The sequence below is a fragment of the Pteronotus mesoamericanus genome, unplaced genomic scaffold (assembly GCF_021234165.1).
Source record: "Pteronotus mesoamericanus isolate MK-2021 breed Mesoamerican mustached bat unplaced genomic scaffold, CSHL_Meso_final contig_90, whole genome shotgun sequence".
In the NCBI taxonomy this organism is placed as follows: Eukaryota; Metazoa; Chordata; class Mammalia; order Chiroptera; family Mormoopidae; genus Pteronotus; species Pteronotus mesoamericanus.
The window spans coordinates 329924-402012 of record NW_026555277.1 but is presented as its reverse complement, the minus strand read 5'-3'; the positions used below and the strand labels follow the sequence as shown (position 1 = coordinate 402012).

General features: G+C 41.7%; 2 protein-coding genes across 2 annotated transcripts; both read left to right on the top strand.

Moving 5' to 3' along the window:
* Positions 1-9118: 9118 nt before the first annotated feature.
* On the top strand, positions 9119-18714 carry LOC129080575 (nuclear body protein SP140-like protein). Its single transcript, XM_054586111.1, has 4 exons — positions 9119-9301; positions 10401-10569; positions 16637-16774; positions 18518-18714. Exons 1-4 carry the CDS (start codon positions 9119-9121, stop codon positions 18712-18714), a joined length of 687 nt encoding a protein of 228 aa, XP_054442086.1.
* A 16947-nt stretch (positions 18715-35661) lies between these two features.
* Positions 35662-68819, top strand: LOC129080285 (nuclear body protein SP140-like). Its single transcript, XM_054585556.1, has 17 exons — positions 35662-35827; positions 42988-43138; positions 44225-44393; positions 46465-46545; positions 47786-47848; positions 50370-50516; positions 52770-52823; positions 53458-53550; positions 55389-55442; positions 59445-59549; positions 61587-61729; positions 62853-62900; positions 65398-65513; positions 66202-66310; positions 66611-66688; positions 66898-67041; positions 67809-68819. The coding sequence occupies exons 1-17, from the start codon at positions 35796-35798 to the stop codon at positions 67923-67925; spliced, it is 1704 nt and encodes a 567-aa protein (XP_054441531.1). The 5' UTR covers positions 35662-35795; the 3' UTR covers positions 67926-68819.
* Positions 68820-72089: the final 3270 nt, after the last annotated feature.

The window sequence follows — 72089 nt, the reverse complement described above, 5'->3', positions numbered from 1 at the left end:
ATAGGTTCTCTTATCCCTTCCTCCTCCTCTTCTCCTTCTGGTATCCCTATTATATGGATATTATTCTGTTTCAGGTTGTCCTGCATTTCCCTCAATGCTTCTTCATTCTTTTTGAGTCTTTTTTCATTTTCTTGCTCTTTCTGGGAGCTTTTTTTCTACCTTATCTTCCAGCTCACTGAGTCATTCCTCTGCTCTATCTTTTGATCCCTTCTACTGTGTTCTTCAATTCAGAAGTTGTATTCTTCATTTCCTCCTGTGTCTTATTGAGAATTTCTATGGCCTTTTTCATGGTGATATAGTTTGCAGTAAGTTCCTCGTAGTTTCCCTATAGCTTTTTGTAGTTCTCTGTGAGCTCGCTGAGTTCATTAAGGTTCCTTAGAACTGTTGTTTTGAACTCAGTATCTGATAGTTTACTTGCTTCTATTTCATTTAGTTTTCTTTCTGGGGATTCCTCCTTTCCCTTTGAGTGAGGGGTATTCCTTTATCTTCCCATTATTTGTGAGACTCTTCTTTTTTTGCTTCTGCTTCTTAGATTGCTCTGTCTGGATTTCCTGACTTTGTGGTGTGAACTTCTATGGTAGGAGACCACTGTTTTTACTTTCTGGATCTGCCTCTGATGATGTCAGATGTTGACCCCGTCTGACCTTGGGCAGTCTGTTGGAGACTTCCAGGATTCTACTGTCTGTGGTTGTCTCCATCTGCTGCTAATCTACTCAATCTGCACTCAGCAGTCAGGCTTAGCTACCACAGGAAGGGGCAGAGTCCCTCCGAGGTGGCGGGGTGGGGAGGGTTATTGGGTCTTCTCACGCTGCTGCTGCTCAGGGGAGTGGTCTACCTGAGCCAGATGGCTGCTGCCATATGGAGGAGGAGTCAGCACCAGGATCTCCCCAGCTTCTCTCTCTGTCCTCTCCCCAAAGCCTCCATCTCCAATCTCTCAAGTGTTTCTGGACCACTCTGTGCCCCCTTTAGCCAGGGATCTACTATCTGTGGCTGCCACTCTGTACTCAGGTTTTAGCACCACTGGGCCAGGGAAGAGTCCCTCCTGGGGGCAGGGCTATTGTGTCCTCTCACGATGTTGCTGCTCAGAGGAATGGTCTGCCTGAGCAAGATGGCTGCTGCTGCATGGGGGATGAGTCAGCACTGAGACCCCTCGGGCTACTGTCTCATTTCTCTCCCCAAAGCCTCCTTCCCCAGTCTCTTTTCAGTTGTCTAGCTCCCTCTGCTCCCACCTCTGCTGAAGACCAGAATAAGTGGCTGCGAATAAAAATGTATGTGTTGGCCCTTTAAAAGGCCCTCTACACCTCCAGCTGCCTGTCTCTGGCAGAGAGCAACCCTGCCACTTTTTGCAGCTGGCCGTTATCTGTGTACTTTTTGAGCTCTGGTGCTGCAGGCTGGAGATCCCCGCTTACGGTTTAGATCCCACTCTTCTCAGGGGGATCCAACTGGCTGTTTCAATATCCTTCTGGTGCTTCCACCCTTGGGCACTTTGCCTTCTTTCTTGAGTTTTTACTGCACTCCTTTCCAGTTAGGTTGTGCTAAAGCTGATTCTTCTGTCTGTCTGAAGTTCTAAGGCTCCTCTCTCCCTACTGTTCAATTGTTTGTTCCAGGTGATTTCTCCATAACTTAGTTGTAATTCCAGATTGGTCCTGGGAGGGAGGGCTGTGTGATTTCCCATTCACTCCTCTGCCATCTTGATTTCCCTCTTCCTTACCTTTTTTGTTAGCATATTAATTATACTTTTTAAAAGTATAATTTTTATACTTTTAAATTATAAATTAATTTATAATTTTTATAAATTAAAAGTATAATTTTTTTAAAAAGTAAGTATACTTTTTAGAAGTCACCAGCATTAGTCGGCTCATGGCTCCATCCTCCATCTTCAAAGCCAGTGCCATAACATCTTTGAATCTCTTTCTGAATTTTGCTTTTCTGCTTCCCTCTTCTACTCATAAAGTCCCATGTGATTTTATTGGGCTCACTTAGATAATCCAGAATAATCTAATTTCACCCCTCAGTTTTTTTTCAATTTCTAATTTAATCTTTATTGTATTTTTTTACATTATCTTTTAGTCCCCTTGTACCCACTCTTCTCCCCAAATCATGACACAGTTGTCCATGTACATGAATCCTTTTTCCTTTTTGCTCAATCCCTCCATCCCCTCACCTCCCCCTTACTAGCCGGCATCCCGTTCTGTATCTATGAGTCTGTCCCCATTTTCCTTGTTAGTTCAGTTTGTTCATTAGTTCCCACATATGAGTGAAATCATGTGGTGTTTGTCTTTTTTTGATTGGCTTATTTCACTTAGCATAATTTTCTCCAGGTCCATCCATATGTTGCAAAGGGTAAAATTTTCTTGCGTTTTTTTTTTTTTTGTGTGTGTGTGTGTCTGATTAGTATTTCATTGTGTAAATGTCCCATAGTTGGTTTATCCACTCATCTACTGGTGGCCACTTGGGTTGCTTCCATATCTTGGCAATTGTAAATAATGCTGTAATGAACATAGGAGCACTCATGTTCTTTTGAATTAATGTTTTAGGTTCCTTTGGATATATTCCCAGAAGTGGAATTGCTGGGTCAAAAAGCAGATCAATTTCTAATTTTTTGAGGTATCTCCATACTGCTTTCCACAGTGGCTACACCAGTCTGCATTCCCACCAACAGTGCAAAAGTGTTACTCTTTTTCCACATCCTCTCCAGCACTTGTTGTTTGTTGACTTATTGATGATAGTCATTCTGTCAGGTGTGAGATTTTATCTCATTGTGGTTTTAATTTGCTTTTCTCTAATGATTAATGACATTGAGCATCTTTTCATATGTCTATTGGCCATCTGTATGTCCCCCTTGGAGAAGTGTTTATTCAGGTTCTTTGCCCATTTTTTAATTGGGTTGTTTGTTTTTTCATGTGTATGTGTGTTGAGTTTTGTAAGTACTTTGTAAATTTTGGGTATTAACCCTTTATCAGATGTGTTGGCAAATATGTTCTCCCATTTTGTGGGTTGTCTTTTTATTTTATTGATGATTTCCTTTGCTGCACAAAAACTTTTTAGTTTGATGAAGTCTCATTTGTTTATTTTTTCTTTTGTTTCCTTTGCTTGGGGAGATATATCAAATAAAAAAATTGGTACAAACAATGTCCAAGATTTTGCTGCCTTTGTTTTCTTCTAGGATTTTTATGGTTTTGGGTCTAACATTTAAGTCTTTGGTTCATTTTCAATTTGTTCTTGTGTGTGGTGTAAGACAGCAGTCTAGTTTCATTTTTCTGCACACATCTGTCCAATTTTCTCAACGCTATTTATTGAATAAACTATCTTTATCCCATTGTATGTGCTTTCTTCCTCTGATGAATAGTAATTGACAATAAAGATGTGGGTTTATTTCTGATCTCTCTATTCTGTTCCATTGATCTATGTGTCTGTTTTTATGCCAGTACCATGCTGTTTGATTACTATGGTGTTATAGTACAATTTGATAATAGGTAGATTATTTCTCCAACTTTGTTTTTCTTTCTCAGGTTCCCTGTTGCTATGTGGGGCCTTTTGTGATTCCACATAAATTTTTGAAATATTTGTTCTAGGTTTGTGAAATATGTCATTGGAATATTGGTAGGAATTGCATTGAATCTATAGATTGCTTCATGTATTATGGACATTTTTATGGTGTTAATTCTTCCTATCTATGAACATTGGTATGTTCTTCCACTTATCTGTATCTTCTTCAATTTCATTCTTCAGTGTCTTATAATTTTCCATGTAGACATCTTTTACATTCTTGGTTAGGTTTATTCTTTGATATTTTATTCTTTTTGAAGTGGTTGTGAATGGGACTGTTTTCTTTATTTCCCTTTCTGTTAGTTCATTATTGGCACATAGAAATACAACTGATTTTTGGGTATTAATTTTGTATCTTGTTACTGTGCTGAGTTCATTTATCAGTTCTAGTAGTTTTCTTGGTAGTATCTTTGGGGTTCTATATTCAGAATCATGTCTTCTGTGAATAAAGACGGTTTTACTACTTCCTTTCCAATTTGGTTGCTTTTTATTTCTTCTTCTTGTCTGATTGCTGTGGCTAGGACTTCCAGTACTATGTTGAATAAGGCCCTCTCAAGATTTTTAACTTTTTATTATTGAAGTGTAACTGACACATAACATTTTACTAATTTCAGGTGTTACAAAAACACAGTAATTCAATATTTGTTTATATTGCAAAATGATCAACAGAATAAGTCAAGCTAACATCCATCACCAGACATAGTTACACAAAATTTTTTCTTGTGGTTATAATTTATAAGAGCTGTTCTCCTAGCAACTTTAAAATATGCAATCCAGTATTATTATCTATAGTTTCTGTGCTGTTTATTCCATCCTCATGACTTATTTCTTTTATAACTGGAAGTGTGTACCCCTTCACCAACCTCACCAATTTTCTCTGCTCCTTATCCCCTACCTTTGGCAACCACCATTCTGATTTCTGTATCTATGTGTTTCTTTTTTTTTCTTTTGTTAGTTTTTGTTTTGTATTCCACAGATAGTGAAATCACGTGCATTTATCTTCCTCTGACTTATTTCACTTACCATAATGCTCCTGAAGTTCTTTCATGTTGTTGCAAATGGCCAAGTATTCATTATTTTTGACAGCTTAATAATATTCCATTGTATACATATACCACATTTTCTTTATTCACTCATCCATCAATGAACACTTGGTTTGTTTCCATATCTTGGCTATTTTAAATAATGCTACAATATACAGTGGTGCATATATCTTTTCAAGCTAGTGTTTTAATTTTCTTAAAAAATAAATACCCAAAAGTGGAATTGGTAGATCATATGGTAGTTCTATTTTTAATTTTTGGAGAAAAATCCATACTATTTTTCATAGTGTCTGCACCAATTTACATTTCCTCTAACAGATCACAATGATTCTGTTTTCTCCTCATCCTCATCTATACTAGTTTTTTGTCTTTTTGATAATAGCCATTCTAACAGGTGTGAGATGCACTTCTTTTAGCATGTTTTTGTAGCTGTCTGGATTTCACAATATACAATTTATGCCACTTCACCTGTAGCACATTTACCTTATAGTATTTCCAATTTCTTCTTTCCATCTCTTATGACATTGTTGTCCTTTGTTGCACGGGGCCAAAAAGTTTGTTTGGTTTTCTCTACAGGCTGACTCTAGTAGCACATAGTTGTCTTTAACTTCATTAAAAACAATTTGTTTTAGATTGTATTGTGATAGCTGTCATATCAGCATGCATTTAAAAATACTTATCAAGGGCTTTTGGTCAAGATTGCAACCATAAAAAGAGTTTCAACTAAATCTCAAAACAGATAACACCCAAAACTGTCAGAAAATTAAATTGTGTGGAACTCTAACAACAAAGGATTTAAAGAAGCCATATTCATCTAGATGGGTAGGAGGGGAAGAGATGGGGAGAGGGGCAGAGAGGTATGGTGTGGCATGGAGAAGCAGCGGTGGTGTTGGCAGATTGGGTGTTGGTGTGCCCATATTCTCGTGTGGTGGATAAAAATTGGGAGGGATACCTTGGGAGTGAGTGATCCCAGCTCCAGCCAGACCACACAACCTATGGTTCCAGCATGAAGAAGATAAGTCCCCATAATTTCTGGCTGTAAAAACTAGTAGGGGTTGGGGAGGTAAAAAAACTGCCAGATTTTCAGGAAAGTCCACTTAAAGGGCCTGCATGGTCTTAAAATGCACACAAACCCACCCACTCTGGGATTCAACACCAGGGCAACAGCTGGAAGGGCACCAGTCACATACATGGAGAAAGTTAAGTGACTGGAAATGGGGAAAGTGCACAAGAAACCTCCAGAAACCAGCTGGCGGCACAGTCCCCTCTCTGAGCCCTCCCCCTACACAGAGCCCAAAAGCAGTGGAGTGGGTAGTGCCCCCTCCTCCCCCAACAAATACATAATGTTCCATCCCACACAATTTACGGGTGCCTTTTCAACATAGGCCATGCTACTAAGACTGGGAGTCAAATCAGCTCTGCCTAATACACAGAAACAAACACAAGGAGGCTGCCAAATTGAGGAGACAAAGAAATATTGCCCAATTGAAAGAACAAAACAAAACCCCAGAAGAAGAACTAAGTGAAATGGACTAAACAATAGCCAACCTATCAGATGCAGAATTCAAAACACTGGTGATCAGGATGTTCAAAGAACTCATTGAGTATGGCAAATATATGAAGGAAGCAATGAAGGTTACACAACATGAAGTAAAGAAAAATCTACAGGGAACCAACAAGAAAGAAAAGGAAGCTGGGATTCAAATCAATGATTTGAAACATAAGGAAGAAATAAATATTCAACCAGAACAGAAAGAAAAACTTAAAAAAAACCCACAAAAAACGAAGATAATATAAGAAGACTCTGGGACATCTCTAAATAGGTCAACATCCAAGTCATAATGCCAGAAGTAGAAAAGGAAAAGCAAGAAATTGAAAAATTATTTTAAAAAATAATGAAAGAAAAATTCCTTAATTTGGTGAAGGAAATGGACATACAAGTCCAGGAATCACAGAGAATCCCAGACAAGTTGGACATAAGAGGACCACACCAAGACACATCATAATTAAAATGCCAAAGGTTAAAGATAAAGAGAATATTAAAAGCAGCAAGAGAAAAGGAGTTACCTAAAAAGGAATTCCCATAAGAAGGTCAGCTGATTTCTCAAAAGAAACTTTGCAGGCAAGAAGAGACTGACAAGAAGTATTCAAAGTGATGAAAAGCAAGGACCTATAACCTAGATTACTCTAATCAGCAAAGCAATAATTTAGAATAGAAGGGCAGATCAAGTGCTTCCCAGACAAGGTAAAGCTAAAGGAGTTCATCATCACTAAGCCATTATCACATGCAATGTTAAAAGGAAAATTATAAAGAAAAAGAAGATCAAAACTATGAACATTAAAATGGCAACAAATTCACAACTATCAATGACTGAATCTAAAAATAAAAAAAAACTTATCAAGCAATCAGAACAGGAACAGAATCATAGGTATGGAGATCATTTAGAAAGTTATCAGCTGGGAAGGAGAAGGCGGAAAGTGGGGGAAAAGGTGCAGAGATTAAAAAGCATAAATGGTAGGCACAAAATAGACAGGGAGATGTTAAGAATAGTATAGGAAATGGAGACTCCAAAGAACTTATATGAACAACCCATGGACATGAACTAAGGGGGTGGATTGCTGGAGGTAATGGGGGGTACTGGGTGGAGGGGACAAATGGGGGATATTGGGACAGCTGTAATAACATAATCAATAAAATATACTTAAAAAAGGAATTATTAACTAGGTATTGGAGAACAGAAAAGGGATACAGAGATAATAAATTCTGGAAGCAGAGAGCATCGCTAGGGCTGAGTGAAAGATAGAAGGAGTTGATATTAGAAGAGAGGTTCATTGGAAGTAAGACTTAGTGTCTGTGGAAAGGGTTTGGCTAGACTGGTATGTGTTTTAGGAACACAAAATCTAAAGAACTTGTACCAGCCTGCTGGGGCTGTCATCTCTGAGAGGACATGATGAGGTTAGTTCTGGAAGTGTGAAAAAAACCTGAACATTAAACCAATTAGTTTCTGCTGCTACTGGACCTGATTCTCACTACAGTGGACTTGCTGCAGGGCCTTCCCTGCACTCGCAACTGCAGTGTTATGGAAAATGGATCAGAGTGACACATTCAAGGGTGACAAATGTTGGTTAACAGACTGGCCACCAAGCATCTCCATTATAAAGATATGTTTTTTGCTCTGGAAAAACAATCAAATTTTGTAAATTTTTGTGGAGCTGTTTTAATATTGAGGGTGGAAGAAAATTACAACATTTTTGGCATATTACGCTTTATTATTTCAAGTAAGGTAAAAACCAAACTGAAATGCAAAAAAAGATTTGTGTAGTGTATGGAGAAGGTGCTTGACTGATTGAACATGTCAAAAGTGATTTTGAAGTTTAATGCTGGAGATTTCTCGCTGGATGATGCCCCACAGTTGGATAGACCAGTTGAAGTTGATAGTGGTCAAAATGAGATATTAATTGAGAACCACCAATGTTATACCATGCGGGAGATAGCTGACATACTCAAAATATCCAAATCAAGCACTGAAATCATTTGTACTAGTTTGGTTATGTTAACAGCTTTGATGTTTGGGTTCCACATAAGCAAATAGAAACATTCTTGACCATCTTTCTGCATACAAGCCTCTTCTTAAATGTAACAAAAACATTCTGTTTTTAAAAACAAATTGTGATGGGAGATGAAAAGTGGGTACATTACAGTAACGTGAAATGGAAGAGATCATGGGGCAAGTGAAATGAACCATCACCAACCGCACCATGGGCTGGTCTTCATCCAAAAAACGTGATGTTGCATATATGGTAAGATTGGATAGGACTCAGTACTCTTTTATGAACTCCTTCCAGAAAAACCAAACAACTAGTTTTAACAAGTAGTGCTCTCAGTTAGGCCAACTAGAAGCAGCTCTCGATGAGAATGGTCTGGAATTAGTCAACAGAGAATGCATAACCTTCCATCAGGATAACTCTGGACCACATGTGTCTTTGCTGACCAGGCAAAAACATCTACAGTTTGGCTGGAAAGTTCTGATTCATCTGCTGTATTCACCAGACATTGCACTTTTGGATTTCCATTTATTTCAGCCTTTACGAAATTCTGTTAATGGGAAAAATTACAATTCCCTGGAAGACTGCAAAAACACCTGGAAGAGTTTTTTCCTCAAAAAGGCAAGGTTTGGGAAGATGGAATTATGAAGTTGTCTGAAATATAGTTACAAGGTAGTGGAACAAAATAGAGAATGTGTTGTTCAGTAAAGTTATTGGTAAAAATGAAAAATGTGTCTTATATTTTTATTTTAAAAACCAAATGAACTTCTTGGCAAACTCAATATATGCTAATAATCACCACCGGTTTCAATCTGAGATGTCTGGGTTTTCAATTACATCATAATCTATTGCTTCAGTTCCATTTATTCCAGGCTCTACTCAAGATCACTTATTTTACATGTTGTTTCTTCACAACCTAACTTCTATCTATAAAATATATGGTCTCCACAACATCTTGGAACCTTGATGACCATTTTATCATGGTATCCTTTCTCTCTAGGATGTCTGCAAAAGACCAGAACATAAACAACAGGCCTCTCTGTGAGACTGCACTCAGGCACTTCAAAAGACATAAGATTGAGATTTCAAATGCAATAAAAAAGTCATTTCCTTTCCTTGAAGTCCTTCGTGACCGTGGATTCATCACTGATAAAGTATATGAAGTAAGTGAGGTTTATTATGTCATAATGTGGTAAATGGGCACCAACAAGTTATGCTTTGATATCCTGGAATTGAACATCAGGGAACCATTAGCCAACTGAGGTGCCTCCTCAGGGGGGACCTCCTTGAGTACTGCTGTAAGTTTTCCTATACGGTAAAAAGGGAGAAGAGAAGCAGGGCATCACCTGAGACAGTCCAGCTCCAGACTGAAGGAATGGGGCTCCATGGTGCCCACTGGAGTTGCTGAATAACCCTGAGAGATAGGCTGTATCTGAAGCTGGTAGGCTTCAAGATGTATAATTCTTGTAGGAGTTATATAGGCAATATAGCATAAAAGAGGAATTAAAAGGAATTTTAATGATGGGTGAATAAGTTTAATGATTTCATTTAATGAAATAATAATTCACACATTTTATTTCAATGAACATCAATTTAAATAATTATATCTGAGGAGATTAAAACCCACAGAGAATTAATATCATGTTGGACAAATAAGGAAGTAGATACTTGCTATTCTTTCTCCAACAGTTTTCAGTTTGCTTTCCTTTTTTTTGTTTTGCTATTTCTGGAGTCTTGGAACTTAGGTTAATTTTATCAAAAGACATAAGTGAAGATATAGAAATACAAATCTTCTATTTCCTTATCACTTGGCTTTCTCAATGGCCAGGTTCATGAAAAGGAAGAATTGTTATTGGCTCCCTTGAGCCCTTCCAGGACAAGCCAGTCCTGGGGAAAGGATGAGGTTGTCCACTCTATGGAATAGCACCTGCTAAGTCTATTCCTAAAATATTTGGCCAGGCTCTTTAACGGCCAAATGTCATTTAACTTTGAAGCCACCTTTATTCTTCAGAATGGCTCCTCCCTCTCTCTAATGTAAAAGAGGGTGAGGAGATCAGATCAGATTCACAGATGGATATGTTCAGGGAGGAAGGGTCTACTTGTTTCACTTAGTAGTCATACAAATATATAGATTTTAGGCTTCACATGAGAAAATACACATATAGGAATATTGTAAATCATTATACATAAAATCACTTTCCAGGGCTCTTATATAACTTGGAAAGGTATATTTACATTTTTCTCCCTTCAATGTTCTTTAAGGATTGTCAAGAATCTTGTAGAAACTTGGTCCCTGTACGGAGAGTGGTGTACAACGTTCTTAATGAACTGGAGAAGACATTTGACCTGCCACTTCTGGAAACACTGTTCAGCCAGGCCAACATGCAGGAATACCCTGATTTAACTCACATCTGTACAAGCTTTGAAAAAGGTAATTAGGCTTATTACCTACCTTTTGATGTCTAGGGCCATTTTTTTTTTTAACAAGTACATACTGATCTTCTACTGTGTACCACACACAGTGTTGAGCAGTGGGGCGACAGGAGTTAAGAAACAAACATGTCATGAGCTTCTCAAAACTTATGATCCAATGGCTTCAGTGCAATACCCACCTGAAGGTCTGCTTAACTAGGCATCTAGACTCACAGGATAACCAAAGCCACAGTGGCATCAGATTTAGTTAGAAGGATAAATGACAGGAAACATAACATCCCAATTGGAAAACATCAGTTGATCTTCCTCTGTGGGACCCTTTGTTGTGGTCCACATAGCAGTCCACAAAATTGATTACTACCTGTCTCAAGTGAAAGTTTAGTTTGGGGGAAAAATTCGCATTGGCTTAGCAACACTACGCTCAAGGCAGTCAATGTTTCATGTAACAACTCTGTAGTTATAGCTTTCAGGGACCCCACGAGGGACAGTCAAGATACAAGAGTCACCATGGTGAAGGGAGGCCAAACATATCTCAAGTTCATGTAGAGTCTCTCTCAGGCCATCTGCACCTACGTATGTACAGTCACAAGCCATTTTTTACCCTAAGCAAATATTGGCCTAGTAACATGCAAGAGAGCCCACCTTCATCAGGTTTCCAGAGTAATGCACAAGAAAGTTAACTCAAGGGAAAACTTGCTCTTAAAGAAGGGACGTGGTTGTATTAGGTCTTTCTCCACAAGGGGTGAAACAAACACTTATCAGATAATCTTACCAGAGACTTTTTTTAACACTATACAAAAGGGACTGTGTCACTCCTTTTTCCTGAGACTCATGGTTTATAGTTTCTAATTGGTAGTCAGGAAAGAAAGTATCTTCCAATAAATTTGTTTTGGCTTGCCTGAAAATGTTTTTATTCCAACACAGTCTGGTATCAACCAAGGTCTCCAAATAACAATGGAGAATTCCCAAGAAAAATACCTATATGAACTGAGGAAGGCAGGTGCTACAGGAAAAGGCATGGAATGTGAAAGGGGCCCATGTGTTAGTAACACAAGGACAGCAAGTTTGCTCTTGGAGTAGGTAGCAGATTGTGGGAGTTGATTGAAACAAGATAAATCTGAAAAACCTGTAAGTGGAACTTAATCAAGAAAACAAACAAGGAAGCAAAATATAACCAGAGACATTGAAATATCGAATAAATTGAGAGTAACCAGAGTGGATGGGGGAGAGGGATAATGGGGGTAAATAGGGAAAGGTCATCAAGGAACATGTATAAAGGACACATGGACAAAGCCAAAGGGGGTCGGATTGAGGGTGGAATGTGGGGATCAGTGGGGTGGAGGGGAGTGGTGAGAGAAAATTGGAGACAATTGTAATTGAACAATTAAAAAATAAAATAAAATGTCCAGCCAAGATGGCGGCATAGGTAGATATACTTTGCCTCCTTGCACAACTAAAAGAAGAACAACAACCAATATAAAAACAAAAAAAACCAAAACTGCCAGAAAATCAACCTGTATGGAAGTCCAACAACCAAGGAGTTAAAGAAGAAAGATTCATCCAATCTGGTAGGAAGGCCAGAGATAGGCAGCCGAGGAGAGAGGACACATGGACGGCTGGCAAGCATTGGCTGGAGGACTGGGTGGGTGAGACAGCTGCAGGTGGTCCCACATTTGCATGCTGATAAACCAGAAGGAACAACAGGGAAGAGAAACAGACAGTATGACCGAGGGTTCCAGCAAGGGAAAAGAAAGCTCCCAAACCTCTGGCTGTAAAAACTGGTGGGGGTTGCTGCAGTGGGATAAAGTCTCAACCTCACAAGAGTGTTCATTTGAGTGACCCATAGGGTCCTAGAGGGTACACAAACCCACCCACCCCAGAATCAACACCAGAAGAGCCCAGTTTCCTTGTGGGTATTGGGAGAAGTGACTGAAAGCTTGCTGGGAACTGAGCAAGTGGCTTTGTTCCCTCTCTGGCCCTTCCCCCACATACAGTGTGACAACACAACAATGTGAGTTGTCTCCCCTCCGCCCCTCTGTCCCATGGAATATCTAAGGCTCTGCCCCCTACAATGTAACAGGTGTGCCAAGACAAAGAAATATGACCCAAATCAAAGAACAGATCCAAACTCCAAAAATAGAACTAAGTGACGAGGAGATAGCCAGCCTATGAGAGGTAGAGTTCAAAACATTGGTAATCAGGATGCTCACAGAAATGACTGAGTATGGTTTGCAAAACAGAGGGAAAAGTGAAGGCTATGCAAAGGGAAATTATACAAAGTGAAGGGAAGCAAAATATACAGGGAAACAACAGTGAAGGGAAGGAAACCTGGACTGAAATCAATGATTTGGAGCAGAAGGAAGAAATAAACATTCAACCTGAACAGAATGAAGAAACAAGAATTCAAAAAAATGAGGAGAGGCTTAGGAACCTCCAGGACAACTTTAAATGTTCCAACATCCAAATCATAGGGGTGTCAGAAGGAGAAGAGGAAGAGCAAGAAATTGAAAACTTAGTTGAAAAAATAATGAAGGAGAACTTCCCCAATCTGGCAAGGGAAATAGACTTCTGGGAAGTCCAGGGAGCTCAGAGAGTCCCAAAGAAATTGCACCCAAGGAAGCACACACCAAAGCACATCATAATTACATTACCTAAGATTAAAGATAAGGAGAGAATCTTAAAAACAGCAAGAGAAAAAGAGAGAGAGAGTTATCTACAAAGGAGTTTCCATAAGACTATCAGCTGATTTCAAAGAAACCTTAGAGGCAAGAAGGGGCTGGGAAGAAATATTCCAAGTCATGAAAGGAAAGGACCTACATCCAAGATCACTTTGTGCAGCAAAGCTGTCATTGAGACTGGAAGGGCAGGTAAAGTGCTTCCCAGATAAGGTAAAGTTAAAGGAGTTCATCCTCACCAAGCCCTTATTATATGAAATGTTAAAGGGACTTATCAAAGAGAAAGAAGAAAATCAAAACTATGAACAGTGAAACAACAACAAACTCACAACTATCAACAACTGAGCCTATAAAACAAAAACAAAAACAAACTAAGCAAACAACTAGAACAGGAACAGGATCACAGACATGGAGATCAGAGGGGAGTGGGATGTAAGAGAATGAGGGAAAAAGTGTGGGGAATAAGAAGCATAAATGGCAGGTTCAAAATAGACAGGGGGAGGTTAAGAATAGTATAGGAAATGGAGAAGCCAAAGAATTTATATGTACAACCCATGGACATGAAGTAAGGGGGGTGGAATGCTGGTAGGAGGAAGGGTGCAGGGTGGAGGGGAATAAAGGGGAGAAAAAAATGAGACAACTCTAATAGCATAATCAATAAAATATATTTAAAAATAAAATGTAAAAAAAAGGATAAATTTGAAAAAGATTTTGGAAGGTCTGGCATCCAATGCTAAGTAATTTGAAGTTTATTTACTAGACATTAAAAAGATACTATTACAGGTTTGTAGTTTTATAAGTACTGGTGTATTGTCCCAGCAGGTACCTCTGCCACCACCCCTAGGCAGTGGGGGCCCACCAGCAGCCTAGTCTCTTTCTCCTAATATACCCATCCCCAGGCTTTTTGGTTTATTCCCTCCCGCCTTCCCCCCCAACACGCACTTACTGGATCACCTACTTACAAGGCTCCTTTGCTGGTTCCTGGCCTCCTCTCCTGGGCAGCCTCCTGGGTCCCTGGTCCAGGCATCTTGGGAACATCCTTCAGCATTGCAATATGCACTCCTTGTTTGTAGCTTCAAAGCATGTCCTTCATTTTTTTAAAAAGATTTTATTTATTTTATTTTTAGACAGAGGTGAAGGGCGGAAGAAAGAGAGGGAAAGAAACATCAATGTGTGGTTGCCTCTCGCACGTCCCCTACTGGGGACCTGGCCCACAACCCGGCTTGTACCCTGACTGGGAATCAAACCAGTGACCCTTTGTTTTTCAGGCTGGAGATTAATTTATTGAGCCATTCCAGCCAGGACCTACCTTTATTCCTGATATTTGCCCATGCCCCAGCATGTATTTTTCTAGTTCCTCCTGTGACCTCTAATGTATCTTTGGGAAGTGCATCCACCTGACCCAATTAATTGCATCATTCTCTTGCCTGGCCAAAAATTTAAAGCTCTTGAACTTTCTCTTTTACATATTTGGACACTTACAGGATCTTACTTCTATACTGAGGAAGTTCCTGTTTTTTTTCTTATAGTTTCAACATGTCAGAAAACACATTTCTTTTTTATTGCTTATGCTATTACAGTTTCCCTATTTTTACCCCCTTCACCTGTCTCCACCCAGCCCACACCCAACTTCCATGGTCATTCCCCACCCCATTGTCTATGTCCTTCATACATGTTCTTTGACTACTCTCTTCACCTTCTTTCAAACCATCCCCACCTCCATCCTCCACTCTTATAGCTATCAGTTTATTCCATGATTCTATGCTCTGGTTCCATTTTGTTCATTAGATTTCTCTTATAAGTGAGATAATATGGCATTTGACTTCCAATGACTGGCTTATTTCACTTAGCATAGTAGTCTCCAGTTCCGTCCATGCTGCCACAAAAGGTAGGAGTTCCTTTTCTTCTGCTGCATAGTATTCCATTGTGTAAATGTATCACAGTTTTTTAATACACTCATCAACTGATGGGCATTTAGGCAGTTTACAAATCTTGCCTATTGTAAATAACACTGCTATGAACATAGGGGTTCATGCATCCTTTTGAATTGGTATTTCAGGATTCTTAGGGTATATTCCCAGCAGTGGAACTGCTGGGTCAAAAGGCAGTTCCATTTTTAGTTTTTTGAGGAAATTCCATACTGTTTTCCACAGTTGCTGCACCAGTCTGCATTCCCACTAAAAGTGCACTAGGGTTCCCGTTTCTCCACATCCTCACCAACACTTGTTGTTTGTTGATTTATTAATGAGAGCCATTCTGATCATTGAGGTTTTAATTTGCACCTTTACGATGGCTAGTGATGCTGAGCATTTTTTCATATGGGCCACCTGTATGTCCTCTTTGGGGAAGTGTCCATTCAAGTCCTCTGACCATTTTTTAAATTGGATTGTTTGCCTTCCTGGTGTTGAGTCATATGAGTTCTGTATGAATGGAATATTTCACAGATCTAACACAAATACTAAAAAATTTGCATGGAACCAAAAAAGAACCCAAATAGGCTCAAAAATCTTGAGAAAGAAGAGCAAAGTTGGAGGGATCACAATACCTGGTATCAAGCTACTCTACAAGGCCACTGTAACTAAACAATCTGGTAGTGGCATAAGAACAGACAAGTAGATCAATAAAACAGAATAGAAAGCCCAGAGATAAACCCATGTCTCTGTGGTCAATAAACATTTGACAAAGAGGGCACAAACATCCAATGGAGTAAAGATAGCCTCCTCAATAGATGATGTTGGGAGAACTGGAATTGTACATGCAAAAACATGAAACTAGACTGCCAACTTACATCATACTCCAGAATAAACTCAACATGGAAAAGACTTACAAGTCACGATACCATACAAATCTTAGTAGAAAACACAAGCAATAAAATCTCAGATATTTCATGTAGCAATATTTTTGCCAATATGTCCTCTAGGGCAAGGAAAATAATGGAAAAAAATAAATGGGACTCTATCATATTTAAAAACTTTTGCATGGCTAAAGAAACCATCATCAAAATGAAAAGGGAACTGACTCTATGGGAGAACATATTTGCCAATGATACGTTGAGCAAGGGTTTAATCTCAGAAAACACATTTCACTTCCATTACTTGATACATGCTTTCTCAGCCATCATGTATTGATTTTTACATAACTAACAGGCTCAGGATACTTCCATGATGCCTTTATACTGACATTTGGGTGGCTTCTTTCTGTGTGGGAAATAAAAGGACTCCCTTGTTGGGGGTTCTCTTCTGTCCCAGGGATGGTGTTGAACTTGTTCACCATGACTAGGACCCTGAGTTCTGGGTAACCAGAAGGCTGAAAATTCCTAAATTTGTAAATTTGAGATGATATCCCTGGGCTGTGATGAAGCTCTCTAATTCATTTCCTCTCTCTCCTCAGAGATCCAAAATAAAATTGGTCACCAAGCAAGTAACCAAGAAAAGAGTATGGGGAACACCGATACCCAACTAAGCCTTGAACAAAGTCATTGCAAACAGATAAAAACTGATTCTCATTTGCTAAGAGGAAAGGAGAAAGGTAGGTGGGACTTGAGTTCTGAGTGGATTTGGGAGCTTGGGGGAGAACTTCTGAGGGGCATAGAGAAAACACAGGGAGAAGGTTCATATGGGTGAAGGTGGCAATATATGCAGTCAGGCTATAGCAGGAACAGGAGAAGGAAAGAGCAGTTGGTGAAGTGCAATCACATGGTAACAGGGCAGAGAAAGGCCGCTGTTGTGTTTTTTATTTGAGTCCTGCAGACAAATACCTATCCAACGGCGTAATGGAGATGCAAGAAGCGAGACACCCAGCCCATCGCCCCTAATGAAGAAAGTAACTATTGCCTACCTTACCTTAATGATCTAAGTATCTTTGTTTTTCTGCAAGTGCAAAAGCTTTCCTTTGTCCTCCCATACTAACCACCTTCTACCCACCTTAATACCACCCAGGACGCATAGCCTGTGCACAGCCTCTGGCTGCTTTTAACAGGTGGGAGAGGCCGGGGAGACAGAGAGATCAGCTCTCCGATGGAGGGGTGTCCCTGCAGAGAGACGATGGGGAAGGTGGACTGGGAGACACCAAACAACAAAGTGCAAGAGTGAGATAGAGTTCACATATATTGGCATGGAATCCAAACACTGCCATGTCGTGGAGATGGTGAAAAGAAATAAGTTGCACTTCATTTTTAGAAGTTATTTATAACAGGAACGTGGAAGTCATGGGTGATGCTGCTGGTTAGACTTTCAAGTGAGGAAGCCCAGGTGGAGGACCTTTAGAAATGAAGTGGCACGGGGAGGGGGGGGCGGGACTTGATGCAGGAACAGAAGCACCGGGGAAGAATTTGAGGGATGATTTCAATGCTTGAGATCAGGACAGTATATGGAAAGCCAAAATTGATACAGAGGAATATGTGGGTCTCATTACTAATTAAGGAGTAGGGATAGAATGGAAGAAAGCAGGAAACAACAGGGTTGGGATAACCTAAAAAATCAGGCCTAGAGTAGGCGGGGAGACCTGGGGACACAGAGAAGGAGGATTTCATTCTCGACACCTTCTTGTGTCCTGGGTTCCTCCTTTGAATCACCCTAGACCCTGCTGAGTCCTGGGGGAAACTGATAAAAAGTATGGAGAAATGAGTATGAAGAGAGAAAGATACAGAAGGAAATTAATACAAGTAAATAGAAAAATGGACCAATGCACAAAGAGACCTATGTCAAGAATGAGTAAAGGACAATGAATGCACAGCTGGTAGAGTGGACCAGGCAGAGAGAGAGAGGACAGAGCATTGCCTGGTGTGAGGAAACAGTCACAGGAAAGAAGGCACAAGGGTCTGTTCCTAACGTCATTGAGAAAGTAAGCTGTCCACAGTGATCAAAATGTCCCCGAAGCCCTTCTCAGATAAAAACAGGCCCCTTTCCAGGCATCTCACTCTCTCCGTGGATTCAGTCACCAGTTATGATCTGCTGGTTTCTAAGTGCACATCTCCAGCCCAGACCTGTCACCTGGGCTCATTTTGACCAAGTGCCCAAAGATCTAACCGGCATGTCTATGTGAAGGCTGTACCACTAATCTACTGCTGAGTTAGAAAGGGCCCCACAACTTGGTGGACTGAAACACCATGAGTTCATTTGCCACTTCTGTCAAAGTCAACTTTGAAATCTCCCAGCCTGGCCGTTTCCCTCCATCCCCAGCGCACTCGCTCTAACCCGGGCCCCATGGCTTCTCACTTCAGTAGAGGAACGGTCTGCTGCTGGGCTCCGTCCTCCTCCTTGCTCCCCTCAGCCCTTTCTCTGCACGTCAGGTCCATGGGTTTTCAAAAATTCAAACCAGGTCAGGCGGCTCTACTGTTTAAAACCCAGCACTGTCCTGTGGCCCGCAGCAGCAGGCCCGTACTGCGCAGTGGGGATGAAAGGACACCGCCGCGGCCACGTCTTCCCACCCCTCGCGCACCTTCCCACTGGGCAAACTCGCGCCACTAAATCTCTGCCTTTGCATATACTTTGGAAAACAGTTTGGTGTAATCTTCCAATGGTTTTCCTTTTTCACAGATTTTACTATTTATTTGTAGAAAGAGGGGAAGGGAAGAGAAAGAGAGGGAGAGAAGCATCAATGTGTGGTTGCCCCTCACTCAATCCCAACTGGGGATCTGGCCCGAAACCCAGGTCTGTGCCCTGACTGGGAATCGAATCAGCAACCCTTTGGTTTGCAGGCTGGTACTCAATCAGCTGAGCCACAGCAGCCAGGGCTTCCTATGGTTTTTTTAATGGATAATTCCTATAATATAATACTACATAGCAGAGAAAACATATGCAAAACAAATAAAGATGACCTAATACACATAATGTTGAGAAAATAAGTCTAATTCCTACAACCAAAATGACACACAGAGAGAAGGCATGATTCCATTTATACAAATTTATGTAAATTTCAGAACTGGCACCCTTAATCATCTGTGATGTTAGAAGTCAAAGTGAGGGTTAACATGAGCAAGATCAGTGCGGACAGTTGGTGACAGGCATCACTAAGAGGCTTCCAGGTGATAGTAACCTTCTATTCCTTAACCAAAGTGGTAGTTAATCAGGCATATTTCCTCTGTAACAATTCAAAATTTATGATTTACCTATTTTTAGCCATGCATGTCTTACTGCAATTATGATTTTTATTTTTGGAAAAGCAAAAATAAATCATCAACAAAGAAGAATAGGTAAAAAAATAAAGTAAAAACTAAAAACCCCAGAGTTAAGAGAGGCACAAGGGAAGGAGAAGCCAGGTGGCAGGAAAGGAGCGGGCGGGGAGCGCTCCCCGCGGCGGGAGGCCGGGGTAGGGGGGGGCGGGGCTTGACGGCAGTGAGCTGACCCTTTGGAGAGACACTTGAAATTCCTTATTTATTAAAATTTGGTCCAGGAGCAGAGCTAGCCCACCCCAGAATCAAACTAAATTCCTGTTCTGTGTGTCTGGTGGATATACAAAAAGAAAATTCATTTTTTAATTCAAAAGATGAAAGGCAAACCCAAGCAAATACTACAGGTAACCGGGTGTCTGACATAATAGGTAAGACCAGCTGAAAGGATGTGTGATGTGAATCTCAGGTCCGGGGCAAGGGTCTGGGACATGTCATCGGGGTCCATCCAAGAGATCCAGGCGACCTTGCAGCCTGCAGGAGGGGGAGGAGGGAACCAGCACCTTAGCTGTGAGTTTAGCAGAAGGGGGTTCCCGGGAAAAATACCAAAAGACAGAAACTGCAGGAATAAGTATTATCGTCCGAGAGACTATTTTTAAAGCAAGAGAATGAAGTATGGCGTTAGGAGATGAAGAAAAGAGAAAATAAGATTTTAAAAGGGAAAATATGAGAGCCAAAATAGTTTTGAGAGGAGGTAGAGAAAGAAACCAATGAAGAGAAAAAAGATATGGAGAGACACCATCGCCAGGAAGACAGGCCCAATGAGGGGACATGGGCTGAGCCAAGAGGCAAGCGAAGAAGTAAGGTGAGAATGAAGGAAGAGGTAGAGTAAAGGTGGCGGTAACAGGGAGAATGAGGGTGGAGGTAAGAGGTAGAATGAACATAGGAGTTGAGGTAGAAAGCGGGATGGGGACCGGAGGTAGAGGGTGGGGGCGGGAGACAGGGCGACCGTGGGGTAAGAAGGGCTGCAGGACGGGCACAGCTGCCCTCTGTGCCTGAACCTCACCCCTTCCGTGCAGGACCTGGAGGAGCCTGCAGGTCACACACCTTAGGGCACAGACCGGGGGGACCTGAGTTATCTTGGCTTCTAAGTCTTTCTAGTGCTCTTGTCGTGGGCTTTCCTGTCCGTGGGCTCCTTGGCCCCACCCTGAGGCCCTAAGGGTTTTTGTCCTCTGTGCAGTGATCAGCAGTGATGACTCCACAGAATCCAGTGATGATGACGAGCCCCCCAAAGCTTCCAGCTCAGCACTGACGAGGGCACCTGGTAAGGACGTGGGAGCTCAAGGCGTGGGCTGCAGGGACCTGAACTAAGAGCTACTGTCTCCTGAGGCATCTGTTCCGAGTTCATGCTGCACCGTGGATCCAGTTTGTCCTGGATCCCATTCTCTGCATTTATTTTACTTGACCTTTTTGGGAAATGCAGGAAGTAAGAAATCATTATACACATAATTATTAAATAAACATATGTGTATCTTTTGAAGATGCTGTCTATTGATAGGTCCTGTTAGTCAACATATGTACCTTATATTGACAGTATAGCAGAAATATGCTAGGAAAGTGATGACTTTCTTTTAAAGTGAATTAGTTGCTATTCTTATAAAGTGCTGAATTTCTATAGAGAACAGAAACCTAATATTTCTTTATTGGAAGGTTATTTTGTCATCTGATCTCAAAATCTGAATTATGTCCAAACACAATTCTTCCAACTCTCTAGTGTTAGCAAAAATAAAAGAGTTCAGGGTTCTGAAGCACAAAGTATTTTTTTTTTTACAGAGTTCTTTAGCAAGTCATGACATATATACTCATTTTTCAAAGGATCTTTGGAAGTAGTACTGTACTTTTTCCTTTACAACAACCCTGAGCGGTAAGCAGGATGGATATTGTTATCCTTGTTTCTAAGTGACAGAACAGAATCACAAAAATCTTTCAGGGTCACCTACAAAGTCTCATGGAGATAAAGAGAAAGATAAGGCTACTGTCCTGGATTCTTCATTATATCCTTCGCAAAATTAGAGCTCAAAATGTTATTTCCTCAACCCTGTGTGCGGCTTGAGTTGCCATGACATCTGTAGCTCTTTAGGGCACAGACTGGTGACTGGTGTCCCTTCCTACTTTCTTACAGGATATTGGAAACATGCTTATTTAGGAAAACACACTAGGGAAAGACCTAAAAATGAATGGAACTTATACCCAATTTTGATGTTATAAAGGACGAATATTTTAATTGTTTATTCTAATTGTCCCAGTAGATCTATCAAAGTCAAACATAAATTTACATCAGTTTTTAGAGAGTACACTTTCTAACTTGTATCTTAGTGTAGGCAAAGTGTTCTAAAAGGTGATCCTGAAGTAGGTTTGGGGCTCAGACACAAGAGAAGATGATTTCTCAGCCTTGCAAACAGTTTAAGGGGGCCTGGGGGAGACAAGAGACTCACTGTCTTCAGCACAAGATTTCTGATGTCTCCCCACATATGAAACAGCAGATGAAGGAAGTGTGAAATGACAATAGACGGGGCAAGGCGGGGGAGGGGGGGAGAGAGAGAGAGAGAGAGGAGAGAAGCGTAGAAAGGTAAGGCTCAAACAGAGCAGAGGGTCCCTTGCTCTGGTGACAGATAAAAGAACACTATCCTACAAGGCAGGGGACTTAGAGGGGCAGACCAGAGTAGCCTGTGTGCAGATTTCCATAGGCTTTTGAGATCTTTCCAAATTTTCTTATTAGGGCATTCCCTGCTGAGTCACTTCATTGGTCACGCACTGAGAAACCTGAAGAATCCTCTTATTTTGTGCAGTGACCAATAACCTTGACTCATTAGAGTCGAGTGAAGGAGGAAAGACTCAAGAAGTCAGCTGCCTGCGCTGGCTGGGTGGCTTCTATGGTTGGAGCATCATATCATACACCAAAAGGTTGCACGTTCAATCCATGGTCGGGGTATATACCTCGGTTGTAGGTTCGATCCCTGGTGGGGCATTCGTGGGAGGCAACTGATGAATGTTTCTCTCTTTCTCTTCCTTTCTCTCTTTTTAAATCAATTAATATATCCTTGGGTGAGAATTTTAAAAAAAAAAAGCGATGTGCTCAGCTTCTGAGATTGCACCATGTAAGGATATTAAGATTATTGACAAATGCCCTGAATACAAATACCCAGAGTCTAAATCCAGAGCTCTGTATTCCTGATGAATCTTGTTCTGACATTCTCCATACGCATTGATTCAATTATTTGGAGGAAACCATTTCGAGCATTTAACTTCTTTGACCCTATTGGGATATGAAAGAGGGCAAAAAGGCATTATAAGTTGTTGTTTAACTGGATGAGCCCAATCCAATTGATGTATGAAAATGTAGCAATAATACATTAGTAAATGACAGCTTTTTTTATTACATGCTATTTTATCTATTAATGCTAAAGAGTTGAAATAATATATTTGGTCTTTACAGAACGTAATAAGCCTAGTATTTCACTATTTGTTGATGATATTGTCATTAGCACAAAACTTGGAAAGTCTTCATATAATAATTTGTCCTGCTATCTAATCACTGATGGAAAAAAATAGCTTCAGCCCAATGACTGTCAAACTCAAGTTATAGTTAAATCTTTGGCTTACTTGTGATTTTTCACAGGGCTTTTATAAATAAAGCTTCATTTTGTTTTCACAAAAACCTTAGCAGGGAGACAAACTTGTTATACCAGCTTTAACAGATGAGGAAACTGGAGACAGTAATGTTTTGGGTCACTTACAAATTCACACGCAGAGTAAAAGGGAGAGCCAGGCAGGAATCTGGCATTGTGATCCTGGGCACCAGAGCTGGGTCTGGTTGAAGGAAAGAGAAAAATGATCATCGAAACATTGATATTATTGCAAGCCCATCTGTCATGTGAGTTGTCACAGAAATTATAAGACTTTTGCAATAAATAAATAAATAACAGTTTTTTTCTCTGCTACTTTATAGAGCCCATGGATTTCAGAAAATCACATGCACCCAGGAAAAGAGTTTGGGAAAGAAGTAAGAAAAAATGAGAACTCTTCATTGTTACAAATGAACAAGATTTTCTACAAAAGATTGATTCTAATTCTTTTTCATATCCTTCAAAGTAAAATATAAATTTGATTTTATTTTAGTTGGTTTGGATTTTCACTTTTTAGCAGTTAGGATAATGTCTATAACATATAAACACAAAGAAGTCAAAGACACACACAAATAGAATTTTAATTTTTCTCAACATCGATATTATCACAAACCCTGTCATGTGACTTGTCATAGAATTTATAAGACTTTTGTGTACAAGTAGATGTTTCTTCCCTCCCACTTTACAGGGCCCGTGGATTTCAGAAAATCACCTACACGCCCGAAAAGACTTCGGGAAAGTGGTAAGAGCACCTGAAAATTCTTCAGAGTTATAAATGAACAGAGTTTTACACAAAATGGCCATTCCAACTTTTTTTTAATGTCCTTCAAACTAAAATATAAATTTAATTTTAGCCAGTTTGGATTTTAACTTTCATATAAGTCAGGCTAATGGCTGTAACATATAAATAAGAGGCAGTCAAAGACTCAAACCCAACAGAACGCTAATTTTCCTCCAGTCAACATTCCCGGGAGGGTGAGAGGGCGGGGGCGGGGCTGTATTTCACAAAGACTTTCCGGGAAGCAGCCCCGGGGGTTGGGGGGTGGCGGAGAGGAGAGCTGCCTTCTTTGCCATCAGATTTGTAAGACAGTCCAGGGAGAGGAGCGGAGCTAAAAATAAATGCGAGTGCAGATACAAAAACAACAGATCCATAACGAGACAAGAAAGAGGAGAAAGAGAATCTGGGAAAAGAAAACAGAGGGCCAAGAGGAAGCGGAGATGCCCAGCAGGGATGAAATACCTCCGTCCCCGGGCTCAGGGGACAGTGAGGGATAAAATACTGACCTGCAGGTCATGTGACTACAAAAGGCAGATCACGGAGGTCTGAGGAAGGGACATTCTAGCCCGGGGTTTCCAGAGCTTCCCAAGTTTTTTATCTGTTGGCTTCTTTGTCATACACTGAGACCTTCCAGGGACATTTGCTCCTGCAGAGAGAAGTCATGAAGGATACTCCGAGTCCAGTGCGGACGAGGCACCCCCTGGAGCCTGGAGCCCTGCGCTGAGAAGTGATACTGATGAGGAAGGTAAGGACCGCCATCGCTGGGCTCCAGGACAGCAGGCGGCTGAGGTCAGAGCTCCTGCCCCTCTGAGCACAGCCCCCGCCCGGGAGCCCGTTCCTGCCTTGCTCTCGCGTGGCGGCTCAGAAGGCTGCAAAGGAAGGGAGCATCGTAGTTCAGGCTTAAAGAGACGGCTGCTGCTGGATGGCAGTGCGCCTTGCTACCCGTCCGCAGACGGGTCATCCCCCAGGGCGGTGGGTCACAGAGTGATGGCCCCCTGCTCACCACCTGTTCTGTAGAGAGCAGAGAAAGTGTGACAGTCAGCTGTGGGCCAACTTTGTCACAAACCTGTTCAAACCTCCATAGACTCTGGTCATACTCTCATTACTGACAGAAGAAAACACTTCTGATTATTGCCATCAAATTTCATTTATAACTTTTTTATTTTAAAGATTTTTATTAATTTATTTTTAATAAATAAAGGGAAATAGAGATGTGAGACAGAAACATTGATCTGCTGCCCCTTGTCCTCACCCCAACCAGAGACCAAACCGAAACCCAGGCATGTGCCCTGACTGGGAATTGAACTGGAAACTTTTCGCTGTGCGGGACAGCGCCCAACCCACTGAGCGACACCAGTCAGGGCTTTCACTTACAGCGTTTGACAGAGGACCCCCAACATGATATTGGCCTACATAGTGATATTTGAAAACACCTTCACCAAAAAATTATCCTTTTATGCTTACAACAACCTGTAAGTTAGGCCAGATAACTGTTGTTCTCTTCATTGCATAGATGGAGAAACTCCCATACAAAGAGTTTTTTTAAAACAAATTTTTCAATTACAGCGGACATTCAATATTACATTGGTTTCAGGTGTACAGCATAGTGGTTAGACATTTATATAACTTAGGAAATAACTACCCTGTTTAGTCTAGCACCAGCCTGACGCCATGCAGAGTTATTACACTATTATCGACTATATTCTCTATGCTGTAGTTACATCCCTGTGACTATTCTGTAACTACCAATTGGTACTTCTTAATCTCTTCCCTTTTTTCATCCAGACCTTGCCCGCCTTTCACCTGGCAACCATCAGTCTGTTTTCTGAATCTTTGAGTTTTTAATGATTGTTTATATATCACACATGGACACTTAGAGGAAGAGGCAGAACTAACAACCTGGACCCCTAGCAAACATCCATAATCCTTTATTCAAAACCTTTGAAGCCACATGTAAAATAACAATGTTTTATTGTTTTAGAAAGACACGGAGGTTTATATCTAAGGTGTCACAAAAGACTCCAACAGCATCTGTGGCAGAATCCCATACTCAAATATATTAATGTTTGTGAGCAAATTGTGTGAATTCACACCATGAGTGATAATTAAAATATTACGTGGACTCATGACAGCTAAGTCCAGATTCACTGCCAAATTAGTTAGCTGCAAACCTATGAAAAAAGGTTCATTTTCAAAACTCCTTTGATTCTGCATATGGGCTAAAGGATTGTGAGTCTTTGCTTCATTTGGTAGCAATCCCTTTCCTTTAGATGGGAAGATAGAGAAATGATTATCATCATGTCTTTATGTTCCAAATTTTTCTCTAATGTGAGGAGTCATAAGATTTAAGTCATTTTGTTATATATTGCTGGTTGTGTTTTCTTTTACCTCATAGATTCTCTGGATATTGGAAACCAATCTATTTGCAGGACGGGCAATAAGAAAAGACGTAAGAATAATTAAAAGTCTTGATGTAACAGCTTTCTTTGCTACAAAAGCTTCAGTCAATTTTTTTCTTATCTCTTTTAAATAAAAAAAGTAATTTGTTAGTATTTTAGATAATATACTTTATATGCTTTGCACTGGGGGGCTGGACTAGTTGGTGTAAAAGTTCAATGGCATAAGAGCAATACAAGTCTATTCTTCACTCATATGTAGGAAAAACTGGCTCTGGGGAGAGGGGTGCTTTGCTCCACATGATCTTTGAGGGCCCAGCTGATGGGGCCTCTGGAATTTTGAAAATGTGGCTTCCATGGTTCCCCTGGATAAGAAACAGAGTAGAGACAGAAGTATGTGCAGACAAGTGGAAAAGGTATAAGAAACAGCAACAAAATGGAGTGCCTTCTATGACAAAGTTGTCCCTTGTCCTTGGGGATGTTCCAGGAGCCACCTTGACCAACAGGTGAAATGGCCTGGCTGTAGGAATATTCCTCCCCTGCCACTCCCCGCCCCCAACAAGCTTCCCTTTTCCAATTGTCCTGTCGAGGGTTCCGTGCTGGGTTGGTTCCTTGGGCGCAGATGGAGACTGCTATGGAATGTTCCTTCTTTCTACAGGAATCAGCAGTAGTGACTCTTCAAAGCTGAATAGTGAATAACATTCTCAAGGAACGTCTAGCTCAACCCTAAGAAGATGGTCAGGTAAAGAGAATTAAGATGCTAAGCCTTGGCTTGCAAATGTCAGGAATCTGAATCAAAAGATGCATTTTTATTCCGAGCACCTTGAAGTCCTTATACCCAGTTAATCCTGGGGACTCCTTTCAGCATTTTAAGAAATGGAAGGAAGGAGGAAATTATTTTAAACTCATGTTTAACAGGATTGGTCCTATTAACTAAATGTATGTAATTATACATTGCTGTTTTAGTAGAAATAAATAGCAAAAATGATAATATCTTTTTAAAGACCTGCTGTGATGCCCGCTAACACTAAGATCTTAGATTTGTGTTGGTGTACGTTAATCTCATTTGTAACAGTGGGAGAAAATTGGTCCTGCTATATAAGTATAAATATAAAGCTTCAGATCAACCACTCTCAAACCTTAATATAAATTTGATAGAGCTCTTTCACCATGTAATTGAATTACATTGTTTTTTTCGAAGTACTTTTGCAAATAATATTTTATTTTGTCATCAAAAAAATCCTTAAGCCTTAGGGAGCAAACTCTTGCTATATCCATGTTGGGGTGAGAAAATAGATGTACAAATTGTGAGTCCAAAAAAACCGAAAAGAACAATAGGGACTAACAACCCAGTTGTTTCACTACTAGTTTCTCTTAATATGTAAAAGGCAGGAACATAAGAGCTGTGTCAATGATCAATGACCAAAGAGGAGGTAAAGGGAACCTGATATCTTCACAATGTATGTATCATGTGTGTATACACACACTAGTATATGTATATATGTTGGTGTATACATGCTGATGAACATACAAATTAAAAGAAAAAAGGGTAGCAATAGAAGCAGCTCTGTGGTACACAAAATACCTGAAAGAAAGAAAGAGAGAAATAAAGAGGAACAATTATCAAGAGCATCAATGGTGAAAGAGAAAAAGCAACACAGGAGACAGAAAGCAGGAAATCAAAACATTGGAGACAGCAATGTGTAAGGCAGGGAACCCAAGTGCCTGGACAAAATCAAGAAGAGGCTAAATGAGCAGGGTGACTCCCAAGTGGAGGGGTTTGTGCAGGACACGCACCTCATCTTTCAGAACCACAGGGCATCTTGCAAGGTAAGTGGCTCCCCTGCTTCTGTTTCATTTTCTTTCCATTAAGTCACTCTGCCCTCATTTCCTGGTGCTGGGAAATTTTAGAGTTTCCCTCCTCCTTTATGATGAGCTTATGCAAGCAAAGGTTCAGAAAGTGAGTGACTTTTAAAATTCAGGGTTTAAATCCCTCAGGGAGAGTAACACTGAGCCAGAAGATTTCCTTGAAGCCAGAACCCCAGTCCCTGAGAGCTCATTCTCTTTGGAAAAGGTGCTAGGTGCCCATTGAGAATAGTCACGTCCTCCCTGCTCCAAACCTAAGGAGAAGCTTGTGTCCTAAGTCATGGTGTTCTTGTCTATTATACTTAGTCAGACCTCTCAGAAATCCCAAACTGCAGGGCCCTTTGTGTGTGAATGGCCCATAGAGTTAACCGGGGTCTCTGGAGGGGGATAGAACTGAACGTGAAAGGAAGGTCACTGGTTGTATTTAGACATCTGTGATATTTGATTGTTACAGAGAACGTAGATTACTTGTCTAACTCTCACTAAACAACCCAAACTAAATGAATAAGTGTCCCCACGTGTGGTAATTATTTCCCATTTCTGTCTAGTTTTTAATAAATAACTGTGCACTTAAAAAGCAGAAGTTACACTCAGTCACATGAGTTTTTCAGCTTGACCTGGTTTAATATAATTAGGATGTTTAAGACAAGAGTTCTGATCATTCTCATTTCAGTGTATCTAAACACTGGTAATGAGTGTCATTGTTTTTGTTTCCTCTTTTCCAGTACAATGACTTTGGCCTAACAGAAGCTAATTAGAGAAGAATTTCAAGGAAATGTTTGTTATTCAAGAAACAAATAAACAAACAAAAAAAAACAGCCCACTGTTTTTTTTTGTTGTTGGTCACCTGAAAAATCTCCTTAGGGGGCAGATGTCTCGTCTCATAGCTGTTGGGAGGGTTGGTTGCTAATGCCAGTCCTCCTCAAAGTTTTGCCTTTGGCCAAATAAAGCCAGCTTCACCTGGAGGTTATACCTCTTTGGCCAGGGGACTGGCTGCCTCCCCAGGTAGAAGCAACATGTGGAGTGATTCATCCTTCTGAGCTCCCCATGGGATCAAGCTGGAGCTAATCTCTAGCTGTGACCACGTTCTTGCTTAGCTTTTCCTACCATGCTATCCTGCTTCCTTCACCCCAATTTTCCTAGTGGAACTTCACAATAAATCACTTACTATGGATACTTCATCTCAGACTCCATTGCTAGGGGACCCAACTTAAGACAATGGTCATAGTAAGTTGGCTCTAAAGACAGGGTTCTAAATGTTGATTGCCGTCTGGCCAATGGGCACAGGTGGAATATTGGTAGTCCTTGAGGTACTATAACAGTGTCATTGACAAAAATTCACCTGTAGGAAACTGGAAAAGGAAAAGGAGAAGAGGTATCCTAGCTGGTATTTACAAAGAGAGAAACAGTAATTGTAAGAGCTGTGGATTTTGGTGGTTATTGCTTAGCATGATACATGTGTTGAAAAGAAAACATGACAGGCTTCAGTTTGTTAGTAACCACCGAAAGCAAAGAAACTCTCATACTTAGAGCTGACAGGCAGACAGTAGAAGGGCCTGAAACAGGTTCTAATTTTAAGAATGGCAAACTTTACTCTGATATAGAAGGAATGAGCCCTAAAGTTCAGTATGGGGATTTCTAAGTAGTTGTACATGAGAACCCTCAACTCCAGGTCCCCTACACCCACTGGTCTGCAAAAGAGTCTCCTGCCCTTTTTGGAAGATAGACCCCCCCCCCCGCCCCCATACAGCCTCCCTTCTTGCTTGAATAAAAAATATGCAGAGTCCTGTAGCGCAACTCAATTGGCAAGTCCTGGGTAGGGTGGCTAGGTGAGGAGAGGGTTTCCATTCCAATGGAACTCCAGGTTAACCAACATGTATCAGCAGGCATCAAGAGATTGAGTCTGGAAGTGTATTCTGGATGAAGAAAGGGGGATATGAAACTGAAAAGGAAAATTTGTTGATACAGGTGCACTTTCCTCTGCCAGAGAGTTTAATTAGCCTTGAAAAGACCAAGGTGGTGATTCCATTATGTTCCTGGGTGGCCCTTAGAGGCTTGCTCTAGGGCCAGGTGCACACTAGATGAAGTGGAAGTAGAGATGGTGGACTTGCCAGAGCTGACTGGAAGAGGGAGATCTAAAGTCCTAGAGAAGATGGCATGGCCCTCCCTTCCACAACTGGAAAACCTACAGCCATGTGACTGTGTCCTCAGGAGGCCTCAGAGACAGTAAATGAACAAGGTAACAGGGAACACACTGCTGAGGGGGCACCAGCATCCCTGAGATGCTCAACAGGGCTGTTGTCGGTAGGTTAAAATAAAGCAGGGATGTTTCACACAATTGGATTCCCCAGAGCAAATAAAACAATTACATTTAAGAATAATAGAAGTTTGTGGCAGAATTTAACTTTCAGAGCTAGATGAAGAAATTTCTGTTGTAAGCTGCATGGCGAGAATAACTCCTTGGGGGAGGGTGGCCCATGGATATCTATAGAAATAGCTAATAGGATATGATTTTGTGAAGGCAAGACAGCATAACAGCCACAGGAATTTTACTTTATATATCTCATCAACATTAAGTAAAAGTAGATGTCTGAGGCCAGCTACCCCAATAGAAAGTCAAGATATTATGCTCAATTGCCAGATCTGAGCAAATTTTTGGACCTAGAACCTGATGATGGAAATGAGCAAATGTGCATAGTAGTGATTCCCTGAGTTCTTTACTGAGAGGACCTATGGCCATTTATTCAAGTAACCGTATACCAGACCAAAAAAAAGAAAAAAGAAAAAAAAAACAAATATAACAAACTATTAAGGTCTGTTGATAACAGCATCTGAGCTGATCCTAACACCTACAGCCCCCAAGTACCATCACAGCCCCTGTTAGAGTAGATTGTATGGAGGTAAAGTAATGTTCATCTAACAGCGGGTCCACTCAATCCACGGAACCACTCAACAGTCATTTTCCCGGTCCTAAATGTCTAATCAGGACTCACATAGTCATTAGTCAAACTGGTTCTTTAACCTATCATTCATTAACCTATAAAATAGCAATGACTATTTTAGGAAAGGCCAAGCAGAAGGCCCTGAAAATAAAGTTTTTTTAATGGTAAAATAGTAACTTGAAAGCAATATCATATTCCTGGTGAAGGAGGGAATGACAGAGATTAGTGCCACCTGCAAATATTTAAATATGCATAAGTGGTAATCTCCATTATATTTCCATTTGATTCAATATTCTGGCTTCTGGGAAAGGTAGGTGATTCATGGCTATTAGATGACTAATAGAAACTTAAGGAAGAGAGGGGCTTACAGCAACCAGCACTTAGACCTTGGTGGGCTGCATTCCTGCGCAAAGCGGTGTGTAAGCAGATATCCCAGCTAGTGGCTCCACTCTTCCGCAGAGCTGAGCCTGTGGTCCCACATGGCTAGGAAGCTTGGTTGACAGTTTTACCTGATTTGTGTCCCCAGTCAGGTTATAGCAGCTATGGGGCCCATTCTACTACCCAACCCAAGCCGTAAAGAAACTTTCCAACCCTGCCCACCGACTGAGAGTAGCTCCCAGTCCTGGACTTTCAGAAAGTCTGGCCAGGGGACCCAGAGGCCAAAGGGACAAGGTTATTATACTGATAAGCCACAGAGCCTACTCTGTAGCTCTGCCCAACAGCAGAGCATAGCCTGTGGCCCTGTCCAATTGCCAAAACAACCTGTGGCCTCTCCTATGCAGCAGCCTCCCCAGTGAGCTTGCTCACTCATAGAGCTTAGCTTAAGCCCCACGCAATGAGGAAGCCTAGAAGACACTCTTGCCCAACAGTGGAGCAGTCTCTAGCCCCACCAACTGCAGGATATAGCTGGAGACCCATCCCTACCTGAGAGTGGCCAAACCATCCTGAACAGCAGAGCACAGCAAGCGGCCTAACTGATTGTGTAGCCAACCCATGGCCCTTCCTAATTCAGGGAACAGACTTCTGCTGTGCCTTATAATAGACCACAGCATGAGGTCAGATCTGACAGGGAAGTCCTGCATGTGGCCTCTCAAAGACATGGAGCCCAGCTTATGTTAAAATCAGGCTGAGGAGTATAGCCTGTTTAGGTGTAAACAGGAGCTATTGTAGGGTCCACCCTGTAATGTTGCCCAATCATAGAGTCTAACCAGTGTCCCCAGCATGACTGCCTCACCAGACAGGAGGTGATTTCAGAACCAAGAAAGTGAGCCCCTCTGAATGCAGTGCACAGCTAGCAGCCCTACTCAGTCAGAGAGTCCAACCAACCGTGAAGCTCAGCCACCATCCACCTCTCAACCTCGGAGCATGGAAGTGGCCTTGCCCAACTGAGATGCTCATAACATGCTCCACCTGCGCATAAACACCACCAGCTGTCCCACCCAGTACCCCAACCTGAGCTGACTGATGAAGGTCTTTCCTTGCTGAAGTGAACCTGTAAATTCTGGAAGAAAAGACTGATTCAAATCATCAAATGTGATGATACAAACACATGGAATCAAGAATTATGAAGAATCAGGCAAACATGAAACTACCTAAGGAGACTAATAAACTCTAATAATTGACCCTAAAAAAATGAAGATCTATAAACTGTCTAACAAAAAAATTCAGGACTATCCTCTTAGAGAATTTAAGTGAACTACAAGAACACATAGACAATTAAATTAAGTGAGGAAACTATACACGAATAAAAAAAGAAGTTCAACAAAGAAAAGGAAGCTATCAAAAATTCAAACAGACATTCTAGAACTAAAGAAGACAATGACCGCACTGAAGAATTCAATAGAGAGCTTCAACAGCAGACTCAATCAAGTAGAAGAAAAAAAATCAGTGAACTAAAAGATAAGTTACTTGAAATTATCTAGGCAGATGATCAAAAGAAGAATGAAAATGAGTGAAGAATGCCCATAGGACTTAGGGGACATTATTAAGAAAAATACATATTTGTCATGGTAGTCCTAGAAGGTGAAAAGAAAAAGAAAAGAACAGAAAGTCTATTTAAAGCAATGATGATTGAAAAATTCCAAATTTGGGGAGAGAAATGAACATTCATATTTGTAAAGCTTAAAGGACCCAATACGTTAAACCTGAATAGGGCTACACTGACATACCTTATAACTAAATTGTCAAAATACAAAGACAAAGAGAGAATTTTGAAAGCAGCAAAAGTGACTTGTTGCATAAAACAGAGCCCCCATAAGACTACCATCAAATTACTGAACAGATACTTTGCAGATCAAGAAAAAGTGGGGTTATATATTCAAAATACTGAAATTAAAAAAAAAAACCCCAAACTGTTAACCAAGAATAGTATCCAGCAAAGCAATCTTTCCGAAATAAAGAAAAAATAGACTTTCCCAAAGAAAAGCAGAGAGAGCTCATCATACTAGAACTGTCTTATTAAAAAACACTAAAGGACCTTCTTCAAGCTAAAATAAAAGGAATGTAATTAACACCATAAAAACATGACCTGAACTCTCAACTATCCATAACTGGGTTCTCTTTCTCCTTTTGTTACATGCACAAGGAATTTAGAGCAGGAAGGAGGCGGAGGGAAGGCTGAGGTCCAAATCCATTGGAAAGAGATGGCTGCTGCACATAAGTCCTTGAAACAAAATGGAGATTCAACAACCATAACTCAATCTCCTCCTTTAACAACAACAACAACAACAATAACAACAACAACAACACATGTACGATGCCTGTCCAGAAACTATCCAGCCATATACTATGAAAAATAGAGATATTTATTGAAGATACAAGATACAAGAAACATTGTACTTAGGACAGTGACACTTCAGTTCCCTTCAACGTAGGCACCTTGAACCTCAGACAGTTCTAATTGCCATCAGCCATCATGTATTTTCCTCAATCTCATTGATGGTCAGAAAGTTCTTTCCTTTCACAGGTGTGAAGGACACATGGATGAAGCCAAGGTGGGAAAGGATTGAAGGGAGGGAGGTGGGGCTGGGTGGGGCAGGGGAATGTGGTGGCGGGTAAATGGAGACAAATGTATTTGAAAAACTAAAATATATATATATATATTAAAAAAATAAAAATGTATATATAAAAAAGAAATCTCTTTACTTTCAAAGGTGATTTTAATTTTGGGAAAACTAGAAGTCACAGGGCACCAAATCTGAGTGGTAGCGGGGCTGATTTACCTGGATAATTTAATGTTTCACCAAAAACTCTGCAGGAGACATGATGCATGAACTGGCACATTGTTGTGATGAAGCTGCCAGTCACCAGTTGTCCATAGCCACACCCTACTGAATCATCCAAATAGTTTCCACGGAGGAATGTTCAAGCTTAACACAAAATTTGATGCAGATGCGTTGCTCTACTTGCTCAGTTATTTTGAATGCAACAGCCACTCAATACACATGCTCAGTCAATGGAGTCTACTGCCCCCACTGACTAGTAAGTACAGTGTAGTCATCATTGTTCACACATGTGGGTTCCAGTCCCCTCTCCTTGGCTGCCAGGTTACATCAATGTCATGCAAACTGTTCTTATTTTATTAACAATGGTTGGACTTTTTCCAAACAGACCTTGTATATATTATATATTCTTAAGCTTTTTGGAAACAACTTATATGTCTCATATGTATAGGTGGTTTGTAAGTATTAAGTTCAGCAGAATTCTGTGGTAATCCATGTTTTTTCTCCAGGCATATTATTTGCTCTGTTATTTCATTTATAAACAACCCCACTCTCAGTAGACGTGTGTCCGCGTTCCCGTGAGCACAGGAGCACAAAGCGTATCTAGCCTGGCTGCGTGTCCCCTAACAAATACGTGCCCCTGGTGCACTGCACGGCAGCATCTCTCCTCCGTGGTGGGCAGGGGCTCAGGGCGCTGGACCCCTGGGGTCTCCAGCAGCCAGAACAGGGCTGGGGCTGGGAGTGGGCAGGGCTGGTCTGCTGCTTACCGGCTAGGACAGAGAGTTCTGCTTCTGATCTGCAGGAGTGAGTCCCTAAGGAGCCATCCTCTTGAAGAAAACAGCTAGAAGCTCTGGGCAATATTTAGAGAACAATGCTTTAGTTTTTGGGAAAGTGAACAAAGATGAGGCAATGCTGCAGGGAAGTCAAATCTCACAAACAGCCAAAATGAGATGTTTCCAGTGTACTTCTTTGGGAGAAAAGAAAGAACAGAGGTGGAGAGAAGGTAGAACCTTCCCCTGTATCTGACTGGTAATTGGGTGAGAACCCTTAGTCCCAGCCAGAGGAAGTCAGACTCAGGGAATACATGCGGAAACCATTGTTCTGAGAATGGTGCTTCTCTAACCCTGTGTCTGAACACGAAGGCCTAACGCCATTCCTCTGTGCCCTCTTAAAAAGTTGGGGCAGCTGAGGAGAGGGCAATTTACAGATGTTGTTGGTGTCTTTGCACAAACAAGGGGGCTTCTGAGGGCAAGTACTGCTCATTGCTGGGGGTCCCCCTCCCCTGGCCCTCCAGGTCCTGACTGCCCCTCCTTGAACTCCATTCCTGCTGCCGCATGTCCTGATGGCTGAGAGCCACTGTGGGGCGCAGGAGGACGGAGGCAGTGCCTGACAGCGCTGGGAAGTTACTTTCACTTCTATTTTCCCATTCGGGCGGAGCCCTCCCTGGCTAAGTCAGTTCCCAGACTTCTTGCTCAGGGGTTGGACAGCCACACGGAAACCAGAAGGGGACACCAGAGGGATCGGACACCTGGCAGGGCCCACAGTAGGACGATGGCCAGTGGGGGCAGCGACCTCAGCACCAGGTCAGTCTCTGTCTGCCTTCCTTTAACTTTCTGGCTGTGCTGCTGCTTTCGTGCCCGTCATTAGACCCTCATGGAAACCTTGACCTTGGTCCAGCTTTACGAGAACCCTCGCGTGCAGTGTAGTGAAATGCAGGACTCTGTGATGAAATCGGACCTTTAACCTGCAGAGGGACAGACAACAGTGTAAGCGCAGCTGCCACCGCCCACAGGACCCTTGTCTCACACCTGCTGCTCCGCTAGAGGGCCTGTCTGGACTCAGCTGTCTTTTCTGAAGCTTTGAAGCAGCGATTTGTTATTTTCTCATGACCTCTGAACCCTCTCATTCCCCTAGGCCCCCTGTACCTTCACTTAGGTCGTTCCAAAGAGGGTACTTTAGGAAATATAAAATTCAGGGTAAGTGTCTGACTCTTCAAATTCGGGAGCCTTGGTCTCCTCCCTGACCTGGGGACGGGTCAGCACTGGGCCTGTTCCTGTCTCAGGCTGGGGGTCTGGCTCTCCCTCCAGGGGTCTCCATCTAAGGGAGTGAAAGGAAGAGGAAGGACCGACATGACAAAGACCAGCGCAGGCTGGTGTTTCATTTGTGCTTTCAATTCCTGCTCTGGATGGGTTCTACCTCTGGCAGGGAAAAGGCTAGAAACCCAGCCTTTTTCTTTAGTAACGAGTCAGAAATAACAATACCTAATAAGTTTGTTTGTTAGGTATTTAATACAAAAAATACATTATACATTGGTCATAAAATTTCAAATGACAGGAACGTGGACAGAGGGAAGCAGGCCTGTTCACCACCCACGCCCTCCCGCACCCAGTCCTGGGCCTGCTGAGTGATGTGGGCCTAGCGTTTTGTGTCTCTTCTATGCATTTACACACATGACTTATTTTCCTAAATGCATAATTTGTGTCTTGGTTTTTAATGAGTGAGATTATATTGTATATGCCATTCTGGATTTTACATTCTCAAAATTTTAACATTAAAATTATTAGAGGCTTTTCTTCACATTAATAAACCTATGGGTCTGCATCATTCTTATTAAAGCTGCATACTACTCTACCAAATTGATATTCCATAATTTTTAAATTATGTTCCATTTAAGTAATTTGTTTTTTTTCATTGTTTACTGTTACCAACAAATTGCAATAATAATGATTATATATTTCTATATGGTTTTTGCATACGTACAAGTATTTGGTGTTAAAAACCGAAAGTTATATTTGTTAAGGCAAAGGATCCTAATATTTAATTGTTTATAGATCCTATGTAATTGCCTTCTTAGTGGTTGAACCACTGCATTCTCTTTTCTTTAAGTGACTCTTCAGGTCCTTTTTCTTTGGAATTATATGTCACATTTTGTCAATAGGCTGGAGTCTTTATATATCAGATATATTAACCCTTAGACATGTGTGCTGAAAATATTTTCCTATGTTCTTTTGGTATCTTGCTGTATTTTTAACATTTGAACCCATTAAGTCTTCCCCCACTTTTTTTTTTTTTATAATTTTCTTTGCTTGAGTCAGGTATTTCTTCTGTGATATAAATTTTTAAATTTCTTCATCTAGTTTCAATAAGGTTACAAACTGCAAGTGCACCACACTTTTACAATAATTTCAGAAGGACTGATATTTTAAAATTGCTATGTTTTCCTAATTAGAGGCACCTTCTACATCTCCATTATTTAGATCTTGTTTAATTTTCTTCAATAAAACATTACAACTTCTTTCATATAAGTTCATAACTTCTGGATGTTTATAAATATGTGCATGTGTGCTGTGTTTGAAGTATTATTTTATTTCTTTTCATTATATGTTGTTGCAAATAAAATCTTTCCACTTTATGTGCCAGTTTTTATTTATTTATTTAGTTAGTTAGTTAGCTATTATTCATGCTTCTTGGAAACTTCTTTTTCCAATCTTAGGGAATTTAGTTAGGTCTCTATTGTTTCTCCATCTATAATCTTATGTCATATAATGTTGTATCTTATTTTAGTATTCCAATAACTTCTTTTCCTTACCCTATTGCATTAGCTAAAACATATATAAATATGTATGTGTATATGTGTGTGTGTATATACGTATATACACACACACATATATATGTAAATTGTGGCAATGATAAGTATCACCAGTGTTTTTTATTTGAATGAACTTATCATGTCAATTTTTACCTAGTATTTGTTATTTTTTGGAGACTTTGTATTGTCTTGGCTTTCATGTATTTTACAGAGTGTTTCTACAAATAGAAAAACATCAATACATCAGAATCTTGGTCACAAAAGAAAAGTATCAGAAAATTATAATTAGTAGATGTTGAGGAAGCTGCATGTGAAAGAAAATAAAAACAAACCAAGAGTTTATGAAACAAAACAAGAAGCACTCTATTGGTTAAAAGAGGAAGTAGATCTTGCAGTTACTTGCAGTTACTGCTGGGTGTTTTCAAATTTCATTTTAAAATAACTTATGGATATAACTAAATACTTTTTCTGTTTTTGTTTATTGTTGCAATAAATTACATAAAGAGGTTTCCTAATATTTAACCATCATTTTTTATTGTACCCCCCCACACCCTCTTCTACTTCCACCTACTCCTCTGCCCCTCCCTGCAATTACCACACTCTTGTCTGCGTTCCTGAGTTCTTTATCTTTTTTTGCTTGATCCTGCCACCCGCTAACTCCCCCAAATATTTAACCATCTTTATCTCATTACACTCTTTCCCTTTTTCTTCTTTTTCAAAGGAGCCTCTAACTGCAAGATCTACTTTCTCTTTTAACCAATAGAGTGCTTCTTGTTTTGTTTCATAAACTCTTGGTTTGTTTTTATTTTCTTTCACATGCAGCTTACTCAACATCTACTAATTATAATTTTCTGATACTTTTGTGACCAAGATTCTGATGTATTGATGTACATTTTGAAAGTATTGGGAAAAATGTGTGTTCTGTTTCTAGCTTATAAGATTAATTAATATATCTTTCTAGTTAATTTCTCCAGAGCCTGTAAGATAATCTTTGCCTATGCAAAAAGCCAAAAACTAGAGGTGACTGTTTTTCAATGTCCATAAAACATTTGTCTCATTATTTGTTTTTGAATTTTTCTATCACATGGATATAAGCATCATTTTGTAGTTGCTGTTATTCACATTTGTATACCATAACTTACCTCTCTTTGATTTTAACAACTTTTGTGGCACTTTGTCTTCCTTGAGTCTTGTGTTGGATTCCATTTTTGATCCTGTGCTGTTTAGTATCACACTTGTATCGACTACAGTTAGCATTTTAAATAATATTTTTTCATAATTTTTCCCCTGTTTTAACTTTTTATACTACTTATTGTTTTCCTTTTTTTGGTTTAAAAATGTATTCAAGTGTTTTATTTTTTACTGTTTAATCAAGGGTCATTTTTAATTTCTTAAATTCATTTTTAATCTATATTATTGTAATTGTTAGTTTTGAGTTTGAAACCATGTTGTTCAAGATTTTGATACTTAAAACAAATCATTTAACTCAAATTTTCCTTTACCACTCAGCTCTATACTTTAAGTTTGTTAATATACTTTGAAACCTTACATTGAAATAGTTATTATTTTGTTAAGTAAAATTTTTCTTTTTCTAGAATATTTTCTGCCCACAGATATTAACAATACAGATATTTTGTTAAATACAAACCTAGGTTTAAATATTTCGGTGCTATTGTTAATGGTATTGTTCTTTTTTAAATTTTGAATTCCAATTTTTCAATGCTGGCATGTACAAAAGCCATTAACATTTTTATATTACTTTGCATACTTGTCCTTGCTATACTTATTTATTAGTTTCAGGAGTTTTTTTTGTAAATTCTTTAGCATTTTCTACATAGACAATGATGTTATCTGCAGGCAAAGGCAGTTTTATTTTTTCCAAACTCTATAGTTTTAATATCCTTTCCTTTCTCTAGTCTATGTTCCAGTGCAATATTGAATAGGGTGTAACAAGGAACATTCTTCCTCATTCCTGATCTTAGGGGGAAAGGGTGTATGTTCTCAACAGTAAGTCTAATATTAGCTATGGGTTTCTTGTGAATGTTCTTTCTCCAGGTGAGAAAGTTCCTGTTGATGTCCAGTGTGCTAGGGGTTTCTACATAAATGGGGGAGGATTTTGACAAATGGATTTTTGCATCAGTTGACGTGCTCACTCCATTTTCCTTCTTCAGCCCTTGTTATAATAGATTATATTGATTGACTTGGAATATTGAACGAGCCTTACATATCTGGAGTAAACTCCAGTTGGTCATGAGTATAATCTTATATACATTGTTGCATGCAATTTGCTAGTGTTTTGGTGAAGATTTTTGCATCTTTGTTCATGAGAGTTATGTATTTGTAGTTTGTCTTTCTCTGCTTTTGGTGTCACGTTATTGCTGGACTCATAGGAGGAGTTAAAAAGTTTTCCCTCTGCTTCTATTCTCTGGGCAAGGCTTGGAGAACTGGTATAATTTCTTAGTTCAATGTTTAGTAGATTCACCAGTGAAACTATCTTAGCCTGATGCTTACTTTTTGCAAAGCATTGATTACTCTTTCAGTTTTTAAAATATGGGATAGATAAAATCACAGCAGTAACTTATATCATTTCTCAAGTTTTATGCATTCAATTTTGATTGTCATTACCAAACTGATGTTTAAAAAGATATTATTTATACTTTGATGTATACTGGATAGGACGGACCACCTTTCTTAAGAAAGTTTCATAATTTACACCATAGACAACTGAGATACAACATTTTTGGCATTTGTCACTTAACATTCAAATATATCAGTTCACCAGAAAACTTTAAAAAGCTCTCAGAGAATTTTAAAATATTCACAATCAGAGAATTTCTCTCATGCAGAGGCACATATAAGAAAACATTAAAAAATAAGATATGAAGCTTCTGCTTATATAAAAACTAACTTAAATGTAACTTAAATATACTTAAATGTAACATGTACATCTAGAAATGTATAAGCCAAGACTACTATTTTCATAATTTTCAAGAGAATAGAATGAAAATCAGTAAGCTAATAAAAGAGCAAAAAAAGAACATTATCATATCTATACTCCTAAAATATGTTTGTCTCTGCATTACTATACATCTCTGCACCTGGCCAGCACTTGCATTTATGTTGATTTATTGATGATAGCCATTCTAACGGGTGCGAGGTGATATCTCATTGTGGTTTGAATCACATTTCTTTTGTGATCAGTGATGTCGAGCCCCTTGTCATGTCTGTTGGCCACCTGCATGTCCTCTTTGGAGAAATATCTCTTGTCATGTTCTTCGCCCATTTTTCAATTGGATTGTTTGTTTCTTTAGGGTTAACTTGTATGAGTTTGTTATGTATTTTAAATATTAATCCTTTTCAGATGTATCATTTGCAAATATCTTCATTCATTCAGTCAGTTGTTTTTTCATTCTGTTAATGGTTTCCTTCACTGTGAAAAACTTTTTAATTTGATGTAGTCCCATTTCTTTATATTTTCCTTCCCATTGCTCAAAAAGATATCTCCAAAATGATGTTACTAAGAGTGATGTTAAAAGGTTTACTGCCTATATTTTCTTGTATATGTTTTATGGTTTCTAGTCTCACAGGTAAGTCTTTAATCTATTTTGAGTTTATTTTTGTATGTGGTATAAGAAAGTGTTCAAATTTTAATTTTTATACGTGTATATGTCCAGCTTTGTCAACACCGATTATTAAAGAGACTGTCTTTACCCCATTGTATATCTTCATCTCCTTTGGCTTAGATTAATTGGTCACATAGGTGAGGATTTATTTCAGGGTTCTCTATTCTATTCCATTCATCTGTATATCTAGTCTTTGCCAGTCCTATACTGTTTTGATTATTATAGTGTTATAGTATAATTTGATATCAGGGACTGTGATACTTCTCATTTTGTTTCTTCTCAAGATTTCTTTGGCTTTTTGGGGTCTTTTGTGGTTCCATATAAATTTTAGGGTTAGTTCTAATTCTTAAAAGAATTTAATTTAATAGGGATTGCACTGAATCTCTATATTACTTTAGGTAGTAAGGACATTCATGAGCAATTGTTTTTTCATTTATTTGTATCATCATTGTCTTTCATCATGTCTTATAGTTTTCAGAATAAAGGTATTTCATGTCTTTGGTTAAATTTATCCCTAGGTATCTTATACTTTTTGATACAATTGTAAATGGGATTGTTTTCTCAATTTCTTCTTCTGATCATTTGTTATAGAAACACACCATATTTCTGTGTATTGATTTCATATCCTTCACCTTTATTGACATCATTGTTAGTTCTAATAGTTTTTTGGTGGTGTTTTTAGGGTTTTCTAATATAATATCATGTCATCTACCAATAACAAAAGTTGTACTTCTTTCTTTGCCATCATGTCTTTTATTTCTTTGTCTTTCCTCATTATTGTGGCTAGAACTTCCAATACTCTGTGGAATAGAATTTTTAATAAAAATATTCCAAATTTGTTTAGCAGAAGACGTGTTTACCATGTCTTTGACTGGGACAGTCGGGACAGTTTCAATAGTTTTTTGAACTATTTTTTTTGACAGTTTTTTTTCTTTGACATATTTTTATGATTTCTACTCATTTGCTAAGTACTTTCCAATACATATTTATGAAGCACATGCCTTTCCCCAAGCAATAGTGAAAAAATCAATCATTATTTTTTTTTATTAGCAGCAGCACGGCTTATCAGTCAGTCCTAGTGCCCTGATATTTGTTTGTCCAGGCAAGAGCCAGAAGGATTAATGGTGACCAAGCACATACTGTGTCTGTGACAAGCGCTTTACATCTGTCAGCTGTTTAATTTCCCTGAGATGTATATTTTACCAATAAGGAAAATGCAATTTCCCTGCAATATAGATTTTAACCACTGAGACAGAGGCATCACCGTAAGTGGCTCAGCCATCAAGGGCCTAGAAGGGTTTTGAACCTTGGTCTGTTCAAAAGACAGTATGTATGTCTTGCTGATCCTCCATGCTTCCTTGTATAATATGTTTGTTGGTTGCATCAGTTCCATTTATTCCGGTCTCTAGTCAAGACCACTCACTTTATACATGTTGGTTCTTCACATTCTATCCTTCATGTATAAAATGTTAAACCCCCACAAGCATCTCAAATCTTGATGACCATTTACCATGGTGTCCTTCCTCCCTAGGATGTCTGCAGAAGACTACAGACGTATGTGTGAGATTGCATTCCAACACTTTAAGAAACATAAGGTCGAGATTTCCGATGCAATAAAAACAGTATTTCCTTTCCTTGAGATTCTTCGTGATCGTGGATTCATCACCAATGAAAAGTATAAAGTAAGGGAAGTTAATTTTGTCACAACCTGGCAAACCAGCCCCAAATTAGTTATGTTTTGATAATTTAGAATCAAATGTCAGGGCACAACTTGGCAAGTGAGGGGTCTCCTATGAATGGGGACCTTCTCATGTACTGCTCTAAGTGTTCCTATAAGGTACAAAGGGAGAAGAAACAGGCTTCATTGGAGACAGCCCTCCTTCTGAATGAGGGAACAGTGCTCCGTGGTCTCCCTAGAGTCAAAGTGAGTAGCCCTGGAGAAAGGCTGGATCTGAAGCCCACGGGTTCCACAGATGTATAGTATAATATGCCTTGTAGGAGTTATAAATGCAATATAGCATAAACTAGGAAGTAGAGATAATTTTAATGAATGGATGAATAAGTTTAATTAGTATATTTAATGGAATCATTTACACAGCATTTCATTTCAGTGAATATCAATTTAAATACTTAGATTTGAGAACATTAAAATCCACAGAGAAGTAATGTCTTATTAGCACAAATTTGAACGTAGATGCTTGTTACCGTCTCTTCAACACTTTTAAGATTTCCTTTGGTATTTCTGGAATCTTGGAATTTAGGTTAATTTTAGCAAAAGACATAGGTGGAGATACAGAGATGCAAGTCTTCTCTTTCCCTATGACTAGGCTTACATTATGGCAAAGTCCACAGGAAGGGAAACGACCACCTGGCTTCCCTGAGCCCTTCCAGGCCAAGTCGTCCTGGGGAAGGGACAGGGCTGTCCAGTCAATGGAACGTCAGCCCATCACCTGCTGAGTCAATTGTTAAAATATTTGGCCAAGCTATGAAAGCCATTTAACTTTGAACCCATTTTTGTTCTTCAAAATTTCTCTTTCTTCATTCTAATGTAAATGAGGGTGAGGAGATCAGATTCACAAATGGGTATTTTTAGGAGGAAAGGTTTACTTATTTTACTTAGTAGCCATAAAAATATAGAAAAATTCTAAAACTGAACATGAGGAAATACGGAGGGAAATCGTAATACATTAAAAATGAAATCACTTTCTAGATGTCTTATGTAACATGTAATTCTGTATTCATATTTTCCCTATTCACTATTTTTTAAGGAGTTTAAAAAACATTACAAAAACCTGTCACCTGTATCAAGAGTGGTGTATGATGTTCTCAATGAACTGGAAGAGAAATTTGACATGTCGCTTCTAGAAACCTTGTTCAGCAAGATCACCATGAAGAACTACCCTGATTTAAATGAAATTTGCAAAGACTTCAGAGATGGTAATTCGGTTTATAGTTTACCTTTCAATGTCCATGGCCAATTTTTTTGATGACTATATACTGAGCGTCTGCCATGTGTCACACATAATGCTGGTCAGTGGCAATACAGTATTTAAGAAAACAGATATATCATGAGACTTCTCAAAAGGTTTGGTCCAATGACTATGGTATAACACACACTTGGAGGTCTGCTTAAATTGGCATTTTTTAAACTCACAGAACATATTCCCTGTTGCATCTAATTTACCCGGAAGGACAACTGACAAGAACCACTGCATCTCAGTAAGGCACCATGAGTTCCTGCTCTTTTTGCAGGTGGCCACACAGAAGTCCACCAAGCTGACCACTCCCCGCCTCGAGTGACAGCTCAGCTGTGGGTGCAGGATCCCCCCGGCTCAGCAGCACCAGCCCAGGGGAGTCCGTGTCTCCTGTAACAACTCTGTAGTCATCACTTTCAGGGGCCCCATGAGGGACAGCAGAGTTACAAGCATCACCGCATTGGAGGAAGACCAGCTGTGGCTTGTAGTTTACATGGAGTCCTCCTGGGTCCAGCCATGGGTCATTGTCACCCTCAACCCAGTGTTGACCTGGTAACATAGAAAAGAGAGACCCCCTTCATCAGGGGTCCAGAGTAATGAACAAGAAAATTAACCAGGTCACACTTGCCCTTAAACAAGGATCATGGTTGTATTAGCTCTTTCTCCACAGGGATTAGACAAATTTGATCAAATGATCTCAAACCAATTGCCTTGCCAGAAACTGTGTTTGATACTACACGAAAGTGATTGCTTCACCACTTTTTCTTGAGAGTCATAATTTATAATATTTTATTGTAGTCTGAACTTGTGGTTCAAGCTGTCCCTCCAGTAATTTTTGGATGGCTGTTCCTGGTCATATTTTGTTCTTCCAATAATTTTGGTTTTGATTTGCTGGGAAAATATTTATTTCAACCAAGGTCTCCAAATAACAATGGAGAGTTCACAGGAAAAATGATTATATGAACTGAGGAGTGCAGATGCTGTGGGAAAAGGTATAGAGCATGAAAGGGTCCCTTGTACCTGCAAAACTAGGAGAAATTAGATTTTTCTCAATCAGAGAGTGAGAAGCAGATTGTAGGAGTTGAATCAAAAGGGACACATTTGAAAAAGATTTTGGAATGTTGGATATCTAAAGCTAAGAATTTTGATGTTTATTTGCTGGGCATTAAAGAGATACTGCAGGCTTATAGGTTTATAAGTACAGGTTTATCACTACAGAAGATTCACCTGTCGTCAGCCCTGGGAAGAGTGGGCCCACTGCCTTCCTAGTCTCCTCCTTTAACTCTTCCCCAGATACCCATCCTGAGCTTCTTGGTTTATTTCCTTCCCATTACTTTTCTGGGTCACCTACATGCAGGAGCCCTTGGCTGGTGCACTGACCTCACATTTCTGGCAGTTTCCCAGGCCCTGGTCCAGGCCTCTTGGGACGTCCTCCAGTGCCACAATATTCACTCCCCGCTGGCAGCTTCAGAAGGTGTCCTTCCTTTGTCCTGCAATCTGGGTCCCCTGGACATCTTTCTCGTTCTTCCTGTGTCCTCTGGTGTATCTTTGTGAAGTGCTCACCTTCCCTGATCCAATTAACACCACCTTTTTCTTGAACAGCCATTTATTTAAAGTTTTTTCCTTTCTCTTTTATACACATAGACCTCTACAGGATTGTTCTTCTCCCAAGAATATTCTTTTTTTTCTTACAGTATGAGCAGGTCAGAAAAATACATTGCACATCCATTACTTACTTGACACGTGGTTTTCCAGCCATCTGTAAAATTTTTTTACATAAATAACAAGCTCAGGATATTTCTGTGATCCTTTTATATTGACATTTGAGTGACTCCTATCTGTGTGGGAAGCACAAGGACTTCCTTGTTGGGAGTTCTCTTTTCTGTCCCAGGGATGATGCCAAAATTGACCATGAGGACTGAGGCTCACTGAGTTCCTCATTTCAAGGTTGAAAAATTCCTAAAAGGGCAAATTTGAGAAGATGTCCCTGGGCTGTGATGCAGATCTCTAACTTCTTTCCTCCCCCTCTTCAGTGATCCAAAGGAAAATTTGTCACCAAGCAAATGGAGAAAAGAGCACAAAGAACCATATTACCCAGCTGAGCCTTGAACAAGGTGATTGCAACCAGACAAAACCTGATTTTTTTCTGCAAAGAGTAAAAGGGAAAGGTGGTTGGGCCTGAGTTCTGAGTGGATTTGGGGAATCAAGGAAGAACTGCTGAGAAACCTGGAGAAGGCAAGGAGGGGTACTTGTATGATAATCTGACCCGGGGCCATTCTGGAGGAGCTGCTGTGACAAGAGACCATGGGCCCAAAAACCAATAAAATGAAACAAGAATCTAGTCAATAAACTAGACTTAAAGACCATGCTAACCTGGAAAAAGTTGTGATTTAGAAAGACCCAAGTAGGAGAAGATAAGTGTGAAGTTGAGTAGGGCTAAGAATTATGGGCCCAAGGTCAACATCAAAGAGCAGACCCTTACTAATGGCAGATAAAGGAACTGATTAATTGCCAGAGATGTTGTTCAATGCAGAAATATTGAAGGAGATGGGCAGTCACATAAAGAGAGAAGAGAGGAAGTTGTGAGGTGTGGAGGAGAAGATGCGAGTGTTTTGAGAGAGAGAAGGAAGAGAAATGAAAGATGGGGGGAAAGGGTAAAGGACACAATAAAACAACCATATTATTAGGAGCTCATTCAGTGAACATTTAGTCTGGCAGCTGTGGGCTCAGTGCTCGCAGCTGCCCTTGGTGGCTGGTATCACTCTCTGCCCATTGGCAGAAAAAGAGACTGAAAGGTAGTGAGACCATGTGTGTAGTTGGCTTGGGGTCAAACGAGCAGGAAGAACCCAGGCATTCTGAACCCAGAGCCCATGTTCTAAACTCTGTACATACCCAGATTTTCTCATAGAAAGGACAGAAACTTGAGACAACTATAGGGAAATAAATGCAGAAAGAAAGATACAGAAAGATGGATACCAAGAGCTGGAGGAAGTGAAGGAAAATCCGACCCTGAATCCTGATGACAGGCCCAGAAAGCAGAGTGGACAGACGTGCAGGGGGAGGGTGTGTGTGAAGGGGGGTGGGGAGCCCAGTAAGACCACCCATCTGGGGTAGCGCCAGGGACTGAAACAGGTCCCCTGTGGCTGTGGCTGACAAGACAAGCCACCGCTAGTTACCGAGGGGCTCAGGGATGACAGAGTGGGATGGCCTGACTGAGGCCAGGGGGCCGCTCTGCACTGATACCTGGGGAAGGGGGGTTGTCAGCTCTACGTTGTAAAGACTAAAATGGGCCGGAGGAGAATGGCACAGCCCAGGCTTCGATTTCTGGTATAAGGTTCCAATTTCTTCTTTCAGGAACTGGTGACAACGCCCATCAAAGCATATCCTGGCTCTTCCCAGATCTGTCCGATTACAAAGGTCAGTTCCTTCTGGCCGCTCCGTGCTCCGTTGCTGCTCTTGCCCCGTTCTGGCATGGGCTGTGGTGCGGGGGCTGCTCCTTTTTAGTACAGGTTGCCCGGAATTGTCCATCTGGGCATGTGCAGTGACTCCAGAGATGTGGATAACAGAGCCTCATACACTGCGGTGCTTGGGAGGGGTGGCCCTCTCCCTCTCACGTGCGCTTGCTGCCAACTGCTGCATCTCTGGGCCCTCTTGTCCGTGTGCCTGGCTTCATGGCATCTGTGTCAGTGGTGCTTGAAACAGGCTGCAGCCTCCGCTGTTTGGCGTCACATCCAGCGTTGGCCAGCACTGCAGGAGAGAGGGCAGCGGTGATGACTGTGTGCCTTGGAGGGAGAGTCCCTCGCCTGTTGAATCCTTTACACAGGACCATGTGCCTCCCGTGCAAACCCTCTCCCATCATCCTCAGGGCGGCTGGGCCAGGAGTTGCTCTAGAAACACCAGAAGGGCCTCTGAACGAACACTTGGTCCTTTAGCAACCAATGACCACTGTTTACAACTCTTGACCTTCCCTTACTAAAGTTACTAAAATATTTAAAATATGATAAATTTAAGACATTAACCCTGAAAAGTTAATTTTCTGACCAGTCACCCTACCACTTGTAGTAATACAGGCAATGTTTTATTTAATCTTCTTAAATGCTTAAGATGCTGGCATGTCATTTGGGTTTTGCAGAGGACAAAGGATCAGCTTCGAGACTTGGGCTCCTTGTGCAAGTTCAGCCACTGAGATGCAGGGCAGTGTCAGAGCAGGGGGTCCGGTGAGCCACCGCTGGTTCCCAATTCTGCCCTGAGACCTTGGGAAAGGAACGTCTCATGTTTGTCCCTCAGTTTCAGCATCTGTAAAATGGAGGTGGTGATAGCACCTACCTCACAGGGTGATGGATGGATTTTAAACAAGTTATGTATGTAACACATTCACAGTCATGCCTGGGTCTTCATCAGTCTTCCATGCATTTTTTCACATAATTATGTTTAAAGATAATTATTATTTGTCCATGGGCCAGAGTCTAAGCTACTCACCACTGCAGTGAACCGTGGGATTTTTTCCTCACAGTTGTCCATGGTGGATTTAATTTTCTCCGAGGCTGTGGAGCAGTGATTAAAGCGATACCAACCTCAGGCCCAGGAAAATAAATTGAGGGGCACAGGTGCCCCATCTTTATGTCACACCAGTGTATAATAAATTTCATGTCTTTATTCCCTGACTCTCCTTTGGAAGTGAGTGACATAGAGGAGGCTCAGGGAACTTCCTGCCCATGGAAGGTGTAATTCTGTAGCTTCTGTGGGGTATGTCATTTAATAAAGGATGTTCTACAGTAGTACATTTTTATAAAAGAAAAATACCTTACAAAGTGATTTTCGAAAGCACCATTCTACTTTCAGCAGATCACATAAGGCTAAAAGGTAATACTTAACATGCACCCAACATGCATCAGTCCATATTATTAGTAGTTCATCTACCGGTGCTGCTGGTGGTACAGGAAGCAGAAAGAGGAAGAAATTGTGACTAGTTATGAGCAGAGAAGGGATTCAAAGTGTGTGGGGGACGAGGGGAGAGGATGGGTAGGAGGCCATGACATTATAACCCAAATAATGCATAACAAACAACGAATAAATGTGTCCAAGAGCAGGGACTGTTGACTGTGGCATGCACAGGTGAGGAAAAGGCCGTGTCTCATTCACCCGACACTCCCCAAGAGGGGGCTCCAAGGAACTGTGGATGTGACACAAATCATGTCCCCCAACATACAATCTATTTTAAAATTGAGGGAATTAATTTTTAAGTCATCTTTACATACATTACTTTGCTTAGAAAAAGGGCAGTAAATGATAAATATGCAAGTGCCCTGAAAAAATGTTTATCCATTTATACACTGTTGAGATTGTGGGAACAGAGTGGGAGGGGTCAATGGAATGAGTCATCAGCAGAGGAGGTTCACCATGAGGAAGAGGGTGCACAGACCCTGGGTGGTTTACTCAGGGATTCATTCCTTGTTCATGTTGCCCTGCTCTGCCCTCTAACCCTGGCCACAGACTCCTGCAGGCTTGCTTGCCAGCCCCCTTGCTCCTGCTTCCTGCTGGGTTCCTAACCTGGGAGACACTAGCAAGAGACTGAGAGTGGGCACAAGGGAGAAGCCTGGTGTTTCCCATTCACTGACTTGGGCAGCAGTTCTGGCTGTAGCTGCATCTCCTATGGCTGTTCCTCCCACCAAGTAGAGCAGACTTGGCCCAGCTTGTACCTACGCAGCGACCTTGGCACACCACCTCCCTCTTGGTCCCTCCCATAGCTTCTTGTTGACCATCTTTGGGTTGCCACATTCTTCCATTTGGACTTCTCAGCTCTTCCATCAGCTGTATAACTAATTCCTTGGGTTAAATTCCCTGGGTTCTAAAAGCTTCTAAAGCTTTGTATTTTCCTGTGGGACCTCGATTGATGCAGGAAGCACATAAAATATCTATAAATCAAAATGTGGTTTAGGTACAGCCATACCTGAAAATGAACTCTCAGAGTACCTATGTGAAAAAGAACAGATCAATAAGAAGGAAACAGGTATAACCAGTGGCAACAATGAACTAGAAAGCCAACAAGCAAATGAACAACGTGCCCAAGAGTCTTATCGAGCAGGTAAGACTGAGTGGTTGGGACTGATGCGTGTGGAGGGGAATCAGCAGGCGGAAGAACCCTATTGTGGGTGAAGGCATGGGGAGGCTGTGGCGATGATTGGAATGCTAGGGAAGAGGAAAATATAAAGAAAGACAAAACTGATATAGAAGAGGCATTCGTGGATCACAAAAATAATTAAGAAACAGAAATAAGACAGGAGAAATTATTATGCAGTAAAAAGAAAGAAAGAGCTACTACCCTTTGCAACAGCATGGATGCAACTGGAGAGCATTATGCTAAGCCAAATAAGCCAGGCAATGAAAAACAAATACCATACAATCTCACCTAAGAGTGGAACCTAATGAACAAAACAAACAAGAAAAATATAACCAGTGACATTGAAAGGAAAAAAAAAAGGACCGACCGCAATGCAACCAGCAGTCTGACGAACAGGCAGGGCTGACTGAAAGAGTGTGTGAGGGGAACCGCGGTACCTGTCGAGGGTCTGGGACGCGTCACAGGGCCCAGGGAGGCCGCCTGGTGACCTTGGCTACAAGTAGGAAGGGGAGAGAACTCGTGCCTTATGCAACAAGTTCAGCAGAAAAATGTCCCCAGTAATTGGAAAAATATCTAAAACAGAAAAGGTAAATTAATGCATTGATGTCAGAGGGTATATTTCTGTATTCAGAGGGAGGGAGGGATGAGGGTAAGAGTTAAAGAAAAGGGAAGTGATTCAACCCAAGATATTCATGAAAGGGGATGGAAAAAACTAAACATGAAGACAAGGAGAGATATAGAGAGATACTTTTGCCTTTACCAGTAACAGGCACAATTAGCCAAAATGGGCTGAACCAAAAGGAAAGTGAAGAAAGAGGCTTTGCTTGGGGTGGTGCGTGCACAGTGCTGTGTTCAGATGACATTTTATTGAGTTGTACACTTAAAGCCTGTAGAGTTTTGTGAAACAATATCACCCCAATAACTTAATTTAGAACTAAGAAATAATATTAAAATACAAATAATTAGACTCCTTTTTTAAAATTAGGTTTTATGTAAACTTTCTGATCTATCTTTCTAGCTTAATAGGTAACAGAAGGGCCCCTTGCCAGTGACTGGCCTCTGCTCTGGGGACAGGGAATGGAGCATCACTAACCTACAAGGCAGGTGACTTAGAGGACAGACCAAGTGGTCTAATTATAGGCCATGACACATGGGTTTTGCAAGATGTTTCCAAGCTTTATTAGGGAATTTCCTGCTGAATTGTCTCCTTGGTCACACATTGAGACACCTGAAGAACACATTTCCTTTGTGCAGTGATCGATAACCTTGACTCCTTAGAATCAAGCAAAGGAGGAGGGACCCAGGAAGCCACCTGTTCATGACTCTGAATTGCACCAGATGAGAATATTAAGATTGTATTTCCAGACAACAAAAATTCAGACTCTAAATGTAGAGTCTGTATTGCTGGTGAATCTTATTCTGACATTCTCTGTGTATATTGATTCAATTACTTCTATGGCACCATTTTGAGCATTTAACTTCTCTGACTCTATTGGACAATAGAAGTAAGCAAGAGGCATTATAAACTGTTGTTTAATTACATGAGCCCAATCAATTGATATATTAAGTGTAGCAATAATACACTACACTAGTAAAGAGTAGTCTTACTACATATACTATCATGTCTATTAACACCGAAGAGTTGAAATAATAGGTGTAGTCTCTACAAACATTCTTTATATTATGCAGAGCAGAGCGAGCACAGAATTTCTGTATTTGTTGACAATATTGTCATTACTACCAAACTTAAAATATCTTCAAAGAATAATTTGTGCTGGTATTTAAAAATTTGTGCTGAATAATTAAGGAAAAATTGGCTCAGACCAACACTCTTAAATCCAAATGATACTTAAACTAGTGGTTTACTTTTTGATTTTTCACAGGGTTTTTGTGAATAAAGGTTCAATTTTTTTTTTTTTTTCACAAAAACCTTAACAGGGGATAAGGTACCCAGGTTATCCTAGCATTATAGTTGAGGACACTGGAGATGGTAACGTTTGAAGATCAGTTACAAATTCACATGCAGAGTAAAGGGGAGGGCAGGGCAGGAGCCCAGCATTGTGCCCCTGGGCACCAGAACTGGCTTCAGTTGAAGGAAAGAGGAAAATGCTCATCTCAGCGTTGAGATTGTCATAAACCCTACCTACTGTGTGAGTTGCCATAGACTATGTAAGACCATTGCAAACAAATAACTGTTTTCTCCCTCTTACTTTATAGAGTCCGTGGACTTACGAAGGTCACCTATATCTGGAAAGAGACTTTCCAAAAGAGGTAAGAGCAAATAAGAACTTTTCATGGTTACCAATCAGCAATGTTTTCTACAAAAGATTCCTTCTTATTCTTTGCTGTATCTTTTATAGTAAAATACAAATTTGCATTAATTTAAGATAGTTTGTATTTTACCTTTTATATTAATTAGGTTAATGACTATGACAAATAAACCCAAAGAGGTCAGTGACTGGAACACAACAGAATTCAGGAGGGGAAGGGGTGGGGCTCTATTTCACAAAGACATTCTGGGAAGCAGCCAAGTGACAGACCCGCCTTCTTCAGTGGCAGATTTGTAAGACCACCTTGGGAGAGAAGCAGAGCTTATAATTAATGCAACGACACCCAAACACAAGTCCAGACAGCTGCATGTAAGGGAAGAAAGAGAACGCAGTGCAGAATGCGGAGGGCCCAGAGAACGCAGAGGAGCCACTGAGAGTGAAGAATCTCCACCCCAGGCTCAGGGGACAGTAAGCAAAAGAATACTGACCTGCAGGTCACGTGACTACAGAAGGCAGATCACGGAGGTCTGAGGGAGGGACAAGCTAGCCCTGGGTTTTCAGAACTTCCTATTTTTTCCACTCTGAGTTCCTTGTCACACTCTGAGACCTTCAACGGACATTTGCTCCTTCTGCAGTGAGAAGTCCTGAAGGGCCTTCGGGGCTCAGTGCAGAGGAGCAGCGCCTGGGAGCTGGGAGCCCCGCCGTGGGAAGTGGGGCTGATGTGGAAGGTAAGGACCGCCATCGCTGGGCTCCAGGACAGCAGGAGGCTGAGGTCTGAGCTCCTGCCCCTCTGGGCACAGCCCCCGCCCGGGGGACCCGTTCCTGCCTTGCTCTCGCGTGGCCGCTCTGAAAACTGCAAAAAACAAAATCGACTGACAGACGAGATAGGAAGATACTCATAGATACAGAGAACAGACTGACAGGTGTGAGAAGGGAGCGGGGTGGGCGGCTGGGTGAAAAAGGTGAAGGGATCGATAAAAAAAAAAACCCTCATACATAGACACAGGCAACAGTGTAGTGATTCCTGGAGGGAAAGTAGGCTGGAGAAGTAGAAGAGGGTAAAGGGGGGATAAATAATGATAGAAGGAGACTTGACTTGGGTTGGTGAACATACAATACAATATGCAGATGATATATTACAGAATTGTACACCTGAAACCTATACAATTTTATTAAACAATGTTACTCCAATAAATTCAATAAAAATTTTAAAACAATAAGGAAAAATCAATAAACCTGCCAAGAAAGAATCTTTTAAATTCAGGCTTATCAGGATGGCTCTGGCAGGACAGTGGTGCCTTCTTATTGCACATTCAGATACCTGGCGTCCCCCAGGGAGCTGGGTCACATGGCGATGCTCATGCACGCAGCACCTGTTCTGGAGAGATCAGAGAAAGTGGGACAGTCAGCTGTGGGTCAACTTCGTCACAAACCTGTTCAAAATTCAATAGACTCTAATTAATTTTTAGTTATTGAGACAAGAAAACTTCTGGTTATTACTATCAAGTTCCATTCATGGCTTTGGACAGATGGCCCCAACATGACATTGGCCTATCTAGTGATATTTGAACAGGGCTTTGCAAAAAAGCATACCTAGTTATGTTTACAACAACCTAAAAGTTAGGCCAGAGGTAACTGTTGCTCCCCCATCCCACCGTTGGGGGGTCATCAGTTTGCTCTCTGTATCTGTGAGTTTTTCAGGATCTTTACACGTCACCTAAAATTACCAAAAGGGGCAGAAATAACAGCCTGGACTCCTAGCAAACATCCAAAATCTTTTATTCAAAACCTCTGAAGTCACATATAAAATAATAATAATAATGTTTTATTGTTTTAGAAAGACACTATGGTTTATATCCTGTATGTTACAAAAGACCCCAGTAAGACCTAGGGCAGAAATTGTTCTCAAATATTTTAATGTTTCTGTAAATTATGTTTTCACACCACATGTGATACATAAAAATTTTTCCTAGACTCACGGCAGCTAAGTGCAGGTTAGCTTCCAAATTAGCTGCAAACCTATGAAAATAATGTTAGTTTTCAAAACTTCTTTGATTCTGCATATGGGCTAAAAGATTGTTGTGAGTCTTTGCTTCATTTCATAATGATCTCTTTCCTTTAGATAAGAAGAGACAGAAATGATCGTCATCAAGTCTTTATGTTCTAAATCCTTCAACAATGTGAGGAGTTACAAAATTTACAATGTGATTGGTTATAGATTACCAGCTGCATTTTCCTTTGCTTCCAAATCCTGTGGACATTGAAAACAATTAATGTAGTTGCTCTCCTTTTTGGGGACCCAGCTGAGAGGGCACTGACATCTCACAAAAATCTTAAGACCAATACCTTTTGTTATTCCTGCATAAACTGAAGTACAGAGGTATTTAAGGTGTTTTTAAAGTTCTGGACTCCTACTTCTCAAATCAGTAGGTTTTCAGTTTCCTTTAGAACGTAGAGAGAATCAAGAAATCAAACATTGTATAAACTCAAGCCTCCTACAGCATTAATTATTAATTAATTTTACTTAGTCATTTCTGTTTTCTCATCACCATTTGTTATTTTCTAGGTCCTGTGGATCTTGGAAAAAACCCTACTTTACAAAAAGCCACGAGAAAAAGAAGTAAGAGTGAATAAGATTATACTTGCTTTTAATGTGAAAGATGAGTTTTAAATACCAGAGTTTCATCATCATCATTATTTACAACATTGCAGTAGGTAGAACAATGGCTCCTTAAAGATGTCTGTGTCCCAGTCTCTGGAACCTGTAATCTGTTACCTCACATGGCAAGTGGACTTTACAGATGTAATTAAACCAGGGGCCTTGAGATGGGGGAGATTATCCTGGGTTACCTGGGTAGCCCCAATATACTCCTATAGGCCTTAAAAAGTAGAGACTCTTTCTTGGCTGTGGAGAGAGGAAGCAGTGAGTGTAGAGGGATGGCCAGAGAGACGCAGCAGCGCTGGCTCTGAAGATGGAGGAGGGACTAGGGGATGCCCGTGACCTTAAGGAGCAGGAACAATCAAGGAAGCAGAGTGTCCCCGACAGCCTCCAGAAAAGAATGAAGATCTGCTAAAAACTTGATTTTAGCCCAGTGAGGCCATGTCAGAATTCCAACTGACATTAATTGTGAGATGATAAATTTGTGTTTTTTTAATCCACTATTTGTAGTGATTATTAGGTCAGCAATATGGAAATAATAGAGATTTTGGTTCTTTAAGTGGCTTATGGATACAAAACATTCCTAAAAATGAGGCAGTGGTGTTGGACAGTGGCCAGAGGCTGGAAGAATTCATTTTAAGTAGGATGATACAAAAATCCTGGATTACCTTGAGCAATTTGTGAGTAGAAATGTGGATGCTAAACCTAGAGAAGACTCAGGAGGGAAGACTATGGGAGAGAAAACCTGCATTGTCTCAGAGAAAATGTAGATCATCCTGAACAGCAGAAATATGTAGGACTATGCAGGTTAATGGTGTGACTGGTGAGGTCTCAGAAGGAAATAAGGAAAGAGTTTTTGGAAACTGGAGAAAGAAGACCCTTACTATACACTGACAGAAAAGTTAGCCAAATCCTTTCCTGCAGATAAGTGGGAAACAGAACTTCCTGAATATACACTAAGGAGATTTCTAGATGATGAAGATGCAGCTGTTTTTTTGTTGCTGCTTACCGTAAAATGACAGGGAAATAAGGTAAATTGAGGAGAGAACTGCTCAACAAAAAGGAATCAGGACTTGATGATTTAAATTATTTTTAGCTTACTTGGCTTGAAAAATGATTCTAAAATTGATATTCCCTGTCAGGCAAGTGTGCTCTACAGAACGGCCAAGAATGTGGCTTAATGACTTTTTGCTAGAACCTCAGAAGCAGTGAAAGATCAGAGTATTCCGTCACAGAAAGGTTCTTTGATGAGATTATGTATGTGGCTCACAGATGCCCTCAGCCATCTCAGCGGAAGCCAAAAATAGGTATGTGAATATATAGGGAAAAATCTGTGGAGGAGCCTTTTGTCTAAGGGAGCAAATCCCCATGACACGCATGGGAGACCCATTCGGTGCTTGAGAATTTTATACCAAATGAAACAGAGCTGTCCATGTGTGATTCCTGGAACCTGTATTCTGTTTCTTTACATGGAGAAGGCGACTTTGAAAATGTGATTAAGTTAATGGTCTTGAGATGGGGAGATTACTCTATATAGTCTGGGTGGCACTCATCAGTTTAGATAGGTCTTACAAATAAAAAAATAAAATTTTTCCTGCTGTAGACTGAGGGATTTATGTCTATGGAATATGACCAGAAAGGTGTAACCTGGCCGTCTTTGAAGACGAGAGCAGAAAGCAATGAGTCAAGAAATGTGGGCAGCCCTTGGAGCTAGAAGAGGTTAAAAATAAATTCCTTCTCACAGCCTCCAGAAAAGAACAAAGCCCTGTGGGCACTTTGATTTTAGACCAGTGAGACTTGCATCAGATGTCTGATCTTTAGAAATGTAAAATAAAAATTTGGGTTGCTTTAGGCTGCGAAGTTTATGTGAATTTATTACAGCCGTAACAAGGAACTGCCTCCTTTCATAAGACAAAAAACAATAACAACAAAAAAGAATATTTTGCCTTTATATGATTAGTTTACATCCGTTATATCAGTAATTTATTTATTTTTAAAATGTTCACTACATTGACTCTAGTTTCCAAGGCCCTTTGTAATTCAGAAATCCTTGAAAAGACGCCCCGCGGCCCCCGGAAACGCCACAGAGAACGGCCTCCCAACGCGTTCACCCCACACAGCAGGGCCTGCCAGTGTCCCCAGGAGGGCACACTGCACAGCCACTCGGATTCTTGTCACCAAAGGGGGCTGAGACCCAATCCATTCATTGGCTTCCTGCAGCATTTACCGCATCCCCTAAACTGAACGTGTTTTGGAATCCTGGGGTCACTCTACGGTGCAAGTCACCGTGTGTGTATCAGGGAGGCAAGCGCACGCAGCGCCCTGAAAGGGACGTACCCACCACCGAGGTCTGTGAGGATGTGTGTATCCACCAGCCGGGGGAGGACGGACATGGCTTAAGGCCTGGTCCATTTCTCAGCTATAAGTCTTAGAGTTTTTGTTCCGTTCATTGTTTCTAGCCCTTGATGGGGCAGGATGGGGGAAGGACACTGCCTGAGGACAGTCTATCCAATCTGCCCTCTATGTCCATGACACCAGCCCGGTGACATTTGTTCTTTCACAACCTTCCACCAAATAGCTAAGAATCAGTGTGGGGACATTGGCCAGAGACGTTCCACATGGGAAGTCAGATGCTGGCACCAGCCCCTGTTTCCTCCGATTGGATGCTGAGCGGCAGACTCAGCATCCATGTGGTGAAAGACCTGGACCAGGTGGTTTCCTTCTGGAAGGAGGACTCAGGGCAGCTCTGGATGACAGATGTCATTAATGCCTCTCCACTTCCTACATCTCCTAAGTGTTTCTTCTCTGCTGTCTAGATCTTTGCTCTTCCTTCCCGTTACAAAACCTACATGTACCATTCTGGTGGCTGCAATTTCCTCTTTCTTTCTAATAATCTTCTATTGCCAGACTTTTCATCAAGAAGAATCAGCAAAAGCATTTCCAAAAACTAAAATCAAAATTAAATCTGAATCATCTGGGCACTCTGAAGGCTGCGACCTCCAGGCTGGATGGGCAAAGTATGAGGCATCATTCCTAGCAAGCGTCAGAACTGAATCCAGAATTTTCAGAATTGGTCTCTATAATGCCATTAGTCCCCACCACTTTTGTTCTGATCACAATGCAGGAAGGAGCTGATCCCTTTCTTCATTCATGGGGGACAGCAGCCTTCAGTGCCCAAAGAACCCTAACAGGGAAGCATGTGAACAGGAGATGAGGTAAAAAAAGTCAGATGATCAGACCATTAGGTTCAGCTTTTGATAAAGGGCAGACCGTTGTCAGATGGCAAATGGTCCAGACAGCCATATAATTTGAAGATTGTTCTAGAGTTTACTGGAACAATCAGCTTTGAAAAAGCTCCCCTTTCAGCTTTGAAGAAGGCTGCTGTGGGGGAGGAATGAGGCAAAGCAGCGAACACAAACAGCAGACACCGTGTCCATCAGGTCGGCCCATCGCTGTCCTCTCTGCCCCTGCGTCAGAGCTCACACAGGAAGAGGCCTGTACGGTCTGGACTTTGTCTGCAGCGACCTGAGTGCAGGGAAATAGCCCCGGTGCAGAGCCCCCTCCTACCAGGGCAGTAGCTGTGTGTGCCACTGTCACCTGAGAATCAGGGGGTGACCACATGGCGGGGAGCTCAGACAGTCTCACGTGGACGCCTGGTGTCTCTACTACAGCGTTCTGACTGGGGGGGGGGGGGTTTGAGAGGTGAAATGAAGGTAGACATTCTGTGGTTATGTATCAAGAGTGTCACTGACTCGTTGTAATAGAATTAACATGATTTATAAATAAAAACATAATTAAAAAAATAAAATAAAATGCCACTGAAAAAAAGACTCTGAAACTGCAGATTTATGGAATAAAGTTCCCTAAGCACCCCTATGACCTTATGGAAACAACCATCACATGGTAGGAAGTTGTCCATGTGCAATTGTGAAATAAGACAGAATGAAGATTCTTCTTTTTCAGGGAAAAGACAGCACCCAAGAGTGCCTGTGAATTTTCACGCTGAAATACTTCCTGTGACCTGTGGGGAGATAAGCGGTAAATTGTTTAAGAGGGAATTTGAACAAGGTAAGTTTCAAAGTTTACTTTAATTTGCAGCCACTATATGAAGGAATCACAAGAAGTAATGTAACTAGCCATGTGAATATTCCTTCATTCAAAGAATTGAGGCCCCACTGTGGCTAGAAAGAAGAAGGAAGGGATCCCTAAGATGATATTTTTACCCTAAAGGAATGGTGCATATTAAGTGCTCCCTGCCATGTGGAAGTGCCCGTGAGGAAACCCAAGGAACCAAAGAGAAGTGCAGGATCGTCCGTCTCTGGGTGGAAAATGCTGCACTTTTTACTTTGAATCAGATATAGCAAGCTCGGCTCCTTGTGTCCCCTCTGGATAATCACCGCCAGGACAGGGTGTCAGGTGTGGTGGGGAGATCACAGGGTTTAGAGTCAGAAACCTGAGTCCCAGCCTCAGCCCTGCCCAGTTAGACAGTGTGAAGGCTGGGACCTCCCCGAGCCTGAACGTTCTCATCTGAGAAATGGGTGACATGTACAAACATGCCTCCTGGTGTGACTGTGAGAGTTAATTTGCATAATGAATATAAAGTGTTTGGTGATTTTAACATTATAAAACTTTTCCATAATTGTCTATTCGGATGAACTCATAGAAAGTTTCTCTTAAAGTAGATAGTGAAAACCAACTAATGTCTGCAAATTAACTATTTTTAAAAATAGCTTTACTGAGGTATAACTCACATATCATACAATTCACCACTTGGAGTATAAAATTCATTGCTGGATTTTTGTTTGTTTCTTTTATTTGTTCATAAGATTATGCAACAATCGTCACAATCTCATTTTAGACCATTTTGTCTCCCACTAAAGAAAAGAAAACTCACACCTCTTAGTCGTCAATGCAACTCACCCCACTGCCTCACCCTCTGCCTTAACCCAGGCAACCACTAATCTATTTCCTGGCCTATACACTGGACTATCTAGGCATTTCATATCAATTAACTCATATAACATGTGCTTTCTGCGACTGGTTCTTTCATACCATAATGTCTTCATGGTTCACCCGTGTAGAAGCATGTATTATATTTCCTTCTTTTTGATGCCAAATAACGTAATACTCCATGGTCTGGATTTGCCATATTTTGTTTATCTATCCTTTTGTTGGGGTTTTCTACTTTCTGGCTATTACGAAAGGTACTCTTTTTGAACATTCACATAAAGTATTTGTGTGAACGTATTTTTAAAAATTCTTTTGGGTATATATCCAGGAGTGGAATTACTGAGTTACATGGTAATTCTATGTTGAGCTTATTGAGGAAAAACTGAACTATCTTCCACAGGATTTCACCAGTATATATTCCCACTGGCAAAGTGTCAGGGCTCCCATTTCTCTACATTCTCACCAACACTTATTATTGTCTTTCTTTCTCCTTATGGCCATCCCAGTGCTTATAATGTAGTATCTCATTGTGGGTTTGATTTTCATTTTTCTAATGGCTAATGTTACTGTGACTGTCCATTATGTATAACTTAAATTTTCCACTGAGTAATATTTCCCAATTATTTTAATGTTAGCTACTCATGATTTCAGGGATGGAACACCTCTGCTCAGCAATGCCATTACACTTAGATGAAAGCTGGTGTAATGGAGGGCACCGACGTTGCCACGGTGCCATTCTGAGCAGCAAGGCCCCCACCTGAGATCTTAGTCCACGGGAGGTTCTGCTTCCACGTTGCCGCAGGCCGCCAGAAAGAGTCTGGCCTGTTTCCTTATCTCCATAATTCAATAGCAAACTGAAATCTTCTTCTTGTTCAAAGTCGCATGCTTTTCCTTGTAGGTGACTTTAGAATACTTCTCTACTGTTGAGTAGATGCTAATGATCACTTTTTGTTGTTGCTGTTGCATGAAGGTCAAAGATATGTGCACACAAAGCAGGAAACCTTTGGGAATTCTGATGTATGAAAGGGGAGATCAGACTCTTCCGATATTGATCTTGTGTCAAATTGGGTGGCTCCACATCCAAGGTGGTAGGAGGCCAGTGTCTGATCTCTGAGGACAAGGAGATGTCAGGATCAACTTATCCCGGTCTTGCAGGATCCACAATGAAGTGTATAATGACAGAGGATGGAAACTGGTTCACCCCCAGGGAATTTGAAGTTGCAGGGGGCTATGAAACTTCAAAAAATTGGAAGATGAATGTCCGCTGTGGTGGGAGACCCCTAAAACACCTGATGGAGGTATTTCAGCGACGCGCAGGAGGGGCGACTTTCCTTGTTGTAGTCGAAGATAAGGTCACCGATTGATCACCCAATGTATGTTGAGTTATCTCCAGATCCCTGAGGCCCCTGACTTTATGCTTCACTAGGGGAGAGTCGCCTGACCCTCCTACCTCAGTACAAGGGAGCCTGTCGATTTCTCAAAGGGGCTCTGCCAGGGTAGATTCAAGAGCTCCAGCAGATAAAGGTCATTCTGACTCAGGAGCCTGCAGACGACTTTGGGCACTGAAAGAAAGAAGACTGTAGGCAGTCAACAAGTGGGCAGAAGACACTCCAGAGAAAGAATGGCTTGGAAACCAGAACCACTAGTAACTAGGCTCTGTGGGTTGAGGTAGATGCATTGAGCGTGATATGACCTCATCCACAAGCTGGGGCTGTGTGCAGAGGGATTTAACGTCAGGCTAAAGAGTTAAAATTCATAACATAGTGCAGAACCAGGGAGGTCTCCTGAGGTGTGACATGACATATTTAAAATAGTATCTCAGACAACATGGGGACTTGAAATGACTTCATTGTCTTTCAGCCCAAAGAACCTATAGTCAACATACAAGGCTCCCAAGTCCCTCCTGTCTGAATGTTCCCTGACTGACCTGCCCTGGTCGTTCCTTCCCTGGGCCCCCTCAACTTACCATTAAGGCCCTTCTCATGTTGTTTTATTCTTACCCTCCTATGCATTCCTTTTGACTCTCTAGACTACACTAGGGTTTGTCCTTCTTTGTGTGCCCAGCATTGTCCAGCTGCCTGTAGGTGTGGGACCCGTGTGTGTCGGTTGAATAGCCCTGGTGTGAGGAGGCAGGTGTGAGAGGCACTGGTGGGAATGGGGAGGAGGGGAGAGGTGTCAAAGAGATTGTGAAGGCAAACCTCTGAAAACTTAGGAAAAGAGCACATGAGGAAGGAAACGTGTTCTGAGGAGGATTTTCTGGGTTCCATGGATGAATTCTAGAATCAATACAGGTGAGGAGAGAGTGTTTTGCATTGAGTTGATAGTGTGAGGTCCAAGAAGAAATATTTACAAGAAGGTAATGCCAGACTCACAAAACATAAACACAGGCTAAGCATATACTTGGATCTTTTTATCTTTCAGGAAGAAAAACTACCTATACCGCCTGTAAAATGTGGCAAGAAAAAGAAGGTGATTATCTTTTTATACTAGTTCTTATTACATAACTGATTTTATATGTACTGCACATTTTTTATGGTTTCTTAATTGTGTGATTAGCATTAAGTTTCCTCTTTTCTTCTCTCCTACCTATTTCATTTCATTTATTCATTTGCATCCTTCAGAGTTGCTCCATTGAACATTAGTTTGTATGCAAGGTTATCTTTGAATGTTAAACCATTTGATATTTAGATATTAGGGAACCATCAAAATAGACTCACAGAAGAGTTATAGTTAAAGATATTGTATGAGTGTCAAATGTCATGCCAACATGTTTATGGAATACATAAAAACATTGCTTAAGAAGGTAAGAGGGTCCTCAACTCAATCCCAGATTTTGTTCTTATTTTTTACATCCTCCTCCATTACTCAGTAAAACATACACACAGATAAACAGAATTCTTTCTCAGTTGGAAATTATTTTTCCTTTATGGGGATGGTTCTGTTGGGGAGGGAGCTCTTGGGAGACAGATGTAGCCTACGTGAGGGGCTGGCTTGGAAAATGGTTTACTTTGATGCCCCCCAGTGGCTCCACCTCAGGGGGTGTGCAGGCCTCCTTTCTGTCTGTGGAAGTGGTTTCTCCCTCTGTAGAGTAAGGCTGTGGGGCAACAAACAAATACGTAATGTGCAGTGTAGATTCAGGCCAAAGTGGTAGTGTTTCCAAGACTCGGTATGAATGAGAACTTGAGAAGGAGGGGGAGGTGGGAGGGGCCGTTCTCACACTTCAGGTAGGAATGGCTGCCCAGGACTTTCACAGAATCCCCCATTAGCTTACACAGAGCTGGCCAGTGGGACTTCATCTGACACTGGGAGTGTAAGGTCCAGACTTTCACCTTATCTGATGATCTGCAAATTTGGAACTAAATATCAGTCTTTGGGACTTTCCATCCACTGAGTTTACAGAAGATAAAATATATTTAACATTATTAATTCAGAGCTTACTTTAAAAAGCAGTGTCTCTACCATTCTCCATGTGTCTAGGGTTACTTTATCTGGATTACCTAAAAGAGCTAAGAACTTCTGACCAATGGGTCTATCGTTTTCCATGGTTCCAACACTCTGTAGCAACAAGGGCCAGTTTCCCATGAAGTGACTCGAAGTGGCAAATCTCAAGACGCATTACTGCCTTGTTGGGCTCTCTTGTCTCCCTGAAATTCTCTTGCTGATGGTACCCCCAGTTTCTCTAAATTTCAGCATGGCACCTAGTATCACATGACAGCTTCCTGTCTCCTGATGGGGGCCACTTACACTTTCTGGTGACAGCTGCTGTGTTGTCAACTAATCTCATCTACTCAGCCAAAACAATCATTGATTATATGTTCATATTTAACATGTAATAGACATATAAAAACATGTAATGTCTCTTCCCAAGTGAAAGAATACACATTTATATACTCATTCAACATACAATTGACTGCTTATAAATTCAAGATGTCCATTAATGAGGGTTGAAATAATATTCCTGGCCTCAAGAACTGTTTCACCTTCATTGTGTACCATGGAAGTATTACTAGAAGCAGGGATTCGGGGGTACCCAAGAGGCAGGCAGTGACATGACCATTTCTCAGGCTACTTTCTAGGGGATCACACTTGTCCATGACCTTTCTGCTCCGGCTAGAGATAAAGCTGAGGCTGCCTCAAGGGAAGGAGGCCAAGTCTTTCTCCTGAACACACACAAGCAATGCAAGTGCAGTGCGCAGTGGTCTGTTTCCTGTGAAAAGTCAGCCAGGTGCCTTCTTAGGAATTGGATGGAAGCAAGATGAGGGTGACATTCTGGAAGAATTGCCATACCAAAAGTTTGGATTCATTTTATCTTTGGTGTGATGCCCTGGACGAGCTGTAGGAGGTGGTGGATATCTTCTCTGGGATACTTGTATGGCTCCCAGGACACTGAATGATAGATGGGGACTTAGAGGGTCCTGTATTACTACTAATGGCCAAGAGTCCATGGTGAGGAGGAGGCAACTGTTCCAGCAAAAGTACCCTCACTCCTGTTAATGATAATCTTCCCTAGGGTAGATACTACAGGCCAATTTAACAGTGACTTATAAGATCCTCATGCGTTGCTAACCACACTGGCTCAGGCCAAGTCGACACTTTGACTTTACTGAAATCATGTGAAAAATTCTGTGAAATAGCATTGTCTGGATCCCATGCTCTATGAAATATTTAATCAGTCTGAGCTATTGCTTGTATATTACCATTAGTTAAAGCTTTATATACAATTCTGTTACATAAGTTTCCCAGTCTACGACTTAAGGAGAACACGAATGCCTGTGCTCAACCCGGACCAATTGATCAGAATCTCTGACATTGGGAACAGGACTCTAGTATTTTAGTATTTTAGTATCTAGTATTTTTAGTATTTTAGGATACTAGACAATTTGGTTGATAGCAAGGCTGTGATTCTAGAATCTAAGAGTGGTGGCCTTCTGGGGTCTCAGTGTGGATGCATTGTTTTACCTTCTAGCTTGAAACGTCAGATGTATGTGAGGTCTGCTGGTATGGAGAAGACCTCATCCGCTGTGATACTTGTTCAAGAGTCTTTCATGGGCCCTGTCACCTCCCACCAGTGGAGACTAAGAGGTTTGTGGGATGCAGCCCCCCGTCTCTGTATGGGGTCCTTCCTCCTGCCATGCACGCTCCCCTTGGGGGTCCTTCCTATTGTTCTGGTGGGGAAAGAGCAGGGCTGGAGGTCCGGGGTCAGCAGTAAGGTCCAGGAGCTGCTGAAAGACGCTGGCAGCAGGAGGGGAATGTTCTCCTCTCTTTTGGGGAGGATGAGGCCAGTGGTTGGGCTCTTTGCCAGCAAATCACTGCTGTCCATTCCAGAACTTCCTAAGCATGGACTCTGGGTCACGGTAGTGGAAGCCAGCTGTTTATGTTGTCTGCTTATTTAGAAAAGGCAACAGACACGAACTTCTGCCATGTTCTCAAGTGGCTGACTGAGGCCCTAGGCCACTAGGAGTTAAGGTCCCGTCTCTGGCACTCAGGCCTGGTGGGCAGGCCTGGTACTCCCAGCAGCTCAGACGTGGAAAGGAGAGCCCACCACTTACCCTGACACCTCCCTGTATGTACTGAACCCTCGCTGGTATCCTGGATGAGAGGAAGGTCATCGTCTCAGGCCTTACATGGCGGACCTGGAGACTCTGGAGAGTGTCCCCTTCATTCTCAGTCTCTGTCCCTCAGCCATTCCTGAAAGGGGAACAGTGGCAGCCCCGGGAACGGTGGCTGTTTCTGAGACGTTGCCCTGCTCACTTATGCTTTGCTCATTCAGGAGACCGTGGAGTTGCACCCTCTGCAGGATAAAGGAACCTGCAGGAAGGCAGCCAGTTTACCATGAATCGGAGGTGCTGAAGAGACCGATGGGGCCTGAGGAGCAGCTGGTGAGTTGATTTGAACCTGGAAAGTTCTTTTTTCCACTCCCATGTGAGAAGTCAAACAGTTAAAGGGTTAGGGACATGATGCCAAAAGGTGTCTGCATTTCTGTCCTGGTCTCATCCACCCTGAAACCTCACTGGGATGGCATGCGGGAAAAATCCCTCCACCGTTACTTGTCTGTTTCCCAGAGCCCTACCTGTTTGAGGAAACTGCTGGAAAACTAGTGTGGACATGCCCCTGCCTGGGCATACCTATGGGTCATTCACTCTAAGTTACTTTTCATTCAAACCCTCCTTCTCTTGCAGAAATGCGAGTTCCTCCTCTTGGAAATCTATTGCCATCCAGACAGCTGCTGTCTTGAGATAATTCAACAAGATAATTATGTAAGTAATAAAAATAAACCATGATTACAGCTTGTTCATTGTCACCTGGTGTTAGCCTGTGATCTTGTGGGATTTGTGACCTGAAACCCATGGAGTGGGGGCAGGAGCTGTTGTTATCTGTACCTGGCATTGGGCTGGATTTTGCAGAAATCCAAACAAGGCGAACATTGCACTGTATCACAAATTCTCTCATTAATTTTTTTCTCCAGCCTCTAGAGACTTTTAAAGGCATGGATCATTCTATGATGTTGAAGAAAATCAGGAAGAATCTACGTGAGCGCTGTTACCCCTGCGTGGAGGGGTTCATGAGGGACATGCGCGTCATCTTTCAGAGTCACAGGGCATTTCATAAAGTAAGTGTCTCTCCTGCTTCCATTTCCTTTTTTTCTCCATTTAGTCATTTTGCCCTCATTTTTTGATGTACGGAAACTTTACAGTTTACCTCACGCTATAACAAGCCTATGTAAGCAAGATATTGGAAAGCGAGTGGCTTTTAAAATTCAAGACAGAGCATAGCAGTGAGTTCCTTGGTGCCCCTGCAACCAAAGCTTCAGACCCCTGAGCGCTCATTCCTCCCTTCAAAGGCAAGAAGTGCCCACTGAGAACAGAGCATCCTCCCCTCTCTGAACAAAGTCAGAGGTGAATTGCGTCCCAAGGTCACAATGCTTCCTATGTCGCCCCAGATATTATTAATCCAATATCTCAGAAATTTCAGACTCCAGTTTCCTTTGTATGTTAATGAACCACATAGTTAACAGGAGTCAGCAGAGAGAAATACAATGACAATTTGAGAGAAATATCACTGATTGTACTTAGACTTCTGTAATGTGTTATTGTTACAAAAACTTCAGATTACTTTTCTAATTATCCCTCAAGTAAAGAACTAAAACCAAATGAATAAGAGTCCTCAAGCATGGTAATGATTTTCCATTTTTGCCTAGTTAATAGTAACTAACTGTGCACTCAGGACACAGAAATTATTCTTAGCCATATGAGCTTTTAATCTTCACCTGGTTAATGTAATTCAATTGTGTTTTAGGCAAGAGTTGTGGCCATTCCAAATTGCAAGGTGTCTAATGATAGTGATAATAAGTGTCATTATTTTTGTCATTTTTTTCAGGATCATGCCTTGTACTTAATGGGAATTAAGTTGGAGGCCAAATTTGAGCAGTGTTTTAAGGACGTGTTTGCTATTCAGGAAAGAAAACAAGAACACACAGAAAACGAAATTAAATAAGAGGACAATGCAAGAAGAAAATTAGAACTTCAAGAAAGAAAAAGAAACTATCAAGAAGAGAAACAGACATCCTAGATCCAAAGAAGACAACAATGACATGGAAGAATTGAAGAGAAAGCTTCAGCACCAAACTCAGTTAAGCAGAAGAAAGAACCAGTGAGCTAGAGGAGAGGTTATTTGAAATCATCCACTCAGAGGAGCAAGGGAGACTGAAAAAGAGTGAAGAATGCCCCCAGGACTTAGGAGACATTATCAAGGGAACATATATGCATCATGGTTCTCCTAGAAGTCAAAAGGAAAAAGAAAGGAACAAATTGTCTATTGAAAGCAATAGTGATTGAAAATTGGGGAAAGAAATGGTCATCTATGTTCTTACAGCCCACTGGCCCACATAGGTGAAGTTTATTATTTTTTGTTAGTTTTAAGTTTTTTTGTTGTTCAATTACACCTGTCCCCATTTTTCCGCCATTTCTCTCCCCTGACTTGCCTTTTAGAAGGGCTTCATGGACAAGTTTTGTAACCGAATGTCAAATTTAAAGACAAAGAGAGTGCTTTGAAAGTAGCAAGAGAAAAGTTACTTGGTACATACAACAGAGCCCCCAAAAGATTACAAGCAGTTTTTGAACAGACACTTTGCAGGTCATGTGAGAGTGGATGATGTATTGAAAACAGTGAAAGCGAAGAGCTGCTGTGAAGATTAGTACTCAGCAAAGCTGCCCTATAGAATTAAAGGAGAAAGAGACCTACCCAAGAAAACGGAAGCTGAGGGCGTTCATCCCCACTAGCACTGCCTAGGTGCTCAGGTTGTTTGTGCATCGTCCCAACACACCAACGTTGCAGGTTTGGTCCCCTGTCAGGGCACATACTAGAACCAACCAATGCATAAATAAATAAATGGAACAGTAAACAGATTTCTCTCTTTCTTGCTCCCTTCCTCTCTCTCAATTCAATAAAAAAAAAATTAAGTCAAAGAAATATTATACTAAAAAAAGAAATGCTAATGTGCATTTTCCAGGCTAAAATACAGGAATGTAATTAAGTTTGTAAAACAAAAGAGCAAGATGACCTAAATCTGCACTATGCACAGTTGGGTATCTTTCTTCCTTTGTTCCATGCACAGGGAATTTAGAGCGGGAAGGAGGTAGAGAGAAGGCAGGGGCCCAAATCCCTTGGAAAGAGATGGCTGCGTAGATAAGTCCTAGAAGCAAAAACGAGATTCAACAACCATAACTCAACCTCCTTCTTTAACATAGAAAAAAAAACCTTAAGCTTTTCAGCAATAACTGGTATGTCTCATATGTACAGATGGTTTGTAAGTATGAACTCCAGCTCAAAATCTAGAATAAGCCATGTTTTTTCTCCAGGCATATTATTTGCTCTGTTATTTTGCTTATGAAACAAGCCTGCTCTAAGTAGGCATGTTTTGTTGTTTTTTTCCTCTCTTGTGAGCACAGAAGTACAAAGTGTATGTCGTTGCATGTGGCTGCATATCTCCTAACAAACACATGCCCCTGACGCTCTGCACGGCAGCATCTCTCCTCTGTGGTGGCCCGCGGCTCAGGGCAGGGGACCCCTGGGGTCTCCAGGAGCCAGAACAGAGCTGGGCCTGGAGTGGGCAGGGCTGGCGCGCTGCTTTTAGGTGGGGACAGAGAGCTTTGCTTCTGATCCATACGAGTGAGCTACTACCCAACCTGTTGCTTTCAGAAAACATTCTGGAATTCTGGACAATGGTCGGGGAACAACTGTCCGAGATTTCTGGAAGGTGAGCAAAAGTTGGGTGAGTCTGGAGGTGAAGTGATGCACAGACAGGGGCAGCACAGATGTTTCCTGCTTCCTGTCACCTCACTCTGAGGGCAGCCACAGGCGTGCATGGGTGCCCCAACCTTCCAGAAAGTTCTTGTTTATTTTTTTTTGGACTCAGCATAGCCAGGAAGAAACCATGGCCACCATGCTCTCTGGGGATGAAGGTGGAAAACCCAGATGGAAGGAAGTCACAGAGAAAAACCTCAAGTTCTGTGTATGAACTCTCCCCCGGTATCGCGATGTGAGTTCTGAAACAGCTGACAGGCAGAGCAGGGCACAGACGGAGAGAAAACCCCCAGCTGCCTTCCTGCTAAAAGCTGGATCAAGGGACGTGGCTTAGAGGTGGGCCAAAAACGAATCCCTAAATCTGAACCCCGCAAATGGACTAATCCACAGGCCTCAGCTGCCCCAATTTACCACCCCCAGCCCTCACACACCCCACAGACCCCGGTCCCTGTGCACCTGAGCTTGGGGGAGCACAGAGCCCCGGCCCCTCCCGCAGGACGAGCCCCAGGAGACCCGCAGGGAGCAGACTCACCTTCAGGGCTCCCAGCTTGAGCATCTCCCCAGAAAGAAGGGCGGGTGGTGGGGCCAGGGTCCTGCTGGTTGAGGGGCCACCTCCTAGAAGTGGATGTTGGTACGGGGCCTGAGTGTTCCCACTCAGGTCCAGGTGTCCCCCCCCGACTCCATCCCTGCATCCGCAGAGGCGCCTTGGGTCTCCATCCTCAGCCCAGCGGCTGCTGTTGCCGCTGTTTTTCTTCCACCTGCTCACAAATTCTCAGTCTGGACTTTCTGCCTCATCTCAGGGACAAACCTCTGTCCCCACAAAGTCCCCGAGGCTGGAGACTCAGCCCACTACTTGCACCTGAAAGGAAACTGCTCCTGGGGAAAGTAATAGAGATGGTTTCCTCACTGCATCCTCCTCCCTGTGTGCCTTCTCAATGGCTGCCTTTCCTGCTTTCACGGTTTCCAGTGTTTGTAGCTCGGGCAACTTCCCTGAGAACAGAAATGGTCCCTGTTGTCAGGGTCCCTTGCCCCCATGGAAAATGCCCCAGGCACTGCCTTCTTCCCTTCACACCAGCCCAGCAGGACTGCTTGGGGGTCCACCTGCTTCTGAAGATGGTCTTGCCCAATTCCCTACCTGGGCATGTCTGACCTTGCTTTCTGAATCAAAAATCTTTGTGTTCTGTACAGAGACCCCCCCAATCCCACAGAAACCACTGCTGCTGGCAGAAAGTGGGGCGCGTGCCCAGCTTTCCTGGCCCCACAGGACTGTCTCCTTCCCCTCTGCAGGGACCACCCCAGTGTGGGAGTGTCCGCCGTGGGGCCGCCCCCTGTGGGTTTCCCACCCAGCCGACCGCTATCCGCCTCTCCTTCACGTGGTGATCTTGGTGACTGTAAGCAGCCTCGGGGCAAAGCTGGAGCATTTATGGCCACACCCAGCACAGCGGGGGCCCAGTCTGCCTGCTGCCCGCGGACAGAGGAGACGGCGTGGATACTAGAAAAGGCTGGTGTCCTCTGTGCCAGACCCTGTCCGGGTCCTGTGAACCTGGAGGCCAGGGGCAGGGGAGAGCTGTGCCCAGCGGCTAGTTTTTCTGTTCCCAATGAAGGAAGGTGACAGGGTTGGAGAGAGACTCCACCTGCCATGTGTGCAGCGTCTGGGACACACTGAGACCCTGAACTCTGGGAAAGAAACATCCCCATCGGTGTATGGAATCCGTCCCAATTAATATTCACTCCTTTAGGGGAAAGAAAGAACATGGGTAGAGAGTGTAGAACCTCCCCTGCATCTGACATGTAATCGGGCCAGAACCCTTCGTCCCCGCCGGGGGAAGTCGGACTCGGGGAACAAACGTGGAACCCATCGCTCGGAGGATGGCGCTTCTCCGGCCCTGCATCTGAACATGGAGGCCTAACCCCGCTTCTCTGCGCCTCTCAGAAAGTTGGGCAGCTGAGGAGAGGGCAGTTCACAGAAGTTTGTGGTGGCTTTGCACAAACAAGGGGACTCCTGGGGGCAGGTGCTGCTCAATGCTGGGGGTCCCCCTCCCCTGGCCCTCCAGGTCCTGACTGTCCCTCCTGGGCCTCCATTCCTGCTGCCACCTGCCCTGACGGCAAAGAACCCCCGTGGGGCTGTAGAAGGGGGAGGCAGTGTTTCTCAACACTTCTTTCCCGATTTGGGTGGAGCCCACTCGCGCTGAGTCAATTCACACTTTTCCTGCTTGTAGCTGGGAAACCAAACTGAAACCAGGGTGCGGACACTGGAGGGATCAGACGTCCTGGCACGACCTGGAGCAAGGAGATGGCCAGTGGGGGCAGCGACCTCAGCACCAGGTCAGTCTCTGCCTTCCTCCTCTAACTTCC

Excerpts from the sequence above, each read along its gene's own strand:
- LOC129080575 (XM_054586111.1), top strand. The coding sequence starts at position 9,119 with ATGGTATCCTTTCTCTCTAGGATGTCTGCAAAAGACCAGAACATAAAC. Across the intron at positions 9,302-10,400 it reads TCACTGATAAAGTATATGAA|GATTGTCAAGAATCTTGTAG; the intron begins GTAAGTGAGGTT and ends ATGTTCTTTAAG. Across the intron at positions 16,775-18,517 it reads GCTAAGAGGAAAGGAGAAAG|CCCTTTCTCTGCACGTCAGG; the intron begins GTAGGTGGGACT and ends TGCTCCCCTCAG.
- LOC129080285 (XM_054585556.1), top strand. The coding sequence starts at position 35,796 with ATGGCCAGTGGGGGCAGCGACCTCAGCACCAG. Across the intron at positions 62,901-65,397 it reads AATGTGGCAAGAAAAAGAAG|CTTGAAACGTCAGATGTATG; the intron begins GTGATTATCTTT and ends TTTACCTTCTAG. Across the intron at positions 67,042-67,808 it reads GTCACAGGGCATTTCATAAA|GATCATGCCTTGTACTTAAT; the intron begins GTAAGTGTCTCT and ends CATTTTTTTCAG.